The sequence below is a fragment of the Phallusia mammillata genome, chromosome 8, assembly GCF_965637545.1.
Source record: "Phallusia mammillata chromosome 8, kaPhaMamm4.hap1.1, whole genome shotgun sequence".
NCBI classification, from domain to species: Eukaryota; Metazoa; Chordata; class Ascidiacea; order Phlebobranchia; family Ascidiidae; genus Phallusia; species Phallusia mammillata.
Window position 1 is genome coordinate 5,725,162 of NC_137259.1, and position 60,948 is coordinate 5,786,109.

At 36.3% G+C, this 60,948-nt stretch overlaps 2 protein-coding genes across 4 annotated transcripts in view; both read right to left on the bottom strand.

The window, feature by feature from the left end:
• The window catches only part of LOC145204318 (chitin synthase chs-2-like), a 26,229-nt gene extending 3,599 nt beyond the window's left edge, over positions 1-22,630 (bottom strand). Inside the window, exons 1-27 of one of the 3 annotated variants that reach the window (XM_080076812.1) lie at positions 21,910-22,630; positions 20,925-21,024; positions 19,309-19,465; positions 17,692-17,892; positions 16,778-17,011; positions 16,163-16,310; positions 15,743-16,052; positions 15,048-15,265; positions 14,574-14,766; positions 14,097-14,246; positions 13,628-13,771; positions 12,259-12,429; positions 11,803-11,937; positions 11,342-11,550; positions 10,434-10,640; positions 9,420-9,543; positions 9,008-9,110; positions 8,385-8,552; positions 6,025-6,112; positions 4,941-5,094; positions 4,080-4,173; positions 3,174-3,462; positions 2,546-2,666; positions 1,920-2,031; positions 1,028-1,158; positions 499-596; positions 7-146 (exon numbers count right to left, since the gene is read on the bottom strand). In XM_080076812.1, the coding sequence (XP_079932938.1) occupies positions 7-146; positions 499-596; positions 1,028-1,158; positions 1,920-2,031; positions 2,546-2,666; positions 3,174-3,462; positions 4,080-4,173; positions 4,941-5,094; positions 6,025-6,112; positions 8,385-8,552; positions 9,008-9,110; positions 9,420-9,543; positions 10,434-10,640; positions 11,342-11,550; positions 11,803-11,937; positions 12,259-12,429; positions 13,628-13,771; positions 14,097-14,246; positions 14,574-14,766; positions 15,048-15,265; positions 15,743-16,052; positions 16,163-16,310; positions 16,778-17,011; positions 17,692-17,892; positions 19,309-19,465; positions 20,925-21,024; positions 21,910-22,519 (4,809 nt within the window). In that variant the 5' untranslated portion in view covers positions 22,520-22,630. Of the gene's footprint in view, positions 1-6; positions 147-498; positions 597-1,027; positions 1,159-1,919; positions 2,032-2,545; positions 2,667-3,173; positions 3,463-4,079; positions 4,174-4,940; positions 5,095-6,024; positions 6,113-8,384; positions 8,553-9,007; positions 9,111-9,419; positions 9,544-10,433; positions 10,641-11,341; positions 11,551-11,802; positions 11,938-12,258; positions 12,430-13,627; positions 13,772-14,096; positions 14,247-14,573; positions 14,767-15,047; positions 15,266-15,742; positions 16,053-16,162; positions 16,311-16,777; positions 17,012-17,691; positions 17,893-19,103; positions 19,187-19,308; positions 19,466-20,924; positions 21,025-21,909 lie in introns of those variants that run through there. The other 2 variants (XM_080076813.1, XM_080076814.1) reach the window with 2 other exon arrangements.
• Positions 22,631-28,326: 5,696 nt separating this feature from the next.
• Positions 28,327-59,559, bottom strand: LOC145205184 (chitin synthase chs-2-like). The gene is made up of 32 exons (XM_080077843.1): positions 59,456-59,559; positions 58,819-58,888; positions 52,886-53,048; positions 51,940-52,140; positions 49,035-49,256; positions 48,497-48,632; positions 47,615-47,915; positions 46,973-47,193; positions 46,385-46,556; positions 45,360-45,506; positions 44,783-44,923; positions 44,426-44,596; positions 43,850-43,978; positions 43,556-43,764; positions 42,827-43,033; positions 42,506-42,629; positions 42,174-42,276; positions 40,888-41,055; positions 40,475-40,562; positions 39,709-39,862; positions 39,115-39,199; positions 38,706-38,946; positions 38,326-38,443; positions 34,862-34,958; positions 34,247-34,377; positions 33,562-33,662; positions 33,348-33,484; positions 32,729-32,808; positions 32,151-32,238; positions 31,542-31,627; positions 30,586-30,717; positions 28,327-29,888 (listed from the first exon to the last, which is right to left on the bottom strand). Exons 1-32 carry the CDS (start codon positions 59,535-59,537, stop codon positions 29,705-29,707), a joined length of 4,689 nt encoding a protein of 1,562 aa, XP_079933969.1. The 5' UTR covers positions 59,538-59,559; the 3' UTR covers positions 28,327-29,704.
• Between the last annotated feature and the right edge of the window lie 1,389 nt (positions 59,560-60,948).

Below are 60,948 nucleotides of genomic sequence, written 5' to 3' on the forward strand. Positions count from 1 at the left end.
ACATACCGTAACGACTGTCCCTTCGATGACAAAAGAAATAGCAATATCAGTAATTGTGAGTTGCAGGGCAAAGTTCAGGACGAGCCAAAGGGCGTTTGCAAGAAAGTAAGCTCCTGTCATCTTGTTGCGAAGATCCTTTAGTTCGCCTGGAAACAAAATTGCTAGTTAAATACTTGTTTACAGTGTGAAGTTTAAATATTGCGAATAAGAGAACACAGATTTTAAACAAAAAGCTAACATTTTTAACATAGCAAAAGCAAATGTCATCGTACAAAACATCCAAAAACATTTTGGACAAAAATACTGTATTTCCTGAACAATATGTTGGTTAATTTTTGTCTGCAGCAACGAAAAAATAGTTTATTTCTTAAAAATATATTATTTAATTTTTGTCTACAACAACGAAAGATTAATTTATTTTTTAAAACATACATTATTTAAATTTTTCTACAACATATAAACGATCCGACTTCGACATTGTAACAACGTTAAACATACCTTTAATTCTAGCTTTTTCTGCTTTGTCTTCATCGAGAGGGTGAAGGTATTTTTTGATGAGATATTTCCAGAATTCACGTTCATCATCGTCAAGGTATCTGAACAAACAAAAATTTTTAAATTTTGCCTCAAGTTTAAAAACGGGCCGTGTTTAGACTGTTTAGTTTCAGTCACTAGCAAGCACACAAATTTAATAAACCCAATACCTATTTGGAAATAAATTTAATATTGTTATGGAACAAATTATAGTTGTTTTGGTAAATAAAAAGACATTGGAAATATTTTTTCACATTATACGAGCAATTCCTGACATGATCGGACCACATCATGTCAGGAACCTATTGCAGTTGTGTCGCCCCGATGTGAATTGCACAAGCTAGACACACACGCTAAATACCTAATAATTTGCTTGTGCTTGATATATTGATTACATTCCACGTAGTGGGATGTCAACTAAACTAACCCAGTTTTCGATAATGCATCTTTAAACCTAAACATTTTAGGTAATACAAAAGCGGTCTAAACATACTCAATCACTCCATCTTCGAGAGGTCCATCCATCACCCAATACAACATTTCATCTCCTTCTTCCATCAGTCGTTCGTCGTCAACTTCGTCTTCTTCGTCATAGAAATCCAAGTCAACATCATGGAGCGAGCTCTATATCGGATGAGGTAAATGTTATCCAATGTAACTTGTAAATGGTTGAAAACGGGAGATAAATCTTAATGGGGGCATGGGAATAGGTATAAACAGGGTTGCCATATCGTCCTTATTTCTAAGATTTCTCCTTATTTTAAAGGGCAGTGTCTTAGAAAAATGTATTGTCCTTATTTCTACGAAATGTCCTTCTTTTTGACTTACGTCCTTACTTTGTCTTATTTTTCACAATTACAATTCAAATCCCTGCTACAAGTAAAAGTAAAACTAGAAGAAAAGAAGAAAAAGAAAAGAAGTATTTTCTACGAACAAGGAATTGCTGGAACAGATTGTTTCTGGCAAAAAAATGGCATGTGATATACCATGGCTCGTTTAAATGTGAAGATTTATTCGAAAACGTTTGTTTTGTTTAGAGTGGAAACTTAAATTTTTGGTTGTCCTTATGTTCGGCTCCGTGTCAATGGCAACCCTGCGTATAAATGACAAGAAGTGATGTAACCAGCAAAGATAACCAAACATCATAGAAAAAATCTTGGCAGTTGTCAAGACTGGCTTATTGTTTGAAGTTGGCAATGTTGATGTGAAAGAATCCCAAACGAATCCAAAAAGGAAAAAAGGCAGATTTTTTAAAGTTTTGGCCAATTAGTTTATATTTATGCGTTAAGGATGGCAACAGGTTTAACCTTAAAAAATAGAATCAAAGTCTAAACGAATCACAATAGTATTTAATTCAAGTTAAGACATATAAATGCTCTAATTACATGTGGCATGTCGCTTTCCAATTCCCGTGCTAATTGTTCGGCTCGTTCAGATGGTTGGTCATTGCCTGGCTTGGGGAAGGTTTTCGTGTCCCGCCGTGACATACGTCTCTGCCTGTAAAACATGCAATTAATTTAAATCCGACTCTAACACAAACATAGCACAATATTCAACCACTGGAACATGTCTAAACGGGTGATGTTTGTCACAAAACTAGTCCGATGAATTCGTATTGCTTGTGTCTTGGCTTGTTTAGTTTGTTACATTCAAGATTACTAAGGACTGATTGTAATTTTCAACAAAATGAAAAATATATTGCTGTTAACAGTCCTACTAAATTTTCTTAAATGTTGTGTTGCGCAGCGGGTCATTACCCTGATGAAGACATCACAAATGAGACAATGAAACAACAGATAAGTTGCATACAATTACGGTTATAAAAACAGTTTATGAAATACTCCTACACAACTGTACCCATTCTGCGAAATTTTTGTTCGGAAATGTGATGTTCTTAAAATTTAATCAAAACAACACAATTTGCGGCGCAAGACTACTTTACGTTTGCTACCTGTATTGTTTTGGTACAAACAAGCGCCTAGTGAATTGTTTAACAAGTAGGTCTAATTACGTTGAGTATTTTCGCAAGTTTGCAGTTGTAATTCCAGATCCCATCTTAGTGCTCATCTTTCTTAGCTGGTGTACAGACATTCGAGTGCTCAGACGGCGTTCTATTTGTTCTGGATCCAGTCCTGTAGTCAATAAACGGAAATTTAATAATCACAAACCAACCAAACCCACTAACAAGGCGTGGCGGTGTTGACGAAATGGGTGTAGCTTTCGGACGCAAGATACGTTTATAATGATAAGTATGTTATGGGTCAATGATAATTTGGCAACTATTGGTGCAAATTTTCCAAAGGGTGGATTGGAAAATGTTAAAGTGCAAAAATGCGGCATTTTCTTGTTGAAGTGCAAAAATGCGGCATTGATTTGTTAAAGTGCAAAAATACGGCATTTTTTGCAAAAAAAAATTGTTTTTTGTATAAGAGTATGGCGTTATATTGATCCGTTTTAAACAGAGCCTCACAATTAAAAACAAATGCAAAACAGTTGCTGCAAGCATTTGCATCAATAACAGTCTCACACTGGGTTGAAAAACATAGTGGTGGTCAATTTGACCAACGTTTTGCAGCAGTTTAGCACAATTGGACTTAACCTAACATGTCAAACTTAACTAAACTCATGCTTTGAAATACCTGTGATCTGTTGCTGTTTAGCCATGCTGTACTTTCGATAAACTGACTGCTTGGCATGAGCAGTGTTTCTTCTCGCCATAGTGGGTTTCCTTGCCATAGGCTGGTTAGTTTTCGGTTCGTTTGTCGGTACAGGAATGTACACAGGTTTGGGCGTAATGCACAGAGCACACTGGCAAAGGTTACCAAGACCGCAACTGTAGTAGCCATCAGAAGATGGAGGCGCATCGTATATAGAAGCCCCCTGTGGTCCAATCTGCATGCTTTTCCCACCTGGCTTGTTTGCGACTTGCTGTAAAAATATTTTGAATTGTGAATAAGTGATGTACATATAGTACAGCGCCTGCACACTTCTTTCGGACAAAAATTTGAAAAAGACCGTACAAAAACGCATCCAAAAATTAAACCAAAATTTTTCACTTTTTTGGTTTATTAGTACATATTTTAAAACCTTTCAACTAAGGTTGTTGCATGCAGTCTACGAAATACCATTGCATTAGGATCCAACGCTTCTACGAAACTAAGCCTTGGTACCCAAAGCAAGGTTTGAATTAACCACCAGTCAAAGTACGCACATGCTTAGGACAGAGGAAGGTACCCTTTATCACTGATAAGCTAGTTACAATGAGCAATACCGCGAGCCGCACCTTTGTACAACACAAATTGTCTTTATTTGGTTGCGTACCAAACACGCATATATTTTCAGTTAGCAAGTTGCAGTAAATTTGTAAGTAATTTTAGGCCGCATTGTTTTTTGAAAAAAAGCACCGAACGCATTAGTCTGGTCAGAAACCAGTATTGAAGTATTGAATTTCGACGGTCACCCTTCCTCTTTTTAGTTACCACTGAGGGCAGCAAAGTGTCATTGATTTAAAAGTGCCCTTATCCCGGCAAGAGAATTATTTTTACCTCCAGTGCATTCTGTGCTGAAGCGTCTTCATTAATTTCTGCCGGTTTCTTAACTTCTCTTGTTCCCCAGGATACGTTGTTCATGTTTGTCAAGCTACAGAAAAAAAGAAGTTATTCTCATCAGAGTTGTTAGTCGGGCCGGGTTGAAGCGTATGTTTCTTCAAAAAACGGGCTTAATTCGAGCCTGACTTTATACTCTGTGTCATTATTCTTTCGAAATAAATTTAACTAGCTAAGTAGCCAGTTGCTGGACCTGAACTCATGGCAAACAACCCTAAAACGACTTATTCAAGACCAATTGTATATTATTGTCTAATGTATTTGTTGTCTTTATTTTTCTGAGGCTTCAATTTATAGACCTGTCAATCAAACTTTTGGACTCAAACTGGTTTCTCAAAAACGATTCGGGTTTGGGCCGGGTTTCGGGCTTGCACTTTCGGGTTTAGACTCCAGTTTCTGGCCCGTTTACAACTCTGGTTCTTAAGACATTAGTAGTTCCTAAAACTTTTTTAACCTTTAATAGCATGACATTTCACACACTTTGAGTTAATTAAATCCATCAAAATCTTTTGTACGTTTTATTTACTTGTTTAAAAGACCTGATCCCATTATGATCAAAGTGGATTCAACAGCAAAGTGTTTATTGCAGTTTTATCGACACTAAAATTTTATTTTATTTCCAACAGTGTCTCAAGATAATGTGTGCACTTAAGACACTTCAAGCTTTAAATCAGGTTTAAGTAATGTCGTTCATGTTTTTAAGGCGGAATCACGCCCTACTGCTTATGGGTAACATACGGTTTTGGCTAACCAGGCCCATTATAAGAGCAGAAACAAATATGTTCAATTAAAAGGTTTTACCTGTAAACCATTAGGAAAATGAAAGCAGATGGTACACACAGGTAGTAGAGCACACCGTGGATAAGGCACATCATCTCTTGTGGGTGAACGATACCAGTAAAGGCATACAACCCAACAAGCATTATCATGAACAAGGAGTTGGGGTCCAGGATAACTGGAAATACAAGCATCGCGAAATAAGATCACGCACATTAACCATATTGGTAAAAATACATGACCATCAACATGTAAAATGTTGTGAAGACCTAATATTTGATGTAAATTATGCTGGATATTGTTAATAACAAACAATTGCAAAGCTTGATAAAATACCAAAATCTATGTTTTGCCACAAATGAGTGCTAAAGAGTTAAAAATACGAAAAATGGAAATTTGGACAATGTCAATCACCTGCCCCAAACAGTTATGTTAGGCTTTTCGAATTACCTGGCTCAACCACACAAGAATAAATTGAAACCCAGCTGAATAAGCAAACAATTGTTCAAATGACCGTTCTTGCTTTATAGGGTTAGGGTTATAAATATGTTGTAAATTTATCACCTGATACGGTGATAACAACACAGTAAGCCGCAGGTATAACAATAACGCAATGTGAAAGTTAATCAATTTTGTTCTATTTTCACCACAATGTTGTATTGTCAAATATTGCACAGCTAAGAGAATTAATTTCATCGTAACGTAGGAATCAGAACTACGCATCACAAAGTAAACATTTCATATACAATCGTCCCGCCCTGTGCGGTAATCAAACAAGTCAGTGAAAATTTTGGAATTTTCGTCCCCACGAAAAACACATGAAAACTATTGCACTAGGTCGAGTGATACTAGAGTACCATATATTTGCACTAAAAGGTAGAAAATGTTAAACTTTCATAACAAGAACATAAACTAACGCCTTTAATTGGCCTGGCGTACTATGATTTATTTAAAATTGGTTCAAACTAGAATTCGCAATCAAATTAAACTAATAGTATGGACCTTAGGTTTGTAAATTTCTTGATACTTTACAAAAAATGTTTTAAGTTTAACCTCATATTTTTGTTCACAAAAACCTAGTATGTAAATAAGGACAAAAAAGTCTTACCAGTGGTGACCATAGCCCCAATTACACCAACTATTACGGCCATCATCACCAACGCGTACAAGATCGTCAGAATGCCAGCCACAGCCACCTGAAAAAATGGACCAAGTTAATATTTACCCTGTAGGTTTTAAGCTATAAGGGAAATCAGATTAAGCGGGTGTTTGGTGGTTACTGGTGACCGATAACACAAGAAAACAACTGGAAAAAGTTTTGGAAAGGGTTTGATTATTATGGATTTTTATTTTGGTAAATATAGTCCCTAGTCTTTTCAGTCTGTCACAAACGTTTTCATCCAACCAGAGTTCAAAGTTCAGGTCCAAATGTAAAGCCTTTTTATGCATCTTCTTTGTAGGGCGTCCTTCAAACTTAAAAGACAGTCAAGGACGACTAGTGCCCTTCAAAAGAAGCAAAAAAGACAACCACCTTATTATATAGGCAGTTTTTAGGTCGCGAGTGAAGTCACACTTTTTCACTTGATCAATCTTTTTTGGGTTCAAGGTCCAACAAGATCACTTGTACTTTGGTGAATTTTAATTAATACCCAATGATAGCCGACCAATTTATTCCATTAGGGATGTTTTCCTTTGGGCGAGTGCAATTGTCAAAAAGTTTGCCATATGACGGCAATGACCACTTGAGATTGAGATTGGGGGGTCACATACAGGGCGCAACGTCATGTTTGTGCTGCGTCATTAAATGTCCGCATCGTCAGCAAATAACCAAGCTAGGGTTTGACGGAAGGTCAATATTTCAGTCCATGTTGCCAGGCACAGTTGCGGCGTTTGAACTTGGTAGTTTCCAAGTTCAAACTTGAATTCAGAGAATTGAGTTCATTTTTAGCCCACATGTATCTGGCTACGTGCACGACTTTGTCGGTTATCCCCAATTAATGCATAAACATAATGATGAAAATAACGGCCCAAATAGACGAAAAAAGCGACATGCTTTATTTTTTGAACGTTTCGGCAAATGCTTATGCCATCATCAAAAGAAGTGTTTAAACAAGTCGTTAAACAGCAATTTTGCAACACATTCCCACTAGGCCGCACGATTCGTTACAAAACTCGCTTCAATTTCTTATGCTGATGCACGTGATATTTGTCAGCGATTAATCAAGGGTGGAAAAAATTCCCAAAGCCCAGACGTAAATAGCAGCAGGAGTTAAAAAAGCTAGGGAAATTTTGAACTAGCTAACAACTTTTACGACCGACCCGACCATACGTGGTTGCATTTTATTGCGCTGAAACGGCGCAACCAAGTTTGTGTTTGCTGAACTTAAATAGCTCGCGTCTAGTTTAACGATTAAGCCAACGAAAGCATTGCACTGCAGCGGGAAGAATGTGGGCAGATATAGTCAGTCCATTGGGGAGTTTTATCAGCAGTTTGTGCAACAAAGGCAAAAGTGCAACATATTACTTACATCACGTGAACTTTCAAATCTGATTCAGGAAAGTACCAAGCCAAACATAACCCATACGTTACGACCCAATTCCCCGGAAAATAAGGAATACAAATACTACTTGTCGCTTTATTTCCCACGAACAGTCGCAAGTTGTGCTTGTCGCGTTAAATTATTTTAAGCCACTTGAAACTTTACGTGCCCTGTCGTACTTGGCTATGTTAGTTTGATTTATGGTGAGTGGTATTTTGTCGGAAAGAACAATGGAATACATAAAGCTTTAACTAGTTTAACACATATGCAGTTTGAGCCTAGATTTAACTTAGGAAGTAACAAACTTTCTAATTGTCCGTTACGCCATGTGCCATATAAAGTTAACAACTGTTTGTGGAAGTTCTAACTATCGTTATGTCAACATTATTCGTTGCGCTTTCAACTAAAAGATCTAACTAACATTCCACAAGCTTTTGGTCTTACAAAAAACTTTTAAACGAAGCAATTACTAAAGAATTTTATGATATTCAAACAGGAACGCCCTGAGCGCCATGAGGTCACAAAATCAGCTTCTGTTGGTCAGTAAAGGTCAGTCTAACATTTAGGTTCGTCAATTCAATATGTGATTAATGTGTGTGTGGCTAAGTGCGTCGTAAGACTCCGTTAGTTCTTTGGCAAACACAACAATTACAAATAGCAGTTTGCTGTAAGGAGAATGTTTGTCAAATACTCAAGCATGATTTTTTACTTCCTCTTGGCTTATCCTGTCGCAACAGCCATTTGCCCTACATGCCTACAACAATGAATTTCGCAACAAAAACGTCCTGAACCACCAAACGCAATTTGATAACAGAACACACCAGCATAACTGCTCTACCAAGAACCAAAATTAGTAACCCTAAAATAGAATCATACAAATTAAAAACAAAAACAAATAACCTGTTATATTGTTACACTGCATTTTTACCTGGGTGTCAGCACTTGTAGTGTAGCACAGTATAATAAAAATGATGACCGGAATGAGAGACACGACAAGTGATAGAGCAGCGCTCCAACTAAACACGTACTGGTAAGCTCCTTGTACAATCATTATCACTGTTGCTGGGCCGAGGATAGATGAAATCATCAAACCAATCTGCACAAACACGAAATTTTTGTTTTTTGTTTGTCAACACGGCGCATGTTGTATTTCTTTACTTTTCAAAATCATGCTCTTTTAATATATGTTTGGTAGCAAACTCCATACATTAAATTTGTTTAATGGTAAAAAAAAGGCCCAAACAGACGTAAAAAGCGACATCCGTGTATTTGTTTCAAAACAAATGTGCACCTGTGTGCCCTTTTAATAAACCAAACCTTAAATTCAACAAATTTAGCTACACACACTTCTAAATATTTCGACCTAAATTGACCATATGGGCTAGCCATCTTACGGCACTCTAGTTTGTTGGGAGTACCAGACTAAAAAATATGCGTCACCAAATTTGTTCCATGCCACAACTGGAGATAACAAACTTACTATAAGGACAAGTTCAAACTTGATAACTACTTAACCACAAAAGTTATGAAACAGTTTGAGGGTCTTGATACCTGATATGAGATGTAGCCCCATGATATGTAAATGTTGTTCTTCACTGTCAGTTTGGCGTCCATCAAGATATCGAAAATGTTTGCCATTGTTGACGGTCCCCATCTGTTAAACACATTTGTTTGTTTGTGATAGGTTTGTATCGTTATTAACAGTTAGGATGGCTGTGGCGCCATGTTGCCCGAATGTTATACAATCAAAAGTCTTTAAAATGTAGTTTGGCATCAAACTGAGGCATGATTATTTTTGCGAAACATCAGTTATTCAACCCTGTTAATGTTACATAAAGTGTGTGTTTTACAAGGAGGTGAGTCAATTTGCAAGGGATCGTTTAGTAGCAGAACAAGGACGATTATTTTGTGCTTTGTTAGCTAATTTGGTGTGTTGACTCTACATGATACAAAAGCTCATTACCGTCTTCTTTGGTTGTAAAACTCTTTGAATTCTTCCGGGGCGAATGTAAAGGAGTCTGACGCAGCACTGTATTCGATTCTCCAGCCTTGTTTCAGTAAGAGAGTACAAAGCCAACGATCTTCCCCTAAACAGACAACAACAACAATCTTTAATCACAAAGGTTATTTTGTGATTGAAGTGACTTTGTGAGGCTAAAAATGATGTTGTAAAACGAATTCCAAGGGGGCACACTGCTTTTGTACATTTTGTGTCGTAATGAAATGAGTTCTAAAACTGTGCCTGCGGTTCCATGTTGTTGGAAAAGTAGCGCAATGTAAAGAATGTGATTTAACGAGCAAACAAAACTCCACATTGAGCGTTAGTTGTGTCAATAAATCAAAACGAAACTAGTTACAAACTGGGCACCAATATAGAGTTTTGTTGAACTTTAGGCGATTTTCCATAACCGCCAAATACCCAATTAAGGCCTAGGACGCAGGTAAAATTAAAATATAACTTGCATCATTTTTAATAGTGATTGAGACGTGACTATTTTTGCATTGAATGTATTTCTCTGTTTTTGTTGCTCGTTGATGTTAAAAGGGTTTGCTGTATTTGTTAGTGGTTCTGTGGGTTAATTGTCCTGCACTTTTGCTTCAGTTTTTAGTTAAAAGTTAATGACGGCAACTAGAGACAATATATTGCCAAATAGTTCCTTTATGAGTAGGGACAACTGTAAGCATGGGCGCCAGCACGTAGGGCCAAGACATTTTCGTAAAAAAATGATGAAAAAAGAAGGATCATGCTATAAAAAGTAAAGAAGAAACGATATCTACTTTATTTACGTATCTGGTGTTAATATCTGTCGGTTTACTGCATTTCTAAAATCTATCCATGTAAGTATGTGTTTGACGCAATTTTCCACATATTGCAAAATTTTCAGTCGGCGCCCATGATTGCAAAATTTCCTAAGCTAAGGAAAATACACACACACAAAGACATACATCAAACTGCATGTTATTTCACATGTATTACCTTGATCCCACTGTACATAATGTAGAGCTTCAGTTGCTTTAGTCGTGTACCGGTTCATGACGTTTACATCGACTAGCGCAGCAGCTCGAAACATACTGAAGCATCCGGGACTGCAAAGCACACACCCGAGTACATGTTCAGCTGTCTTCTGGAGCCAATGACCGACGGCGTACTCAAACTTTTGAAACCATACAACAGGACCACTTCCTGAAAGCAAAATTACATTTGGTAGGACCTGTATTTGTGCAGAAAACGCCTTTTTATTTCACTCTATTTCTTTGCGAGCAGCATTTAGGCCGTAAAAACACAACTGCTTGCGAAGAAGGTGTTTAAGAAAGTGTTTGTAAGGTGTGATACAGCATTTAGGCTTTTGTTTTTTAATGATGTTTTACAACGTTAGGTGACAACTGTAAACGTGATTAACTTAAGCATCCTGTAGTCTTGCTTAGGCTAATATTGGTTTTTAATCTTGTTGGTAAATAGCTACAATTGAGTCACCTCAACCCAGTATAATCTGCTGGTGCAAATCAATACCAAGAAAACAAACTGATACTCATGAATTTACTAAAACTTACTTTTTTGGTTACTTTTTTAGCAAAATAATTAAGTACCCACTTAGGCAAAATAGCAGTTTGGGGTTTAGGCCGGGTTGTCTACGGGCCTAAAATTTGGGCCCAAACCCCCCAAAAACAAGCTCGAAACACGGCGCGACCCGATTTAAAACAAAAAACGAGCCTGAATTAGGCCTGAAAGTTTATAAAACACATCACAAATTATTCCAAATGCAAAGTCAGACGAATCAAGTTCGTTTTATAAAAACTAAAGCCCTAACCCACTCAAAACGATCGACCTGACTTATAACTCTGCTTTGAACATTAATCTTATGTGTAAAAAGTTGTCTTAATTACCAGTTGGATGAATTCTTCCACAAGCTGCACCAACATCTGGATTTCTCTTCATTCGATCTAGAAGGAGAAGAACAGCATTCGGTTGGAAATCCACATCGCCATCAAGAGCCAAAAGGAAGACATCCTCAAGTTTGTAGGCCTTCTTTGTAGCTTGCAGGTAACCAAGAATGTAGTACATGTACATACACTGTGACCAGCGTTTTCGATGTCTGTGAAATAGGCATGATTTGATTGACAACGAAAGGCTGTTAAACTGCACACTTGGTCAGTTAGACTAGTTAACGTGTTTGGGGCTGCGAAACACTTTTTTGCTTTAAATTTTATTTTTAGATTGTGACTGATTGCGGATCCTAAAACTGTATGTAATGTCATTAATTAAACTTACTCTTATATTTATGACAGAAAAACATAGAAAAAGAAATCATACAAATAGTTTCAAAGTGTGTACAATTAAAACTGACCTTATCTTTTCTTTGTCTTTTAGATGAACCACCATCAAGTTGCCATGAGGAAGAATGAACTCTAGTCTTCCACCGTAAGGTGTGGGATAAATCACGGGTGGGGGGAGATCATAACCTTTGCCCAACTCCACTTTGCTAACAAAAGAAAAACCTTTTGACATGTGATGATAAGAGACATCCAAGTTGTGTTCTTGTTTCTACGTTTTTTGTCAAGGTGGTTACTGTTGTACATTGTAAAAAGTAGTTCTACATTACAAAATTTGTCTTTTTTCGTTGAAAAATATGATTTTGTAATTACTGCCTTTGTCAAAATAAAAAATAAAAACTTTTCGGAAATTGCTAGGCCTACATCAATTATAAAGGTCTGACAATTAGCCAAAACTTTAAGCAAATATTTTAAAATACAACAATAATCCTGAATAATTTTAGCAGCAAAAACTCTAAATAGGCATTTACTTTGCTGCAAGTGGTATCAGCTCGCAAAGTTGATGAACAAAACGGTTTGTCTTAGTGTCACCATCTTTGGTGCGTTCCATGGCGTCGTCAAACAGAACGTGGACTTGGAAGTTGTAATAATCCTTATCCTTTGTAGCATTGCTACGACGACTTCCCTGGTCCTTGTCAAGTCTATAAAGGCACAGGCAATGTTAATATTCAAAGATACAAATTTAAATAAAAATGACCTTATGATTGACTTAGGCTCATTAGTGAGCAAGTCGTACGTAAAAATTATTGTGTTTTCTTAGGACGGCTATAGCTCTGAAGTCTTTTTTGCATGATGTAAATTTTTGGGAGCTTTGAAAATGACATTTTGTTATTGGAATGCAACTTGGCTTTGCCGTATCACTAATGATTGCGCAATAGTTTGATGTTGTTCAGCCTGATAGAGCCATTCGCCATTTTGTTTTAATTTTGTGCCATATTAAGTTTACACAATGGATTCTAACGTTATTTTGTGACCCATTTCATACGAAAACAACTAAGTATAAGTTAGTTGCATAGTACACACTGTTTCGACCTATACGGTGCCATCAATGCAAGATTATGGCCATACGGCAATCCAGTTTGTTGTCAACACCCTAAAAATCCATAGTTGACAACGTTATTCTAAAGGTAATTTGTAACACAAGCTTATTTGATGCAAAATCAATGAAGTAAATTTGAGTTTGTGATTTAAAATTCAGGATTACTTTAATAGACGTTATAAACTGAAATGTCCTCTGTACAAAATTGATGATATTTGTCATTTAATAAGTTATAGGATCAACATAGGAAAATGCGTCATATCTCTTGGCCATCGCGTTTATTGGTTTTCGAAGTGAACTCGAAGAACCTGCCCTTTATTTGCAATGCCATAAATTTTGGGCAGTCTGTGCTTGTATGTTGTCAATTGGCGAGGAACGAAGAAACCGCAACGATTTTGGTTTGAGAAAAAGGTTGTGTGCGTTTGAACTGAAAAGTAACCTCGGATTTCATGACGCTAACATGACTTTTACAACTAAGTGTTCGGACAAAACAAAGTTTGATGTATAAGTGTGATGATTAGACTTTGAAAAATCTGTGAAAAAATGAACTCACTGTTTCGTTTAAATTTGTTTTTAGGCTAAAATCTTGTTTTGGTTTAGTTTCTGCCTTTTTTTCCATCTGTTTTTGTTTTTACTACAAAAAAACGTTCGTTAATTACATAAGCGATTAGCTCGCAAAGTTTAAACACACAGTAGTTTTTTTATTCTAAAAGTGTTTTCCCCGTCTAAGCGGCCTTTCTCCTTGAGCTACATAATAAAATTTCGCACACAGAAGTACTGACGTTAGTTAGATGTCAAACCTCATTAGTGACGTCAGAATCTGCGTCATTTCCTGTTCGGTTTCGTGCCACATGGTAGCGCATAAGAAAAGTTGAGGTGTGAATTTGTGGCTCTTGGACATTGTAAGTCTTCGTGAAGGTCGACGCGAGGTTCTTGATGCGCTGCTAAACGAAAACACTTGTCAGAGGTGTTAAAGGCTAATAGGATAAATGCTGGGTTATCCAATGTAGCAGGTTTAACTTAGAAATAATAAATTTAGAAATAAAGTTGAAGTGTTAAACTGCGCATAAATGTATAAAGGTTTTCCTTATACAGACTGTCGTTGTACACCAACACCGTTTTGTGAAGTTAAATATACACATACACTTTATTCATACTAATATTTCAACACTTTGCTTAGCCTTTGATTTTTAACTAATTAAAGAACGGTAATTATCGGCTCTGACACAAGCTTTGCAAAATTGACTGCCTATCCGTGAACAATCCTACCTTCTGGAAACACTTCTCCTTTGCTCGTCTTCTAGGTCTTGCTTGGCCTTGCTCTTTGTGTAAGCGGTTTCGAATTGCCTCCTGTTTAGCATTAGTGCTTGATCGATCGCTGGGCCGCCATATATTGCTTTCACAAACAAAACTTCGGTCCTGTAAATAAAGGTGTCAGTTTAATCATTGTTGAATGCTATAGGTTAACCACAAAAAGCGTCTATAAGCTACACATCGTTTATGACCTTTTGTATTAAGATTTCTAAACTTTTTTTAACATTTTAGGTCAGATAATTGTTTTTTACAAACAAAGTCATAACTTTTTATGTGTTTACCAAAATTCGACTATAAGTTATGTTAGGTGTGTAGCTCTAATCGTTTAAGTTATAAAAAAATACATTGTATTTGGAAGCAAACTAAAGTATGAGGCCAAAGATGTCTTAAACCTGGTAGAAAGGTCCTAAAAAAGAAATCTGAGATACTCACCTCTCCAAACGATTTTGCTTTGGTTTCCATATAAACAAGGTAATAAGGATTGTTGCAAACCAGCCGAGCACTAACCCAACAAGCACAAACCCGATCATTTGTCCATTTGCAATGGCATCGTTTTCAGTAGTTGGAATAATATATATATTCCAATCAACGTAATCTTCCAAGTATTGATATTGCTTTGCTAGTCCTGCAAATTGTACCTTTAGTTTTATGTAACTTGTAGATTTGGGGAACTGGTTGCGTCATGAATTTTCTGTATACCATATAATATACAGTAATTGTGCTACAATTTTCTTCAGAATTTAATCAACCCAATGGATTTTGTTTTCAATGTCTTTTTCAAAGCCTTGCAGCTTAACTTCCACAATGAACAAATAAGGGTTATTCCAAAGGTATTTCGGAGAGGATATCGCATTCTATTTAAACCTTTAAACATTTAGTTGACAATACAGTAAAATACAAACTTACCAACAAAGTTAAGCAAGCCATTGTTCGGATACCACCATTTAAACATAGCAAGTGCCGCTGAGCAGGCAGTTATAATCGGGGTCACCAGTACGGTTGGAAATGTGTAAGCTTCGCGTTGGATGAGCGTAAGACAAGCTACACGACCAAAGAAGAATGAAGCCAATGCACAACACGCTTGTGTAGCAAAAACGTAGAATAGAGTGTTAAGAATCCGGGGCCTGCAAATACATTTCTTTGTTGAAATGGGTTCCAGCTTTTTTGCTAGTTTTTTTACTACTTGACGAATATGAGGGGTTGCTATACCGTCCTCATTCCTATTTGATTTGTCCTTATTTTGAAGGGCAATGTCTTAAATAAAATTGTTGTCCTTATTTGTAAAAAAACGTATTGTTTTTGACTTGACTTCTTTTTTGTTTTATTTTCAACATTTACATGTCAAATCCTTGCTATAAGTAAACGTAAACCCAGACCCTAGCTGTCGCGAGGTGCACGAAGTATTTTCTATGAACAAGGAGTTGCTGGAACAGATTGTTTATGGCAATGTGTGTGGCATATGATATGGAGTGGCTCTATAAATACAAAAGGTTTGTTCAAAATTTGACATGAAAATGTAATTTTTCGATTGTCTTTATTTTGGGGCCCATGTCAATGGCAACCCTGCCAATATGGTATTAGTGTTTCTTGTAACAACCTACCTGTTTCTGAAGTTATATTGAGAAGGATCTAGCAAATAAAGAATCCGACTGGATCTATCATCGCGACCGTCGTTTCCACCATTGTTAATGTAATCGCTGGCGTAAGTTTCCCTTTCAAGCACCACAAACACTAGGAAAGTAAAACCGACCAACACCAACGACTTCATCAATGAAAACAAGAATGATGCTCTGAAGCGACTGTGGTCAAGTTTTTGTTGAAGATCCTGGGCTTTGATTTTAATTCCAAATGGTAAATTGAAGTCTCCAGTGACAAAGTTTTCCCAGTACCGCACTGAACTCAAAATGAAACCTAAACAAAATATCATTTTGGAAATTAAACCAATAAGAATTTTTTTTTGCAAAAGTAGTTTTTAAGTGGAGGCTCCGATTTTTGGATGTAAAACAAATGGTTTTATTTACCAGCAAATGCCCAAATGTAGGTGTAATTCAAGGTGAGAAACTTAAGGGGGCTAGTAACTGTGACATTATTTCCATCCGAGTCAATGACAGTGTGATCAGGTGTAAAGAATCCAGCAAAACATGTAACCAGACCAACCAATTGCAACACCTGTTGAAACAAATTCATAGTCGCTAATGTGCGCACCACAATCGCAAGTGTTGTATGTTAGTCCAGTATTGAAATACTAATACTTTGAGCTACTTTCACGTACATATACAAAGTCTTCTGCAGTGATTTTCTACCCTGGCCTAGTGGAGACACCAGTGAAACATAAAACGTTTTAAAAACCAAAAACAATTTTGACTTTTTTTGGAAAACAATACGCATGCAAACTCAAGAAAAATTTGGGGTTTTATTTTTTTCATCTTTAGAATATTTTAAAATATATTAAAAAATGTGCATTATATTAAAAAATGTGCAATTTAGTTTGTAAAAAAATTGTGCTACTGCTAAAGTACCAAAAAAATTTACTACTGAAATTCGTTACTACTGAAAGGTAGGCTAGTACTTGCCTGCAGGGTTAGTAGTAGCTATTACAATGCTAGCAAAAAGGAGACAAAAAGAAACACACTAACCAATGCAATAATAGCGAACGCAAGGTTTCTGTATCTCTGGTATTTAATGTGTGGTTGCGTTACTCTTTTGTTGTTGTGAGATATCGAAGTCCATTTTGCATGGATGTTTACACCAATCGCAGTGAAACTAATGAGAGGAAATGCGAGACAGGCATAAGTTGCATCCAAGTAGGGCAGGACCTTGATGAAAATGATTCCTTCACCAACTGCACTGAGTAACTCCCATAAACCTCCCTGTAATATGAAAGCATTTTCGTTGTTTTCTTTAGTGGAACTCCTACTAGACTGTTTGAGTTGAGTTTATTTTATGTGGTAAAAGAAAACATAGCGAGACAAAACAACCACCAATTTGGAAATACCTGCGCAATGTTAAATAATAAATAAATATTTAAAAAATAAGGATTTTGAGTGTATTAACCAGTGATTCTCGAACTGTGTGCCGCGGCAGAATAGTGTGACGTGCGAGATTTCCAAGTGTACCTCAACATATTCCCTGTTTTAAACTGCAAAGAGTCTCTGGTGTTTTAGGACTTCATTACAAAATATTACTGTGCTTGACAAAGTTTCAAAGCTTTTTTGTAATTAGTAATGAAAAGCAACTTTACCCACCACATTGAAGTTAAAAATTAACATCCTTTAAACAACTTTTGTTGTGTTTACCTGTCAAGTGTGCCGCGAAAGGAAATTTTAGTTCTTGAAAGCGCCGCATGCTTAAAAAGTGTTAGAACCACTGGTTTAAATAGCACAGGACGCAGTAGGTTTTTTTTTTTGTTGTTACTAACACAGACGCATTATCACGTTTTAATCAATGTCAGATCAACACTTTCGTTAAATATTGATTAACTAGTAGAGACTAATTGATATACGATCTTCAGTAGTATGTTTAAGATAAAAAGTAGGTATTAAAGACGTACCCATAAAAATGTTTTCATATCCAAAGGACTTTCTTTCTTCATTATCAACCTATACAAGCTGTATCCCATGGTAAGAACTTCCGGGGCCAGAAGCATGCACAGCAAGATGATGTAAGACCACACTCGTATGACGTCATGGTCAAGAGCATCTTTGGTTCCTTCGTACACTTTAGCACCGTTTCCAAGTACAAGCACGCAAGCCTAGAAAATTATGTATTTTTTTGGATCCAAAAGTCAATATTATTATGTTTTACACATTCTGCTACTGTTTTTGTTTTTTACAGAGCTTGGGTAATTTGTGATGGGATTAAATTAACAACCTGGTGACAAAAGACTTTTTGGAATAGTAAAAAAGCAAACACCGAAGGTACGCATGGCTGTGTTCTTAAATAACATTTGTGGAAGTAGGTTACTTTTTTGGCAGATTTGGAAAGACTTTTAGCAGATCAAAATATCAACTGATAGCGGCATCAAATGTGCTGATTCAATTTTTTTACCAACAACTACCCATACGATCATGCCAAAAAAATCAAAAAAATGAATATCTAAAAGTGAAAAATTCAAGCAAAAACAATAGAAAAATCTAAATTCGTTAAAAACCAAAAAGACAAAATGGTTTTGTAGTTAAGTGGTGATGCCAGAGTCGAAAGGGTTCAATTGTCTTTTTTAATTACATGTTGTAACAAACAGCAATATAAGGTTAGTAAAGTAAAACGCCTTTTATGACCAGCATAATTTCTTGGGTCTAGACAGCAGCAAAAATTATAACATATAACAGTTTTGTAATCAAATATTGCCAATCAGTTAAGCATTCGACAAACATGATTTGATGTTTTTTCGGCACTTAATTAAACTAATGAAATACGCATTTGTCTTTTCATTGTTTGCAAAATGTTGACAGGCGGCTGGACTTTATAAGCGCAAATGTCACCCAACACCGCAATATCAGAACGTGGTGATTAATTTGTGGATTGCGGCCATGGCATGTTTGCACGTGCCAAATTGAGTTACTGTGAAAGGGCAAAGAGTATAAAAGCAAGCAGCTTGCAACGCAACGCTGTTATGGAACTGCTTTTCTGCAAATCTTTGTGTTCTTTTTGCTCAACTTTACGACTATAGCCAAATTTTGAAAACATCGAAGTGTAGAAATACTGTAAACCGGATTCGGTTAATCCCGGTCTTTCCCTAATTCAGTAAAAACCTGTAGGTACAAACGATTAGTTATGTGGAAAGGTTTACACTAATCGACATCGGATAATCCGGATCTTCGCCTAATCCGGACAAACTTCTTGGCCCAAACGGATCCGGTTTAACCTAGGTTTACTGTATTCAGTTTAAGACACAAACTTGACAAAATGGCCCAGCACAAGTTTAAACTAAGCCTTTGTTTAATAGTTGCAAACAGTGTTTACTTTAAGCTGCAGATAGAGCTCACTGTTTCGACCTATAAGGTCTTACCAGTGCTGCTTCCAACAAACTTGAGTACCGTAGGTGGCTACATTAGCTTGTACAACCGATCTCTCGTCAACAGCGAAACTAATGAGATAATATAGGTCGAAAGAGTGTGCACTGCCTGCAGCTTATTATGTATTGGCTCGATGCTTTGTTAGTGTTTACCTTGTTTATTAGTCCTCCGGCTAACACACACCCTCCAAATATCACGAACGACAGAAGCTTGAAAAGTTTTTGAAAGAACTTCGATACGCTTGACGTGGTCCTTGAATCGTCTTCGGGGGGTTCGCAGTAAAATACGTCGTATGGCGGGGTTTCATCTCTGTAACATAAATAAATTTAGTGTTACTACCCCTACACAATAATTGGACTGTATTTTTAAATTCCATGTTAACCACTGGTTTAATTTTATTTAGTTAACTTAAAATCTAGATGCAGTCTGGGAACTGTAATCTTCGAAACCCAGTTTCAATTTAAGTCCGCAGAACTTCTAAAAGTTTCAATCTAATGTAGTGAGCAGTTTGGCAAAGGAAATATTTTGAAAATATCTAATTTAAGAATGGATTCGTTAACAAAACTTAGAAAGTATAGAAACGTCAAGAATAAAGATCATACTAAACTATTTTGTACTTGCAGTCCGAGAGATACACAGCACGTTTCACGTAAAAAATATGAACTAAAAGGTGTTTTGGTTTGAACCATGATAAATGTGAATGCGTGATGGACGTCAAAATCACCAAATATTATTGAACAAATGTTTTGTTTACCAGTTTGCATTTTCAGTTTCTCGACCAAACGGCTTAAAGTTATACATACTTGTTGTTGGTAAAAACACAAGTTGGGCCAAAATTTTTTTACTGAAAATACAATCCTCGTTTTTATTTAAACACAAGTTTGACAAAAAACTTTGGTGCAATTTGCAAGTCGAGTTTTTTGTTTCGAAACGTTCGTGACCTAGCTGCAGAGTTGAATCAAATACGTACGCGGCAAATAAGCTACTGATCGTGAGTCTTATCACAAACAAACATGGGCGTCACCATCACAAAAACTGTGGCATTTAGTTGCGCGACGATAAACCTGTGTTTAAACAACATGTGACGTGACCAGCGATGGAATTCGTTTATTTTGAGTCACCTCTGCGTTACAATAATTCTACGATTTATAATGCTTGGATAGTGAATCGGCCATCCTGCCAAATCAACACAGTAAAACTGTTGATTACGAGCTTAGGCCTTTTTACCGTTTCCAAAACTAAAACGTTAACAACGGCCACGATATATACATGTTATCAACACGGCATTTTCAGACGCAATTTGTTTGGAATATACGTGTTACCAATAAGGCATTATTACATGAAAAGTTTTTGTTTGATAGGTGTGGTCATATTCAAAAACATCTTTAAAAAACAATTTTAAAAGTTTTCAATATTCGGCATAAATTTTGTTCGGTTTTAAAATTATTCTTACAAAAAACTATGGTTTCTTAGAAGGCGGTTTGTAAATTTAAGACTCTAAACTTTCATAGGTTTACCTTTTAACGTTTGTCCATTTGGGTGACCAAATACTTTTGGCGCAAAAAATTGATAACATTTGATAAAAGTATTTGATTGTTTTTCGTATTCACATAAACAGTTGAATGCAATCGTACATGTACCTCGTTTATCCGAAAATTTACTTTAAATGCGTCTGGAGAATAGACAGCCATATGGGACCACTTAATTCATAACAATACCATTTATCTATCGATTCAAAATTCCTTAAATGGTAAATAAGAGTACTTACTCAATGAGGGGTTCATTATCGTCATTAAAATCCGGAAAGTCATCGTTACTTGGATCCATTCCTGGTCCGCGCAACATGCTCTCTTCGTAAATATTCCTGCCTAAATAGACAAGCTGATTATAGTCAGACTTTCACCTGATACGAGACAGAACGACTGAACACAAAGGAACGTTACATCTTCAAACAGCCGAAATTTTAGTAAAACATTAACTGGGCTAAACGACCGAAAACTTTTTCCCAAGCTTTTGAAATTGGTTTCTCCCTTTGTCGCTGTGACGTTGCCACTTGTGATACGTCATAGCTTTCTTTGCTCTGGTTAAGTGTATTTTTTATGAGGGCGAAAACAAATATGCGTCCGATTGCGCCAAAAAAGTTTTGTGTAAGGTTTGTTGCTATTAGTAACAGTTATGTAACCAGGATAAGACAACCTGACCACAAGAAGAAATGACTGATTACAAAAAGGTACTTTCTAAGCCAGTTAGGTTTTCATTGGTATTGATTAGAAAACCTTGCTGAAACTTTGTTAACATACAGCAGTGGGCCAATATATTGTTTAAACACAAATAATGGTAACGAACATTATAAATTAAAAAATTTCTGCACTCACGCCACAAAAACTGTATGGGCGGTTAATAATATCCCAGTTATGAATTTATGTTCATCTTAACTTTTAATCTGGCGATCCCCTAATACGAAGCTGATATGTACAGCATACAAGGCAGGCAACGGTCCTTGCGATTCGACTTTCAAGAGGGATTCACCATTGCTGAGCCTGCCGTAGCTCAGTTGGTAGAACGCGAGTCCCGGAAAGACTCTTGTCGTGGGTTCGAATCCAACCGCAACCTAAATTTCCTGGCTACTTTGTATATGAGTGTGTGGTGATCGCTTCAGGGCTGATCCCAGTTATGAATTTATGTCAATCTTCAACATTCATACAATAATTGACAGTTTGACACGAAACAAAAGTTTGACATTTACAACTTACCGAAGCCTGCAATAGGTGGAGTAGAAGGAGAGGTAGTTTGCTTCAAAATGCCGGCAGTTTGTTTGATGCCATCAGCCAAATTGAACACCTCCACTTCATCTGTATTCTTTACCTCTTTGCCTCGGTTCTTATGCAAACTCACGTAACTCTCTTCGTTGACTTGACCCAGCCACAGTTCACCTTTTACCTTCTTGCCGTCTGGCTTGATCTGAATCGTTTTGTCTTTCGTCACAATGTTGATGACGTAGCTGGTGGATGACGCAGTCGCTTGCGTCATCACTGGATCATTGAACTCACCGTCCAAACTGTGTTTTTGAAGGTACTGACTTTCCCCTAAACCGCTCTGTATTGCATTAACCCAAGTTATTCCCCCGATAGTCTTGGTCTTGCGAAGGAGGTTAATGCTATTCATTCTGACATCGACGTGGGAAGTGCTTTGACCCTGAAGGCTAAGTTGGTCAGAAACAGCATAATAGAAGCTGTTGCCGTCTGCGGGTACGGAATTACGCTTGAGATTCATTGTACTCAGACGGCTGTCAAGTTCAACCACATCTTGGTAGTCGATTCTCGAAGCTGCGCTCTGCCTCTGCGGGCGCATCTGAAAATCCATGATGTCAATTGCCACTGCCTCTAGCGTTTTAGTTTACCCGGTTGTCATTGAAACAGAGAGAAATGCAACTAAACAAAACTGCCACTGTTAAAAAAGAAAAACAGTTATTTTGATGTGCATTTGTAAGCTGTGGTGCTCACCAACATTCTTTTGGAAAATTTTGGTTTAAACTATTTAAATAAAGATGACATAGCATTCAAAACAAAATTTTAACATTATTTGTTCCCTTCAGATTATTTTCCTATTGACGTAGCACTCTGGCGCCTGCATGCGGTAACACAAAACGCCCTTAGCAAACAAAACAATTTTCCGTTATACTAACTACATTATACTAGTCTCACTTCCACCCAAATCAAAACGATTTTGTTAAAGGCACTAAACGCAATATCTGTGTGCTAATTTTCTGTGTTTAAATTTTTTAACAGTCAGTGTATCACCTTCGCGTTGTTAGAACAATTACACCATAAATTTTCGTTTAAAGCGATGAAAAAATTGTTAACTTAGGTCGGTAAGTTTTTTTTGTATTTAATCACTTTACATACGTTGCTAACAATTCAGAAGAACCAAACATGATTTTTCGCAGGAGTTGTGACGACAACACAACCAATATTAAGGACAGTGTTTGTAAATTTACCCGCGATAAATTAATTCCATTTGATGCAAAAATTAGCATTAACACTTGCACTCTAAACCAGGGCTTCCCAAACTTTTTTGATCGCGACCCCTTTTAATCTCTTTAAATTTTTCGCGACCCTTCACGGATAATATGATAAACAATGCGAAAAAAACGTTTGTTGTATTTATTGAAACGCCGAGTTCGAGCGAAAACTAAAAACAACCGGTACTCGGAGTCTACTACTTTACACGTTCAAACACCGATAACTTTTACGTGCTTTAGCCTTAGTTTCTGACAGATTGTTTTGCAAATGGGCACTTGTCACAATTTCTTCGTGTGGTTTGAACGTTTGCTGTGCGTCGAGAACATACGCACGTTCGTAAAGGACGATTTACCGAGTCGGCAAGTTTTACAATGACTTAGTTTTTAAGTAATTTGTTAGGGCGGAAAATAAAGTAAAAGCAATACAAGTTTCAAATCGTGTATTGTTGTCGCCTAAACTGAGCTCACCTTGAACCAAGTTTAGGCCGTTGCAGTGCTTTGAAAACAGATATTTAACACTGCTCGAAAATCGGAAATTTATTGCATATTTTTTATCAGAGAAAGTTATTGCGCCAAACAATGCTTAAACGTTTGTAACTCTATATATCATGTTTATGCTGCATTAAAATGCCTGGGTATTTTAAAACAATTGCAATTGTTGCGTTTCAACCGACGTCTGTTCGATCAATTGCGTCAGTACAAGCGCGTTTGCGCTTGGCTGAAAACGTTTTAAAACCGACGTAACTTGAACAAAGATGCGATTTTGACGTTATACAAAGATAAAGGCCGGGGGTGTGCGGCACCCTCACACCCCCGTACTCCGCGCCAGTGTATTGATTACTTTTTGCAGAAATTGGCACAGCTCTCTGCGACCCCTCAAGATTGTTAAGCGACCCCTTCCGGGGTCGCGACCCCCAGTTTGGGAAGCCCTGCTCTAAACCATTACTCCTTCGTGAGAAAAGAATCTTACTTTAGCACACATGAAGCTTGAAAAGTAGTTTAATTAAGAACAAAATTGCCACTAAACTACAAATTCCCACTGTTTATGCTTGACAATCATTATTTTACTTCGGAAGACAATTAGGTTTTATCAAAATGTTTGAAAAATAAATTACTTTTTTATACAACTTTTAAGCACACAGTTCAAACATGTTTACTAATTTCCTTCTTCCGAAAACGAAATCACCGCAAAAATTCCATACCTTAAATCATGTTTTGAAGCTGTGTAATTGAGCATACTGCCAGCTATAACTGGTTACAACAGTGACAGTGCGCTTTGCTACATACAAGCAATGTAACAAAAGCAGCCCTCCTATCGGACGCGTCACTGCCCCTTATCATAAATACATATTTGCGAAACCATAATGGCGAACACGGTGGACTTAACAAAAGAGTCATGAGCTGCTAGCTTCTCACGTGACTAGCTCACCCAGTATGGAAAGCACCACAATAACTTGTTTCACACCGAAATGCTAAAATGTTCACGCTATAATGTTAAATACCTAACGTAAGTTTAACAAAAGCCTTTTGTTTACTTTAGGCTATTATAGGCAACGACGTCTATAAAACATCGAAATGGCTACAAAGGCAAGTTTCGTTAGAAAGGCACTTTCAGTTTCAAACCATATCCATCAGGCGTGATAAAATGCCGTATTAATCATAATATAAATATCGGATGCAAAGTTTTGTTGCGGACAAAATATTGTCTATCTGTTCCTTTGTCGGTATCATTAAATAGACCCTTAATACTTGCTCAATTGTCAAAAATTATACAAACGAAATCAAAAGACTACCTCTAATTAAAAAATCAACCTATTTCTGCCACCTGTTCAACCTAGCAGAGGTACCTTTGTTTAAGCATCGCATTAACTCCATCAAACCTTTAATTAGGTGGATGCTTTCAGAATTTTAATCATTAACTTGTAATTCCAACTAGATACGAAAGGTGCATGCAATATTTACAATGTCTCGGTTGGCTAACAACACAAAAATGCCCGTTAAAAGCTTTGGGCGCTAGAACTTGGTAATTGAGGTCACAAAATGCCACTAAACTATCAGTTTTATTGGCGAACTTCTAATGTTGAAAACTACTATAAATTACATTATAAAAACGTATCCCTAAACTTGCAAAAGCAAGCATTGCCAGCCAAAACGTATATTTGCCAATCAATAGCATAGTTTTTAGAAACCACGTATAACAGACACCTAACAAGTTTGGAGTCCTATTATTCAGTAAATAAAACGTCGTGTTGACCAAATTAAAACAAAATTTGGGCAAACATTGTCCTTTTGTTAACTGAATATTCAAGTCTTACTGACATGTTTACGCTTACAACAATGTGCACATTTTTCTTCATGTCCTTGCTTCATTATTGCTGTAAGTGTAACCTGTACAATATAGTACAGGTCAACAGACATACCATAACCCAGCAAGCACAAAAGCAGACGTAAGCACGCTTTCGGCGCAGGCAATTTACTGATTGCAAGCGTTTGTGGCCTTCACCATTTATAAAATGCGCCCAGACGCAAATTAGCTTTAGGCATTAAATTAGGATTGTCTAAATCGCCAGTAGACAGCGCCCAGTTTATGCCCACGCGGCCGCAGTTATTTTTAGGTTGATAATCGTCATTGCTGGTCACCGACGCCGTTACGCCTTAAACGTGCGACAATATGGTATACAACACGGTATACAAAATAGCCAGGCTTATCAACCCACGCGAAAGCTTAAACTTTACCAAAAAATACTTACTGCTGTTAATCAAGAGCGAGTGTTGTAAAATTAGCCAGGTTGTATATAGATTGCGATATTACCATCAGAAACTAATCCAAAAACAAAGTTTCAGCCTTACCAAACTGACTTTTTGCTGTTAATTAAGAGCAAGTGCTGTAAATATAGCCAGGTTGTGTATAGATTATGATATTACCAACAAATAGCAATCCAAAAACAAAGCGTTTACCTACGCACAGGCATTGTACTTGTAACCTCCTAATATTATCACAAACTAAAGCCCAATGCAAGCTATAAGTAACACATCAAGCCAATACTGATTCATAACCGCTATTTTGTCCACAAGCTGTAAACAGATGGTGTAATTCTGTATAGATTAGTTTAGCTCCAACTTGACCTGAGCTCCTTCTGTTATGTAACAAAAGAAACAATCTACTATAAGACCGGACACTAAAGCTTTTAGCAGGTGACTGTTAATGACAACTAGTTGAGGCCGAATTCGAAGTGACATGACAAGTGGTCAGTCGTTGCCCGGCAACTAGGAAGTTGATGTTAAGGAAGGACACTCAAAAAACAAATAAACACTCGACAAACAAAACATTTGGTCAGATTGCGGTGTTGTTAAGTCTAGTGTGACCCTAAAAATGCATGTAATAAACTTATTTAATTTGCAAGGAGATTATTCCACGAAAACCTAACCTAAAAACTTTACTGCGAAATAAGATTGGATTTCCCTGTTTAGTATAAAGCTCACGGCTCATATAGGACCCTAATACAAGATAGAACGCAACACAAACATTTTTACTGCATGCAACCAAGCGTCCTGATATCACTGGCTAAGCAAACACATCAATTATATCAATCAAACCATCACGTTTATAGCGGAATAATCGATTGAACTTGCCCTTGAAATATCTGACAAATGATAAATTAATAACTTCTTCAACACAACGTCAAATTTCGTGGAAATGTTTAAAATTAATGATCGACCGGGGCAGGCATTTTCTACCGAGTGCCTCCCTATCTGTCAAACATTGATACAAAAACCAGACCAGGAAGCTGACATCACGTACCACCAACATCGCCTATTGTTTGGCACATTTCCTATTAAAATAAAAAATAAGTTGTGTTTTTCAGTTAAGGTGTCCTATGTTGTATGATTTTTAAACCAATGTGTCACTAACGTTGCACTCCTTGCGTTTTAAATGCTTTTTCAAAACCTAATTGCTAATTAAACTTATGACAGGAATTTAATTGCTAATTACACATAGGTATGAAACTTTCGTTTGCTCAATGTAAATACTGTGACATGATGACGCAAGGCTGTGACGTCATACCGAAGTCACGGGACCAGCGAATCAAGTGGAGTGGAGTAAAATTAAATAAATTAGTTAAATTAGGTGTAAAAATTTGAAGCAACAAAATACATTGTTTTGTGTAACAACGTAAATTACACCAACATCACTTGTTTGGGTCACTTTTCTTGCAGCCTACCAGAACATTTTTGAAACCAAACACAAATCTATAAGGTCAGCTTGTTAAATAAAAAATGGATAATTGAGTACAGCGTTTCTGAATCGAGGTCCTTTCACCATCTAGTAGTACCACGAATGTATTCCCTCACTTGTGACGACAATCATTAAACTTTTTTATTCTTTGTTAATTGTAGGGCACAGAATTGTACATTTTAATACTAAACATGGAGGCACAGATATTGTGGGTTCTTTTAGGGGAGCACCAACTAGTAACGGTTGAGAACCACTGCGCCAGTGAATTACAAATTTTTACTAAATAATACCGAGTGTGGTAAAAAGCGAGTTACAATGATTTGTAAAACTGTCAAATTACCTCCACACAACAAAGGCTAATGCATGCATTGTCAGTATTTTATTGGGTTTTAGCTTTGAAGGCTAGTCAATAAGCCTCCGACAATAGCTTGAATACAATATTGGTCCTTGAAACAGACGGTCAAGGCCTTTGGCATCACTAAGTATATTTAAACAGAACATCCCTATTTTACGTTTCTATTATGGTTTGTCGCTATATTTGTCACAAGCATATGAACACACTTTTCGTGTGACAAAGCCACACCTTGTATTGTAAAGTTACGGACAATTTTAGAGATTTACGTAAATACGTCAATCATGCTCAAATATCATTTATCAGTCCAAAGTCTTACGGGGCTTTACTCCTGCCAGCTTCTCCCTTCCCATGGGTTGTCACACTGCGCAGACATTTAGTCAATATTAGTGTTGTTAGGTCGACCGGCTCGTTATTATTTAACGACAAGCAAATACTGGCTGCATAACGCAACTAGTGTTCTTTATCGGCCTTTGATATATTTTGCGCATTAAATACTGCGGTTTAACAGAGCGAAAACTAAATCTAGTTTGCTTTGTACACATACAGGTTCATTGCGACAATGTTTACCATTTAACTTTTTCGGATATTCAATACGCAAGTGTCATTGAAAAGCACATATTTTACTTGCAGATAATCTTTAAGTCAAGAAAATTCAGATAAAAGTCGATTGAAAGAAATGTACGTTTTTTGAGTACCGGAAATTTAAGAGAGCAACAAGAATGCCAAAAAAGAGAAGTGTAGTTTCAATTGTCAGTTAAACATTTTAAATGCATTTTAGAAGCATGTAAATAATTCACTAGAACATACATTTGAAACACAACATAATATTGTTGGGGGCAGCGTGTATATGTTTTATTGGCGGACCACATTCAAGCACAATGCTTTTGATTGTCTACTTTTCGAACATTAAATTACTAATATGAATTTGATAAACTCAAAAATATTGCACTAACACAAAATTACGTATTTCAATTTTCAAAAATTACAAATAAAAAATTAACACAAAAAATCCGGATTTTTCTATGTTGTATTAAAGTAAAACACTTTTCATTGCAGTGCAATATTTAGTTTCTAAACCTACTGCGTTTAAATACAGTAAAGGATAAACGAAAAAAAATTAGCAAAATTTAAGACCATACTACAATATTGGCCTTGAATTGCTTCGATTTCTAAAAGTTGAACAGATTCCTAAATCTCGTACGATTTCGTTGTTAACTTGCAAATTGCAACGTAGAGGTAAATAGCATAATTTTACTGCAAGTAGCCTAAGCAAAATTGCATGTCACATTTTTCGCGTCAGTACGTTAACTTGGAAAAAAGCACAATAAAATCATCAAGCACAAGCAACCACAAACACACAGTTGTTGAACTTTAGGGCAATAAACAACTTATAGCATATAGATCGGTGTAATATCAACATTCTTACCTTATCTAATTTGTGTGATAATTATCAATGTGACGATGGTGTTTTCGTGTATTTAAAATAAATGTTGCCAATTTTCCTTACATGATTGCCATAGCGAGAAACCTGTAAGGCACGCTTTTACTGCAATTTTATTACAATTCTACATATATATCGGGTCGTTCAATCAATTCACTGAATCGAATTGATTATTTTAACTTTTGTTCATTTTTGTTTTTATTTGGCCACTGGACTCGGTAAAAGGGTTTCTTAAATAAATCAAGTTTATCACCACATCTTGCAAATGTTTATCTGCAATTGCAACATGCAACTATCCAGGAAAACGCTAGTTTTGGGACGGGATATATTCCAGAGTAAAAAGCAATAAACTGCACTGCTGTGAAAGTTCTATAGCAAGCTATAAGCATTTTATGCCAAACGTAATGAACTAGCTGCGAAATAAAATAGAAAAACAACAAAAATGAAATGTCCTTTTCGGAAAGCAAACCCAAAAAACTCGTTACATGTCAATTTTACATCCTGGCCGTTCCGTTGGCGGGTTTTGCTTTGGTATAAGAAGGGAAGCGGACTTTCATTTCATGGGGTTTCTCTGGAATCGGTGGTGGTGTAGGCGGCATATTCCTCTTTCCAACACCATTGGTAACTGTGGCCGCCTGGGTTGTAGACTCCAATAGGCGTTTGGGTTCAGTTTCAACACTACAATGCCCAAAATGGTAAGTTTGCGTACAAGTGTCCAATACTCAAAAAAGGATGTAAATTTCATAGTGCGCCAGTGCCGTTGAAGACGTTATACCGAATCAGCCGGTCACCAAGAATTTCCATATAGCAAGGCGTAGACTAGATGCGCTGGGATTCGAACCCACGACAAGAGTCTTTCCGGGAGCCAAACTGTACCTAGTGAGCTACGCAAGCTTAGCGATGAACCCTTATTAAAACTCGAATCACAAGCACCGTTTCCTGTCTCGTATGCTGCACGTGTCAGCTTTGTAATAGGAGATCGCCAGATTGACCAAGATCAGTTAAGGTGAACATAAATGCTTAACATTGACCAGCCCGGAAGCGTCTATGCTGACCAACGATCACTCCACACTCAATACATATCACAGTAAACCAGGCCCATTGAAAGCGTTAAACCAAACCTTTCTGACCTACGCTCAGTGGTGGAATTTTTTTTTTGTCAGCCGGTTCTATCACAAAAGTCATTTTTTAGCCTGTTCAAAAAGTCTATTGACAGTAACCAGTAATGCTAACCGGTTCGCTGATCTCATAAAATTTCGTGAGACGTTTGTATAGAACCGGTGCGAACCGCTGAAACCCACCACTGCCTACGCCTAGTCATATGTCTGGTATAATTTTTTCCGGATTTAAATCTTATGTTGCATCAGTAACTTACCTTTCTTGGACAGATGAGTAGATTTCTTCACCGACCTGGGAATAATTTGCTTCGAGATCACGTGGTTTATTTTCAATGACGTCATCATATTCCCCGTCAGGTTCGTAAGCTTGGTTGTAATGCGCCGCGCCCCTGTTAACATACAGTATCAGAAAAATGGATAACTTTACAAAGCGTTTCCGACGGAAGAAAAATTGATCTTTACCAAAACACAGTGGTTGCCAACGTATAGCAACAAGGCTTTGGTTAGGACTTATTTTTTAGATATGTTTTTCTTTTTGTTTTGACGCTATATTCTTTCAAACCTGTATTGCATTTTAATTTTAAGGCTCATTAACTAGCACAACGACCTTTTATATTATGAAATTGCCTACTACTTTACAGTATGACGAACATTTTAAAGGTAGTTTTCATACCCATGAATGGACAAACACAGTAAGATCCAAAGTTAGGAATTAAGGCTGAATTTTAAACGTATACCGCGTGGAAAAAGATAAAAACACGCTAAATTTACACTGAAAACCGAACCTCTGCCACAAGGGTTTGTTCTTGATTAGATAGCCAAGGCAATAAGCATCGTCAAAACAAAAAATTCAAATAATACTGTATTTTACCAGTTAATGCCACTCGCCAGCAAACGTTATCAGAAAAAAATTTCAAAGTTGTGCGTGCATTAAAACTGACAAAATGCACAAAATACGAATGTAGCCTATTAATGGCATTAGCTTAAGTTGTGATTTTTTATAAATACTGATTTTTTTCTATGAATTTTTCTTAAATTGTTTAGCTTTTATCGCCTTTAAATTTGGATTCATTTCGAGTACTATCATCACGTTGTAAAAAAAACACTTTGATGTCGTCAAATCAACGTGTTACTACACAAGATGCTGTCAAAACAAATTGAAGAGATGCTATCGTATGTGTTATTATTTAATCGCCTGAACACTGTATTTTACCTGCTAATTTCTGATTGAGCGGGAGAGTTGCATGTCGAGGTTGGAGTTCGTTCAAAAGATTGATTTTGTCGCCTTCTTTCTTCCTTCTGAAAGTTTAAAGTTAAACAGTAATTGTGGAAACCTCACTTCACAGGCAAATAAACTTAAAGAAACTAAATTTTAATTTTTTTTTCGACGGAAGCGTTACATATAAAACTAAAAAACCGAAATATGCAATTATGAATTTTGACTTAAGGTTGGATATACTGTTACAAGGGAAGTATCATTTTGAATTCGGCCTAATTCCAGGCCGATCTTCCAACGGGTTAACTTGGGTGAAAATGTCACATTGGTAATCTAGCTTTCGAAACTATGTATTTAGACTTTCGGGCCGGGTTCGGGTTGGGTTCATGCCTTCTTTCTAATCTCGATGGTATGTACAGTACGGTTCTAAACATGGAGTACGGCTTTAAGACACATCATGCGTACTGGCTTCTTGGTTTACTGTCCCACTCGTAAGAACTGCAAACCTTGTTTTAAGACTTAAATGTATTTTTGACAATAAAGAAAGCTAAAGAGAAAATATCGGCAATAAATTGAGTAAATAGACATTGAACTGTGAACAGTTACCTGTCCGACAGTATGGCTCTTTATATCTTCTCGTCCATCTGCCCACTTTAACGGCGTCGATGCAAGAACGTGTAAAGCGGTTGACCATCTATGCACAGTTGTGAATTTAAATGCAATATCAGTTATACTGGAGAATTAAAGTGCAATAAAGAGTGTTTTACTATTTAGAAATATTATCCGAACAAATTTGCAAAATAATTATCTTTCTGCAATTTACCGAAACGTAAATATATACATTGTTTTGAGCCCTTCGTGAACTTGCTTAGCAAAATAATAGATGTTTACCCAAAATTTAACAACCAAATGCCTGCATGAGCTAGTCTGTAAGTATCAGGTGTTGTCATAAGAATATTGGCACTTGGATCTGATAACCAAAAACATTAAGGAAAAATAAGCAACCAAAAAGAAACACTTTTGAAATAAATAAAAACACAGCAATAACAAGTATACTAGTATACTACATTGGTCACCGCATGAGCACGTAGTAATAATCAACTAAACCACATAGAATTTACAACTCTTGAATTTAACGCAACAAAGATGGTTAAACGACACATTACTGGCAATTGCATACTGACCTGTGAACCAACATACAAATAAACTGAATGATAAGAATGATCAGAAAAAACACCAGAAACAGAACGGCGACTACGTTGGCCTAAAATAAAAAAGGCAAGTAACAGAATAGTCAAGGCAAAAAAACACAATTACATTTGAATAAAGAGTACAACAATTCTTTTTCAAACTGCAAACAATAAAAAAAATGGCTGAGCGAAATTTGCTATTACCAACCAATTATATCAATAGTTACTAAACGGCAGTCTAAAAACTTTTTTGGGCATGAACCTAATTAGCTAAATTATTAAAGGGATAATAACACAGATTTGAAATACGTCCCTAAAATACTCATACGAGTCCTAAAAAGGATTTTCGTGAGTCCGCGATAATTTAATAACAAGCAAAAATATTTTACACCGTCCTTTTTATTATTCTACACGTTTGTTAAGTCCGTGAATGTTTAACATACTTATAGGGCAAAACTGGTCCGAGTCTCTGGATCCAGACAAAGCCAACGTACGTCCGTTTTTAGTTTAAATTAAATTAAATTCTTTTCAATGCAATAATAGCAACAACAGGCAAGCCAAACGAAATTTTCGACAACCCACATTGAGTTCAAGGAACATATAGTCTACGTACCTCGACAGTTTTACCCTGAAACTCGAAACTCAAATGTAACTCAACAGATTTTTGAAGGGCAAAGTTGAGAACAATCCACAAGGCGTTGGCGAAAAAATACGCTCCGCTCATTTTGTTTCGCAACTCTTTTAGATCAGCTGAATAAAGCAACGGAACATGGAACGAAATTACATGCACTATTGTCAAATATTTATGCAGTCAAGATTCAGTTTACCTGATACTTTTTCCTTTTCCTCTTTACTCATATCAAGAGGCTCGAGATATTGCTCGATGAGGTATTTCCAAAACTTTCGTTCATCAGGGGGGAGATTAAAACTGCACAAACATCATTTCAATTTTCGTTAGAATATCGGTTTGACAAATATGTGATGAAAAGATACAGTTTAAGTAGAGCATACGAATAATGTATAAGTTACATGTTAAAATATACGTTTGGTAATCAATACTAAACAGAGAGTTGCTTTAAAGTTGAACTCTAATAACCTATTTTCGCCTTTAATGACAAATTTCGCACCTTTTGATCAATATTTTATGTGCCTGTTACTAATGTGGCCTCTCGTATCATTAATGATGTCATGAGCATTTGCGCAAACGTTTGAATCACAAAGCATGTCGCTTTTACAAGTTTATTTGGGCCGTTACATTCGTCATTACAATTAAATCCATAAAACTACTATTTCATACTGCTTACTATAAATCTGGGTAACCTCATATTTAACAAGCTTTTTTACGCAGTTGATTAGAATATGCGATTACGAGGTTTTAGACAAAAATAATGTGTTACGAATTCGTGATCCTAGTGAGATTAAATATTTGCCGGGAGGTATTGAATCTCATTAATCTGTAAGTGAAATTTCAAGTTCAACGTAATAGGTTTTACTGGGAAAATGTCCACGTACTCGAAATGTGCGTCCTCAAAAGTTCCATCCATAACCCAACGAAGTCCTTCAGTGCTTTCTTCCTTCAAACGAATACTGTCAACTTCGCTTTCGGTGTCTGTCATCTCCAAATGAACTTCTTGACTTGAACACTGTTTCAACAATTTGTTTTAATTAGTTTCCCAATGTTACTCGAAGACAGTGGTTCTTAACTGAAGGTCTATGATGACTTGCTGGGTGGCCATAAGGCGTTAATTATATTTGTTGATAAAATGTAATTATTTGCATATAATTTATTGAATGCTTAGTACGAAAAAAGTCTATCTGGGTTGTTAGCCATTTATTGTTAGCTGTCAGTTGTTTGATACCACTCTTCGAAGTTATGTATTGAAGGAATATATTTCAAGCCAATGCTTATTGTGGATTTTTTCTTTACCCTCAGTTAACAATGGACTGGTCCACGATATTTATTTAGTTAAGCTGGTGGTCCATGGCCTGAAATAATTTGAGAACCACTGCTCTAAGATAGCTAGCCAAGTTAGAAAATAAACAAAATTATTTGATAATTAAAAATAGGGTTTGGTTCTAAAAATGTGAAAAAACGGAACAAAACAGTTAAGCTAAAAAAAAGCTTACATGCGCTTGATCTTCAGTTAACTCGTCTCCAAGTTGCAACGCTTTTTCTTGAGCCGACGTAGCCACTGCTGGTGAAAGCTTCTTATTTTTTTGACGTCTGTTGCAAACAGAAACTATTCGTTTAAGCACAAAAAAAGAAGTTTATGTGCCTTTAACCCAAATTACGGTAATTTGTTGAAAGAAACTAAAAAAAAAATTCTGATGTGTTTAACCGAATTCTGGAAGATTCCTTACGCATGAACTAATTAACATTTACATTTTACAGAATACAGTATAATGGAGTAGTATGGGCCCGTCCCGCGGCCTTGGGCGATCTGACCACCTTTACCAGGGTTGTGGGCAGACTGCACGACAAGAGCAATGAGTAGCGGACAAATAGTTTGGAAGTTCACTATTTAATTGTGTTAAACCCTGGGGACGCAACACAAATTACACATTTTGTCAAGCAAATTTTCCCCGGTCGAACAAAGGTTATTCAAGAGTTTAACAGAGACGTAACAGCGAGCCCGCATAGTTATTTGATACTGGACTGCAAGCAGGGCACACCGGATCAGTATCGTTTTCGTAAAAAAAATTCAGGGGCGAAGTTTAGTTTGTTTAGGTACCCGAGTCGTTCTAAAGCTTAAGAACGTCTAATGGTTTGCGCAGCAAGCAGACCCTGATGTTCACAATTTTGGCGCAGAGCAAACCAAAGCTTGCCCGAACGAGTATGAAAGGCGCCGATGGCGAAACAATCTGCTGCATTTACGAGTGCTGCTACAACATCCTAAAAGTGAACTTTCCACTAAGTCGCACTGCAAGAAAAGTTGCAACGGCACAAGAAAGGCTTGCGTGAGGTTACCAAAAGCCAACAAGCGCGAGGCGAAAAAATACCATCGTACAACGCGATGGTTTTCTCGCTGCTATGCTATTCCGGCCATCGCGGGTAATCTGTTTGGTCGGAAGTAATCGGAAGGTGTAATCATCAACAACCAATCACATTAGAACTCTCCTATATCCAAACAATTGAAATATATGAATAAGTGAATTATGCGATTAGTTGAAATATACTATTCAGTGAACCATTCTATTAAGTGAATTATGCGATTAAGAGAAATTTGCTATTAAGAGAAATATGCTATTAAGTGAAATGTGCGATTAAGTAAAATATGCGATTAAGTGAAATATGCGATTAAATATGCGATTAAGTGAAATATGGTATTAAGTGAAATACGCTATTAAGTGAATTATGCTATTGAGTGAAATATGCTATTAAGTGATTTATGCTATTAAGTGAATGATGCTATTAAGTGAATTATGCTATTAAGTGAATTATGCGAATCAGTGAATTATGCTATTAAGTGAATTATGCTTTTAAGTGAATTATGCCATTCAGAGAAATATGCTGTTAAGTGAATTATGCTATTAAGTGAATTATGCCATTCAGTGAAATATGCTATTAAGTGAAATATGCTATTAAGTGAAATATGCTATTAAGTGAAATATGCTATTAAGTGAAATATGCTATTAAGTAAATTATGCGATTAAGTGAACTATGCTATTAAGTGAACTATGCGAATAAGTGAATTATGCTATTAAGTGAACTATGCTATTAAGTGAACTATGCGAATCAGTGAATTATGCTATTAAGTGAATTATGCGATGAAGTGAATAATGCTATTCAGTGAAATATGCTATTAAGTGAAATATGCTATTAAGTGAAATATGCTATTAAGTGAAATATGCGATTCAGTGAAATATGCGATTAAGAGAAATTTGCTATTAAGTGAAATATGCAATTAAGTATGCGATTTGGTGAATTATGCTGTTAAGTGAAATTCTATTAAGTGAATTATGCTATAAAGTGAATTATGCGAATAAGTGAATTATGCTATTAAGTGAAATATGCTATTAAGTGAAATATGCCATTCAGTGAAATATTCTATTAAGTGAAATATGCGATTAAGTGAAATTTGCTATTAAGTGAAATATGCAATTAAGTATGCGATTTGGTGAATTATGCTGTTAAGTGAAATTCTATTAAGTGAATTATGCTATTAAGTGAATTATGCGAATAAGTGAATTATGCGAACAAGTGAATTATGCTATTAAGTGAATTATGCTATTAAGTGAATTATGCCATTCAGTGAAATATGCTGTAAAGTGAATTATGCTATTAAGTGAATTATGCCATTCAGTGAAATATGCTGTTAAGTGAATTATGCTATTAAGTGAATTATGCCATTCAGTGAAATATGCTATTAAGTGAAATATGCTATGAAGTGAAATATGCTATTAAGTGAATTATGCTATTAAGTGATTTATGCTATTAAGTGAACTATGCTATTAAGTGATTTATGCTATTAAGTGAATGATGCTATTAAGTGAATTATGCTCTTAAGTGAATTATGCTATTAAGTGAAATATGCTATTAAGTGAAATATGCTATGAAGTGAATTATGCTATTAAGTGAAATATGCTATTAAGTGATTTATGCTATTAAGTGAATGATGCTATTAAGTGAATGATGCCATTCAGTGAAATATGCCTTTCAGTGAAATATGCTATTAAGTGAATTATGCTGTTAAGTGAAATATGCGATTAAGAGAAATTTGCTATTAAGTGAAATATGCAATTAAGTATGCGATTTAGTGAATTATGCTGTGAAGTGAAATTCTATTAAGTGCATTATGCGAATAAGTGAATTATACGAATAAGTGAAATATGCTATTAAGTGAACTATGCTATTAAGTGAACTATGCGATTAAGTGAACTATGCGATTAAGTGAAATATGCTATTAAGGGAAATATGCGATTAAGTGAATTATGCGAATAAGTGAAATAAGCTATTAAGTGAAATATGCTATTAAGTGAACTATTCTATTAAGTGAAATATGCTATTAAGTGCATTATGCTATTAAGTAACCTATGCTATTAAGTGAAATATGCTATTAAGTGAACTATTCTATTAAGTGAAATATGCTATTAGGTCAATTATGCGATTAAGTGAAATATGCTATTCAGTGAACTATGCAATTAAGTGAAATATGCTATTAAGTGAACTATGCTATTAAGTGAAATGTGCGATTAAGTAAATTATATAAACGCACACGCTTTATACGCAACGAAATACCGCGTCCAATGCAAACGTTAAACAACACCAGACAAAACCCGCCGCCGACTCTATCCCTTTTTCCTTTCGCGATCCAAACTTATGCACAGCCGGCACCAATGGCATAGGTGGTTGGGCCGCCAAAACATAAGGTGACACAACCACCAAACCGGTGAAAAGACCGCTAAATCGGTAAAGACCGCGGGACGAAATCATACAACTTAGGGCCTTTTAGGCAAAAAAGACTGAGATCAAAAGTGTTATTATTAAATTGTTACGGATTTAGTAGTGTATGTGAAGTTATAGCATTTTAAACTGAATGTTTTTGATCTACCTCGGAACAAGTAAAACACTTAAACTCGTGTGTACCCACCTCGATAGTGCTCGTACTTTAGCGGTTGTAAGATTTCCAGCTGTTCCTACTTGACTGATCCACTTTTTCATCTGTTTCACAGACACTCGCTTCTCGTTGCCTTGATTCGGTTTTGATGCTAAAGAAAAACATTCCTGGGTTTACCAACTTTAAAGTTCACGACCAGAATCCGATTAAAAAAAACCTGTTACACTAAAATTTCTACAATGCGTTTTATACAGCTGTTATTTTGATAAAACTTTTTCCAACACATATATGTTTTTGGCAAAAGAATTATATACTGACTACAATATTTTACATTAGCTACCACAATTCTCAAATATTTAGTTGTCACAGTTCGTTTTGAATCAAAGACGTTTTTTGACAATTTTTGTACCAACCCTGTGGCTTTGTGTTCCTTCTAATAGTTGGCCTTCGCTTTATGCCCTTTTCTTTTTTCGGTTCACTTTTCGGAAGAGGCTTGTAAGCATGCGCAGTAGGTCGGACACCGATTGAGCAACTACATATATTGCACAAACCACAGCTGTATGACCCTTCGTTGTCTGGGTGGCTGTGTTGGATAGATAAGTTTTGGCTCTTCACTTCGATGGGTTTTGCTGAACCGGTTTCGCCCTCCAGTGACTACAATGTGAAACAATAATGTAATTTTAGCATTTTTTGCACTTTGGCAAAAATCAACTGCTAAAAGTCAACATTATGGGAAACTAAAAATGTCCAATGTAATTTTGTGCGACGAAATATACAAAAGAAACATCCGTATGAACGTGACGGTTTGTTTTATTAACTAACCTCATTTTGAGCTTGCGTTTCTTGAGTTTCTTCTGGCTTTTTCGACTCCCTCGTCCCCCAAGATACATTGTTCATATTGGTTAGACTAAAGAAACATATTTACCATAAAATTTATTTTCTAAACGATCAGATACATGGCTAAAACCGACACCAATTACGTGAAGTACATCACTTTCTATATTTAGGTTATATTTTAGACAATTGGGTGTGTTGTTTACAATGTGCGAAAGCTCTTCTGTTTGGGGTCTTTACGGTTGGTCTAAATTAGGTAGACAGTTTTATAGTTAATTTAATACAGCATCGCGCAGTATTACATTTCGACCGTTTATGCCACAAAATTGGAATCATGACAAGCGACGGTTTGGGCTTAAATTTTAATAAAAAGTCGTGTCGTTAGTCAATCTAGATAAATCTATCGGGCCTATTTGAACTTTTTCGTGCAAATTCGATTTCGATACCTATATTCAGGGAGATCAAGTTAAATTTTAAAAACGATGAACTGTGTGTCAACAACTGAGACATATATTGTGCTGTCTTGATCCTTTTCAATTTGACTCAAACAGCAAGCAAACATTCGTTGTTGTTGTTTTTTACCTGTAAACCATTAGGAAGATGAAAGCCGAAGGCACACATAAGTAATACAGAAGTCCGTGTGCCAGACACAGCAGCTCGTGTGGGTGGACGATGCCAGTGAAAAAGTATAAACCAACAAGTGTGATAACAAATATGTTATTTGGTTCAAGAAGTCCTGGAAAACAACATATTTTGCTTCTAACGTATTTTCGTGTTACAAAAACGCAAAACATGTCAAATTAACAGATATCTTATATCCGGCTTTTGTTTTTTAGCTCAGATTTTATTAGGTTCTGAATTTAGATGTTTTAGGTTCCGACTTTTTATGTTTTTTTCTGATTTAAAGTAAGTTTCAATTTTAGATGTTCTACAGCTATTGATCGGTTGTAAACTCAGTTAAATGTTTAAAACAAGAAAAATTTGGACCCTATAGGCAAATTTAACATGCCTTGTGGGAAAATACGGCAGGACAAAAGTTTATATTTTCGATCGATAAATATGTATTGCGATAATTTGGGCCAAGTCCTTTTAAAGCACTTAACCCGACCTCGTGTTTGCAACAGTGTTAAAAATAGATTTGTGAAAAAAATATAAGGCAAATTTTGTAGTTTAATAGAAAACAATAAAGGCGGTATACAACACAAAAAGGTTAAGAATCATTATTTATGACATTTACAGTAGTAGCTAAACCAGTTGCAACAAATGTATCGCTATTTAACTAAATCAGAAAATCGGACAAATGTTAACAAATATAAACCTGTGATCAGAAGTAGTTTTTTTGTCTTACCTCCTGAAGCAATTCCAGCTATCAATATTACCATCACGGCCAGCATCACTAAGGCGTATATAATGGTCAAAATCGCAGCCACCAGAATCTAAACATTAGAAATTAAACAAACACTGAAAGAGTAATCTCTATTGCAGTAAATACAGTTTTTGATAATATGTCATGTAAAAAAACTAAAAGCCTAATTCTTTCAGATAGCTTCAACCAAACATAACTTTATAATGTTTTGCCAAAGTTGTTGTAGCCAAGAACTGGTTGACAATAAGATGGGCCAATAATATTAATTTTAATATCTTATAATTTTACTAATATTCTTTCAATATTTATATTTTAGCTTTCAAATTCATCGATGGCAAAAATATGTTTGAAAAGCAAATATGGTGTAACTTTATAGCTTTAAAAGGTCATCTTACCTGGAAATCAGGTTTTGTAGTGTAGCAGAGTATAACAAATATAACGACTGGAATCAGTGCAACCAAAAGCGAAGCAGTTGCATCCCAATCAAACACAGATTTGTAACTTTCTGCTACAACCAGAATAACAGTAGCTGGGGCAATTATTGACGATGCCATCAGTCCTACCTGTAAACAGAAAATGATTTATGTACAAAATCTTTAAATCAGGGGTTCCCAGCCTGTGGTTCGGGTACCACTAGTGGTACGCGAGTAGCTTCCGTTTTTTCACAAAAACCTGGATTCGCAACTTTATATTTTGTTTATCTGGTTTTGTTTACAATTTTTTTTTCATGATGCCTATTGTTATTGTTACGTAACTATTCCTGTTGTTTCGTATCATTATGATCTTCAAAATACAGGTCATGTCAATTTTAACAAGCACAGTTGCTTTGAAAAGCCGTGTAACGCTGTGGGACAGTGGGCGTTAATTTTGTCAAATGATTGCTCTTGATAGATATCATCTACTGTTTTATAGCTTAAGCTACAATTAGCGTTTGATTCGATCAAATTAGTTGTTCTGCAAGAAGTGGTACGCGTGGCAGTACAGAGCGTCCAAGTGGTACGAGATCGTAAAAAGGTTGGGAACCCCTGCTTTAAATAAATCGAAGTGAGATATATATCGAAAAAACTCTATATATTTAACAACAGTTATCGTTTGTTACAGGATCTCTCCTGTAGATAGTGTGTACCCAGTGCTGGATTAACCATAAGGCAAAGTAGGCAAAAGTTAAAATCAGAAAATCCAGGCCACTTAAAAACTACTCCGTAAGATTGACCTCCAAAAACTAGTTCGCAAAAACGCGCGAAGTTGTTATTTAGTTAGGCATATGACCAAGTTTTTGCACGGTACTCTGTGTTATAGTTGCAACAACGATCTTTGCGACAATGATTTGGCAACACTGGTAATTCTAATTTTTTTAGTTGGCAACCCTGATTTTCGGGCCACTTATAAAACGTGCCTATAGGCCAGCAGACCCTTAATCCGACACTGTATGCACCATATACCGACAATCACTGATTGTACATGTAATTTTCTGTAAGAATAATTGACAGCAGTGCTTCCTAATACACATGGGTAAAATATATATCATTTAACAATATTTGTTGACTGATTTTGATTAGGAAGCACTGTTGATTCGTCAAATATTCTTATTTCTAACGAGGTTAAAAATTTGTATTGGTTTGGTTTGCAGAAGATTCATTGCATAATCATTTAGCTTTCTAAGTGTGTATATTATCCTTACCTGGTAAACAATGTATCCCCATGAAATGTACGTGTTGTTCCGTACGGTAAGCTTCGAGTCGTTTAGAATGTCTAAAATGTTGGCCATGGTCGAAGGACCCCACCTTCAAAACCAAAAACGTTATCGTAGATAAAAAATTAACACCAAAATCTCTTACCTAAATTCAAGGTTAATATATATTTTGTCGTTTCAATATCTACAAAACAGTTTTTTTTTTGTTTTTTTTTAGTTTGTAATCACATTTGTTTTATAGTACGAAATTTGTATGTTTGTAGGCCAGAATAACAATTCAACTAATATATCTAGTATTTCATATTTTATATTTTTCGCACCTTCTCCTCTGGTTGTAAAACTCTTTGAATTCTTCAGGAGCAAACGTGTAGGAGTCTGAAGCAGCGCTGTATTCGATTCTCCAGCCTTGTTTCAGTAAAAGAGTGCAAAGCCAGCGATCTTCACCTTTAACAAGTTGGGCATAATTTTTGTTAAAACAAGATAAATACTAGTTAGTTTGCAAGAATAGCTATATGATTTACTTTGTATTAAACCATTGTAATATATTTGGTGAGACAAAAATGCAAGATTGCAACATAATTAAGAACCGACTACAAACGCATTCAAACTATGCTAAACTTTAAGATTGGATAGAAATAAACCTTGATCCCATTGCAAGTGGTGATGCGCTTCCGTTGCCATAGAAGTGTATGTGTGCATGACGTTGTCTTCTACTAGCGCTGAGCCACGAAACATACTGAAACATCCGGGACTGCAGAGCACGCACCCGAGTACATGTTCAGCTGTTTTCTGGAGCCAATGACCAACTGCGTACTCAAACTTTTGAAACCATACAACAGGGCCACTTCCTGAAAGCAAATGTATTATGTCAATCAAGTAATAACATAAGGCGTGAAGCACGATGATTACATTTCTGTTCGGTTTTACGGTTGGCATTTAAACGCATTCGTTTTTAATAAAGTTACTTATTGATCTAAATTGTGATTTAAATGTGGTTTGTGATTGTTTGTAAACCGAATCAAGGATCTGTTCACAGACCCAAAATAAATAGTCTTAGAAAACAGATTTGCTTTTAACTGTCATCAATGATGGTAACAGCATGTGTCTTTTTAAAAAACAATTTAGGTCGAGTAAATTGTCACCCGAATTGTAGAAGTTGTTGTTGTTTGTTTGTTTTTTTGTTACAAGCCATGGTATCAAAACAGGCCTAATGGGTATTTAAAAGACAGTGAAGCAATAGAACTATCAAACGTTTGACAACCTTGCCAACCAAAACATACCAAGATACTATACCAATGTTTAATCGTTGGCTAATTTTTATTAGAGCCAATTTTTTATGGTCTCCGCGCCTAAACTGGGAAACGGTTTACCAGTTGGATGAATTCTTCCACAAGCTGCCCCAACATCCGGGTTCTTTTTCATCCGATCTAAAAGCAAATGAACAGCCTTAGGTTGGAAGTCAACGTCTCCATCGAGTGCCAGTATAAAAATGTTATCCAAGTCGTATTTCTTCTTTTCTGATTGTAGGTAGCCAAGAATGTAATACATGTACATGCATTGCGACCAACGCTTACGATGCCTGTTAAGGTAAAAAAGCTTTTTTATTGAAACTGAAAACTAGAAGATGAAATTATTTGTGTTATGTTTATTTTCTATGGCCTTACCTGATCTTTTCTTTGTCCTTCAGGTGGACAATCATTTTGTTTCCGTGCGGAAGAGTAAAAACCAGCTTTCCGCCGTACGGAGTTGAATAAATGATAGGAGTTCCAACTTCCTCTTCCAGTTCTACTTTTCTGCAATAAAAGCATCAAAAATTCTTACACTTTTATCATATAGCACCAAAGTTGTTTCCTTGAAAAAGTTTTTCAATAAAAAATTAGTTTGGAATAATTTAAGTCTACAACATTTAAAGTGCTTTCACAAGTATTTGGAACAAGTATCTTTTAGTGACATTCATCAAGTGAGGTAAAATTGTAGAAAAAAAATGTGATTTACGACCAGATTTTTTATTTGGCAGTAAAGCAGTTTCAAAAACAAAGAAATAAATTCAAGATTGAAAATATATGTCCAAGGGTTTCAAACTGTTTAAAACCAACTGGCGAAAATGCAAGACGCCTTCTCGCATGGGACGTCGAAACGTCAATTATTTGTAATAAAACTGTTAAAAGAGCAATACTCGTATATACATTATGCCTGGCAGCAATACATTGGCAAATAAGTCCAACCATAGGCCAACTTACTCAGCAGCAACTGGTATTAGTTCACACAGCTGTTTGACGTAACTATTTGCCTTAGGTTGTTCATCCTTGCCCTTTCCCCTTTCCATAGCGTCATCAAACATGACGTGTACTTCAAAGTTAAAAGAGTCACTATCCTTGGCGTCCTTTCGCCTATGGTGATCTTTGTCAAGTCTACAAATGTAAAGTAATGAAAATTTTCGAAAAAAATTTATATGAAAAAAAGGCGAAAATGAACATAAAGTCATAACAGGAATAAGCCCTGAAGCGTCTATGCAGACCAGCGATCACGGCACACTCATATAGAAATCACAGTATGTCAGGCCCATTAAAGGAATTTTGCTTGCCTGACTGACTGACCTCATAATTGACGTCAATATTTGCGTCATTTCCTGTTTGGTTTCATGCCACATGGTGGCGCACAAAAACAACATCGGAGTAAATTTGTAGTTTTTCGGCAAAGTGTAGCGTCTTGACAAACGATGGTTTCTGGATAATGGCCTGAAAATAAAATCATAAGTAAATATTTGATTTTATACGTTTTTTTTTCGTGTCTAACCCTTGTCTTGCAAATTCACCTTCAAACTAAAATGTGTTTATAAAACAATTCTGCGCATGTAGGCCTAGCTGTAGAATTTATGTTCAAGAAAACCAAAATACTCTCTAAAGTCTGCCCAGCGTAAAACTTAGTTAAGAGCAAGCGTGTTGTAACACACAAAGGTCATCTTAAGAAGTAGAAGTGAAATATAGCGCATTTTAACTAAAAAACACAGTATTTAATTTGCCAACATCAACTTCCACGATATTGATATTAAGCACTGAAAACAGTAAACCTCGGTTAATTACTGGATTCGGGTAAGCCGGATTTTTTAGCAATGACAATGAATTTAGATCACAAAACCATGTTCGATTTTATATTAATTGCTGAAACCCCTACTCTGCTCCAATCTGCTTCATTTCGGATATAGCAGCACGAGCTCTTAATGACTCCGAATACTCTTTCTCAAACTGTCTTCTGTTAAGCATAAGAGCTTGGTCAATCAGGGGTCCGCCGTACTGAGCTTTTACGAATAAGACTTCAGTCCTGTGCAAAAGTAAGTTGGTTAGACTTATCGGTTTTCTTAACAATCAATACCAGGACGGTTTGGAAAACAGTACGTGTGTCATAAATTTAAAACGTTTTGTTATTTACGGTCGTTTTTGGAATATAATCGATAACAAAACTCGAAGTGTTTTCGAAACAAAGCCCAAATTACTTCCGAAAGATGATAACATAGCGGCATAAAAAGAGCATATAGTGTAAAGCCAAGCCTGAATCAAGTCCGTTTTACCAAAAATCACTGGAAAGTCCGATGTGATTTACAACTCTGGTGCGGCAAGTACCAGACGTAGTAGTCTGTTTTTACATATTTGTCAAGGTAGAGCTACTAACATGATACGTTTCTCCTGATCCAAAAGTGCTTAATTTTCGATAGGTGGCGTAAAGAGCTGAATTATTTATTTAGCGGCTATAAATGGGTTGGGTTGGGAAATATTTACATAAAATTTTTTTGGGTTAGTTTTATTGAATTTTAAGTGCTAATACCTTACCCCAACCCTAATAGCCCTAACCGTTAGCATAAGCACTTTTGGATCAGGAGAAACGTATCGTGTTAGCTCTACCATTTGTCAAAGCTTGTCCTAGCTTCTCCATCTTACTGAATAAAATTACGGACAAAGCTAAACAATTGTAGGCTTGGAAAACAATAACAGTTTTTTGACTGTTTTGATGTAGCCTATTTTGTTCCTGTTTAGGTACAAAACAGGGATTTTCAAATATTTTACGCCACCTCTCGCTTTTAAATTACTTTTGCTTCAGTTCGCTTTTTGGCAACTAACGATTAAGGCCTATTGTATGATTAGAGTTCATAGTTTGTAGCCTCACAAAACACCCCAAAAACTTGAATGGTAACTTCAACCTACCGCTCCAATTTAATTTGTTGTGGACTCCAAATAAAGGTCGTGACAAGAATTTTACCCAACCAGCCAAGTATCAAACCAACGATCACAAAAGCTACCATATTTCCATGATCCAATGAGATGACAGTGTTCCAATCAACATAGCGCTCCAAATAACCATATTCTCTTCCCAGCCCTGCAAAATTATTCAAAAAGCAATAAAAGAGAATCATATCAAATGTTGTAAGTTGTAAATAGGGACGTAACATGCGTTATTGTTACAACTAAAACAGAATTCTAATTTTTTTAAAAAGTTGGGAATCAATAAGTGGCCAAGTGATAAGCAGAGTTTTACAAAGGCATGGAGTTTTATGTAACTTGGTACCTTGAAAAAGGTATTTCTACAAGTGTCTGGTAAGGAGTGACAATTATTTTGCCAGACACCAGTTGCTGTACATCAAATAGAAAAAACGACTTGACAGAAGAAAAAAAATTTCTTAAACGAATGGTTCTTATTTAAATTTGCGTCTAGCTTTGTCTCGTAACGAGCAATACGCATAACGCCGAAAGCTGAGTACTTTCACTTAACCACACTTGTGACATTAAACATACCAACAAAATTAATTAGTCCGTTATCTGGGTGTTGTTCTTTGAACGTTGTCAGTGCAGCGGTTAGAGCGGAGATCACTGGGGTTACTGTAATGACTGGAGAGGCGTAGGCCAAACGCTGAATTAGCGTCAAACAAGCCACACGCCCGAAAAAGAAAACGGCCAAAGCACACCCAGCTTGTGTGGCGAAAACATACACCAGTGCTGTGATTATCCTGCTGTACCTACGTACAATTTTTACTTTAATACAGGTATGATTTGCAACTTATAGTCTATTAATTTTAACAGCGATTTATGTTAACAGAATAAAAAGACAATTTCCTTACACACGGGGTAGTCAAAATGCTATGCAGAAAAATACACATTACACCGTCACATGAGTTTACTGGCAAATATGCAAGCAAGAACAGAGCTTTAGGTTCAGTATTAAAATTAGGATTGTGTTATTACCAATATTTGTAACAGTTTTAATGTACATTTTAGTTTTTTATGACTTGTTATGTAACTTATCCCGTAAAATTCCATTGTGGTGTCAGGTGTTACAGATTATTTTTATGTTAAAGCTTAAAGCCGATTTTCAACTTAACAAAGTTGTTTGAGCAAGCAAGAACTGGTAATTTTGTAAGCTTATTTGTTTCGGTTTACCTTGATCTTTCCGAACCCAGTTCTAAAAGGTAAAGAATTCTATGGTAAATGTTTCGTCCGTCTCCGTTGCCAACGTTAACGTACGAACTAGCGTAAGTTTCCTTTTCAAGCACCACAATCACAAGAAAGGTGAAACCGACCAGGAACGACGATTTGACAAACGCGAAAATAAAGGATGTCTTAAATCGACTTCCGTCAAGTTTTTCCTGTAGCCCGCGTGCTCTAATGGTGAGTCCAAATGGAAAGTGAAAATCCCTTTTCACAAAGTTTTCCCAGTACCGGAGAGAAGCGAGAATAAGACCTTCAAAACAATTGATTTCAAACAATCCTTTACGTGTCAAGTCGACTTGATAGATAAGCGGGGTTAGGCCACGTTGCTTGCCAGACCTACGCGCATAGTCAGCACTTCTCCACCCATGATGTGGTTGAGGTTTTGTGGTATTGGTTTTAAGCTCCAGCATAATGTTGTTTTATCTTTTGTTGTTTTTACTCCATGCTTTTACAGAAACTGACGATGCCATTTAATATTATTAAGATTTAATTCACTGATCCCTTTTCCTTGGGAACCTGTTTCGATATTCAAACTCATGTAATACCACCAAAAAGTTTTAAGAAAAACGGATTCGCAATTGTTTGCATGACATTTTTTAAAAGACGGGTTTGATTTGCTAATAAATGCCATAAACCCCTTAATCGTTACGAAAAGTTGGGTTGACTATAAAGTTACTAAATTTAGTAAAGCAGTAAATAGAAAGCAAAATCTGATATCGTGGGTTCAAATCCCACCACAACCCTTGTGGCAAGCGAACGTGGAAATGCAAGAAAGGATTGGTAGGTTTGGTGCACATAAAAACACATAAGAAATACAACAAGACATCTTACCAACAAATGTCCAAACATAGGTGTAGTTGATGTTAAGAAATTGCATAAAGTTGGTATTTGTTTCATTTTTTCCATTCGCATTAACTGGTGTAAAGAGTCCACTGAAACATGAAACCAATCCACCCGCTTGCAAAATCTGCCCAAGATAATAATGAAGCTGTCATAATACAGAGCTTTCGCTATCGATCTCAAAAACAACATTCAAAGGGGTATTAGCCTGAAAACTTGTAAATTTAGCAATATCAAGACTATAACAAATTAAATGTGCTGATATAATAAGAGATTAGGCTCAATACTAACACCAGATTGTTTGACCAAAAATATACTTCCCAATGTTGTATTAAGACAAGGTATCATGTATTAATTAAATACTCAGTTAATGCAAAGGAACTAGATTGTTCGACATGAGCTACACATAGATGAAAATGCCCCCTTATAAAAGTAGTACGATATTGAATCAAATTCATGTTTTCTCAAGTCAAATGATATAAATGTCTACGAAGTTTCAACATAATAACATCCCTACATCTTCACTTACAAAAGCTATAATGGCGAAACACAAATTCCGTATTTTTCGGCATTTGCTGGTCACTTCTTTGTTGTGTGAATATGAGGTCCACTTCTCCTGTATGTTGACACAAATCGGCGCGAAACTGATAAGTGGAAAAGCGAGACAAGCAAAGGTGGCATCCAGATAGGGAAGAACTTTGATAAAAAGAATCCCTTCGCCAAAGGCACTAAGCAATTCCAATAAGCCCCCCTGCAACAAAACGTTGGTGTTAAAACTGTGCTTCTGCAGAAGTAGACTCGTGTATTCATGACAAACGGTTTTAAATACCGGATAATCATGCAAAACTGAAGCTTTCAGTAAACTTGTTTCGGTCTGAGAAATGTTGATGTATTGAACAGCGGTCGCTTAACAACGTTACCGTTTTCGTTAACGTGGTGTTATCCAAACGTTTTTGTTTTTGGTGGTGGTGGTATCCCAGTAAAGACACGAAGTTTTTCTGCACCCAGCAGCTAACTCACAAAAAATCCCAGCGAACGCTGTATTCAGACTTGTTTATTTCGACGCTTTTGAGTTGCCAAGAGTGCTTAGTGGTAGCCCAAAAATACCTTTGAACCCCGAATAGGAACCACTGTAGTAGCGCAATATCAAAATAAACTTGACAAACAAGTTTCAAAATGTAGAACAATCATTTACGCCAGGGGTTCCCAACCTGTGGTACGCGTACCACTAGTGGTACGCGAAGGTTTTTCAGGTGGTACGCGAGTAACTTCCGTTTTGTTCACATAAACCTGGATTTACAACCTCATATTCTGTTTATCTGGTTTGTTTACAAAAAAACATTCCCCAGGCCTATTGTCATTGTTACGTAACTATTTCTGTTGTTTCGTATCATTACGGTCTTCAAAATACAGGTCATGTCAATTGCCAAGAAAAAGCATAGTTGCTATGAAAAGCCGTACAACCCGGTGGGCATTAATTATGTCAAATGATTTCTCTTGATAGATATCATCTACTGTTTTGTAGCGTTAAAAGAAACATGATTCGAACAAATTAGTTGTTCTGCAAGAAGTGGTTCCACAGAGATGTGCTCTATGGCAGTGTTTCCCAACCTATGGGTCGCGACCCAAAGTTGGGTCGCCTGTAAATTCTGTTGGGTCGCCAGTTTTTGTGACAATTAGCACCTACGTTTCGTAGCGTTATTTTGTTATTTGCCAAGGCTATGAATTGATTCCCAATAACAATTTCATGGCTATTTGGCGTGATAGTGAATTATTCTGTTTGTGACGTCATAATCTTTGTGTGAGATCACTGTTATAAGCGTTGTCTGGCTCATAATGCTTTGAACCAGCTCTAAAGTTGGCGGAATAACGAATAATTTATGTTTGGTGTTTTCTATTTTTCAAACTAGCGTAGTAATTTTCGAAAAACTTTCCTGATTTACAAACAAAAATACAACCCAAACAGCAAGAATGCATATCCATGGGTCGCGAGAATCCGCAAAACAAAATTTTGGTAAGTATTTGGGTCGCGACAAAAAAAGGTTGGGAACCACTGCTCTATGGTGGTACGCGTGACAGTGCAAAGCGTCCAAGTGGTACGAGATTGTAAAAAGGTTGGGAACCCCTGATTTACGCGAAAGCGGATGTGTTATCAGTTCTTAATAACATTCTGTACGTTTCATTACAACAAGATGTCAATGTGACAATGTGCTTGAAACAATTGCAGTTGAAAAATTAAGGAAAACTCGTACTGCTTAGTCAGTGTAATCATGAACCAGAAAAAAACATTAAAGTGGTGCAAACTCTTAAAACATATATTATATCTATAACTTTCTACAAACCTAGTAAAAACATGGAATTATAATTACAAGAATCTCTTTGTGGTATCAATATAAAATGAAGGTGACTTTATTAAACACTGAACAGATGTCATCGCTATATCATATATGAATCGTGTGTAAAGGTTTTCAAAGCCAAATTAAATAACACATTGCAAACATGGAATTACCCTGCTCGTGTATTCCACACACATTTCAAATATTTGACTTTGACTTTTCCAAACACGTTTATGAGGAATGAAACCTTGTGCGGTTTATGCGGTTGGAAATTCGACATGTTTGCATTTCGATCGTTGGAACTCATATATTTTATATTGCAAATATATTTTACAGTCAGTGCCGTGCAATTCGAGTGCACAAATATGTAAAAGGTCTTTGACTTCACATAGTTGACTGCTATTGGTTTAATAAGCAACAAAATTGGTTTACCTAAGGTCAATCCCAATATACGACACGAAATTTTTCGGATGAATATTCATGGGTGTACTAACATTCAGTCTTCGGTCTCCCGAATTTTAACAGCGTTTTATGCATTAACCAAGGCAGCACACTATACACCAAATAGAATGTACACGTGGCCCTTTTTAAGCTTAATAATAATAAGCCGTTGCTTTAGGCTTCAGTGGTTTACTATGTCCACTGAACTATAGGTTTTAGTGATTGCAAGCTTTTGCGCTTAATTGCTATCTATGGGCGTTTTCTTTGTTTTTAAACGAATGATTTATACATCGGATTAAATTAAACCGTTTTTATGTTTAGCTTTGCAAAGAAAAAAAAAGTCAAATCGACTACTAAACAAAATGTAGGCTAACTCAATGTTGTCTTTTCCATTAACAATTGTAAAATAGTTATTTCTCTTTCAGCATTTTTTACTGTAGAAACTGACGTTTCGATGTCCCATACGAGACGCCTTCATCAGGATAATGACATATTTTGAAAGAAAAATTTCTTAATGGAATATTTACATAGAACAAAAGCATTATGGCACTTTGAATAGTCGGTAAAAATCTGCTTGAAAAGCGATGATTGTTAATATATTAAGCCTGATGGCAAAAGTTTATTCATTTCACAATCCTTAATGTTTTATAGAAGTACCAATAGTACAGTCTTCAACTCCAGTGGATTTTCTTTCTTCATAATTATCCTGTATAAGCTGTATCCCATGGTGAAAACTTCTGGGGTCAGAAGCATGCATAGCAATATGATGTAAGACCAAACTCGTATGACGTCATGATCAAGGGCATTCTCAGTGCCTTCGTACACTTTAGCACCGTTTCCAAGTATTAGTACACAAGCCTGCAAATAGACAAATTTTACATTCTTGATCTGTGGGTATTAACTATAGTGATGCACCGAAGTTTCGGTTTGTTGTTTTACCGAAGTTTTAGTTGGTTTTGCCCATGTTTCGGTTTGTTGTTTTGCCGAAGTTTTAGTTGGTTTTGCCGATGTTTCGAAATCCGAATGGTTTTTGTATAACATTGATGCTTAAACTTTCAACATGGCAAATTCAAAATATTCTAAATTATCCAATTAATGCAACTATGAAGCACTAGCCATGTAGTTTGACAAAATATTATATGTTTAAGTATTGTTGAAGTAGCTTTGGAGTTATTAATCTCGCTGTTAAATCTTTTGAGGTAAATCCGGCCCCTGAAATACTAAATTTGTTAGACAAACTGCTTTACGCTACATTGATATTCCATAAAAGACCTATAAGCTTATAATAATGTGCCCATTCTATGAACTGTATCCAATCCAACACCTACGCAATATTATAAACGTCCGGTACCAGGATAATCATTTATTGTTACGTGACGAAATATGCCAAACAAGTGACGTCATTGCCGAGGCGACGTCACACACTTTTTTGTTGCGTCAACAGACTACGTATTTATGGCTTACTGTACATAAAAATCTTATGACTTATTCCACTTTGTTGATCGAATTTTGTTTTGATCATGTTATCCAATAACGTTACATGATTCAGCAATTTCGACACCCACTTGACTATATATTATTAAACAATGACAAAGCAATTTACCTTGCTTATTACACCGCCGACTAGCACGATAGCACAGCAGAGAATTACGGAGATGTACTTGAAAAGCTTTACAAAGAACTTAGAAGTGGTGGATGTAATTCTGGTTTCATCTTCACGAGGGATGGTTCTGAACTGGTCGTACAGTGGAAGTGGTTCGTTTACACTGAAAAAAAATGGTTAATTAATGGTTTGGTAACTTTGGTATAGGGTCAGTAAAAACATTAGGTCGAAAAAACAAAACGTAAAGAATAAAAGTGATAATTTAAATACCGTTGGGTTTACATAAAATATCTGAATTATACGATTTTGATCACCATTGCGTAAAAATACATTGTATCAAAAGCAATAAAGTATTCAAAACAGGTTTTCAAAATTTCGGATTAGAATCCATCCGCTTCAAACTAACGTTTACCCTTCAGCGCGATAAATTGGGTGATTAATAAAAGCCTAAAATTATTGCACGGTGCGCGACTGGAGATAAATATGTAAGACCGGCCCCAGCATATCAATAGCAAACAAAATTCCGCATTTTGGACGCCAATTAGATCGCATTCTATTTAACCTACGAACTATGCTGGTCAAGTGTGTTTTCGGGTTACCCTCAATTTGTCCAGAAGCCCATTGGTTGTTCAGGCGAGAGGAAAACTCCGTCGCAAATGGAGTATTGCAATATTATTGCGCATTCAGACACTTGTCGAGTGTTTTTCCGAACTGGACGCTTCTGTTGTTTGTTCAGGCGTTAGGACAAGTACGTCGCAAATAATATATCGCTTGCCTTTACACAAGGTCAGAATGTGGCGGCATTCAACTATAATCAACTGGCTTAACTTATTTGTATATTGCATGGAGCACCAACTACGGTTTTCAAGCCAACATGTGTAAAATTATAGTAAACCTCGGTTAATCCGGACCCAAATTCCGGTTTAACCGAGGTTTACGTAGTTATAACTTAAAAATCTATCACCCTAGGGCAGCGGTTCTCAAACTTTTTTTGTTGCGACGCCTCTGGAAAAGTTTTCTGGACTTGCGACGCACCAGCAAATAAAAGTTAATGAGGAAACTTTTCATTAAAGTTGTGTTTATTGATACAACGACAAAAAGACACGAGACGAATATTCTGCGACGCCCTTGGAAAATTCGAACGACGCACCAGAGCGTCGCGACGCACAGTTTGAGAACTACTGCCCTAGGGTTAAATGGTACAAATTTTGAAAGCAGCCAATCTGCTATAAAATAAGTCAACAAAAACTGCATTACCTGCGACTTTGTTTCATGACACTTTTTGTACAACATAGAAAAATCAGCGGTTGTTTAGCGAAATCCTACGTTAGTTGCAATCTTAAAGGCACAGAAGTTTCTGGCAAACATTAATCAAAGATTTGCCCACACGTAGTAAACTCCAACTTACTTTGTACGCTTAATACACAGCAACTTGTATTACAAGAAATGAACTGTGTCTATGCTTACAAAATTACACAACTCAACTCTTTGCATAACATTCAGTAAATAAGGTACTATCTGCCATGAGTAAAACCACTGGAAACAATATACAGTCAGTCATAGCATTTCGGCGGCAAAACATACCCCATACACTTCAGTCGGCTAACGCCCTTAAGTTGCTGCAAAGAAAACTTAACCGGGAAAAGCTCTGAAACCGAAACTATATGTAAAGCATTCCACTTGATCGCCGTTTGGACCGATATGGAATATTCTGATTATGACAAGTGTTCTGAATTCTTAAATTTGAAGAGAGCGACCAAGTGCTTGATAGATGATTGTGGTGTGATTGCGTAACTTAATGTAATTCGGGGTTTCCATACTCGTCTGCACGTGTGTAAACAATTCCATTCACGCACGTTATTTGCTTGTGCAGCTTTAGAAATTTTAAAACAACTTTCCAGCGAGCTTCGTTCAGTCATCCATCACTATACACCACGTTTCTTTATGGGGGGTTTCATACGTATTGGTAGACAAACATGGGATGTTTTTGTCTTTTATTATAGAGTTATAGAGTTATAAGTAGAGCCCAAAATCGCAAACGATAGCCTACAGCAGAGGTGCACAACCTTTTCGCAATGACGGCCGCATCGCAGATTTTTATTTCACCAACGGCTGCCAAGTGTGTGCTGGCTTTTGTTTCCATACTACTGATGTAAAGAATCTGGTTTATCTCGTATAATACTATCTAATGGCGCCTGAAAAGCCTATTTTAAATGCAATAAAGTATTTTATTTACGTCACAGCCGCCAGTACATACATATTAATATACATGTTCAAGGCCGCAGGTTGTGCACCCCTGGCATGCAGTAAACGTCGGTTAATCCGGACCGTTTAGACCAAACAAAATCGGGAATTGCCGTAGATCCGGTTTAACCGATGTTGATTAGTTAAAGCCTTTACACGTTTCCAATCATTTGTGTCTTATACTTTTTTGAGTTTTTTTTTAATTAGGCGAATATCTGGATTAACCGAATCCATTTTAACCAAGGTTTAATGTATTTACAAATGTGCCAGTTTTGCACGAATTTTTCTAAACCCATATACTATTTTCATTATTTTTATTTTTAACAATTAAAAAACCGCTAATGATTACGCTTAGGTAAAACGTATCCGAGATCTGAAAGGTTAGGAAACACAGCAGTGTTTATTTTAGGTATGCTGGTATAAAACAAATTGTGTTAATTTTCGAAAAATCTCTAGATATGTGTTATATCTTGGTCAATTTGCTCAAAGCTTGCAAAGTCACATCATACGAATTCCATTTACTAAGTTTATTTTCAGACAGCATGCAGTTTCAGTGCTGTGAAATATAGACGCTTCACAAACCTAAGGCTGACCTACAACTATGCAACAAAAAACACTTCTTGCTCAAATTGCGTCTGAGCTGTTATAAGATTTTAATCTCTGAAATGTTTCTATCAACCGTCCGAAATTACGTAGATAAAATCAGAAGGGTCAGTGGAAATATTGTCCGATTAAAATCAGCCGGTTTGCAACAAGTTTTCGGCCGTTTTCCGACTTGGGTTGAAAGTCAACGACTATATATCAGCTACAAATGTTACAAGGGAAATTCATCTGTGTGCAAACGTGTTCCAATAAAAAATTCTTTTCAAGGGAATGGAATGGATTGTTTAATCATTTACTAGGATTTTAAATTTAGGATTTTACGGCAAGAAGCTTTTTCAACAAAAACTCTGCAACAAAGCCAAATAAAAGATGTAGTTTTAAACTTTTGGTATAAAGTGTATGCGGTGGTACGGAAAGGACCGTTTATTACTTACATCGTTGTTTCGCTTTGCATAAGTTTCTATATTCATTTGTTGTTGTGGCATATTTTGTGTAAACTCTTATACATAAAGACAGGATTTTGTACTTTAATTCGTTACCGTCAAAAACCATTTAGGTTTGAAAAACAACGCATAACCAACGCCAGTTTGAAATTGTTTGAAAGAAGCCAGAGAAGACAGATAGAAGAAACGAATTTGTTTTCTATAGAAATTAGTGCAACAACATACACGACTAGAACAAACATTTCAAGGTCGAACTGGATTTTTGCAAGACCGCAAACCTTTAAATGTCAAATTAGAGTGGCATAAAACAATGTTGATTTTTTGCACTAAAACCGCTAATATCGTCACAATGACGCATAAACTGGTTTGCTTAGTTGTTGAATCGACTTCCTTACTGAGTAATTTACCAATAATTAACCAAGGTTAAACATTATGTCCAAAGGTCCTGTCTGGACACCACCCCCATGACTTTAGACCAATATTAATTACATCTGTTTTTAACGCCTAATACGCACTTTTAATTAAAAGATTTTTCGATGCGTTTATTTTCATTTGTCTATATTACCATTTGATGCAATTTCAGGGAAGTACAAATTGTTGAAACTTCGAACAACGTAGGAAAATCCATCGTATACCACCCAATATGGACTTCGACCTTCAAACACTGTAGTTTAAGTGTACAAACCTAAAAGTGAAACTAATGTGTTTGGCCACTCGTCAAAGGGTCGTGGAAGGGCAACCGATATTGCAAACATTATGGTAGACCATGTATAGGACGTCGAAACGTCGGAATAAAATCACATTTGCCAGAAAAGCTCTTTAAACTTGACATTATGGTAGCGTTGGCCTTAACCAAGTTTCAACAAAGCAGATATTTAACAACACAAAGTCACTAAAATATATTTACTCCAATCGGGAGTCTGATCGGCAAGAAGCAAAATAATAAACCTTTGCAAATAATTTCAAAAACAAGTTTCGATAAAGTTTTCAAGCAAAAGTACGGGACATTAGGAATATTCTCTATCTTAATTGGAAACGTTGTTTTGTCTGTGTGCTGCAATGAACAAAATTATCGCTTACTGGTTGCAACGTTATCTACAGTTTGCACAACTCGTAAAGTCAACATAATTCCTTTTGAAAACAAAAAGAAGTGTTTTCCCAATTAAATTTATGTTTACCACTTTAAACTTGGTATATGGCACAATAACCTTACTTTGTAAAGAGTTTTATCGCAAAATCGAAAGTCTATAAAATGCTACACAACGTATAGTTGTAACTTGTGTCTACGTGTGAAAGTCACATTCAACAAAACGATCCGTTGGTCGCCAAAATTCCCACGGCATAATAAAAAACTTTGGGTAAGTACAAAGGAACTTGATCAAGGGGGCACAAACTTTTTGTAACATTGCCAACCGAATTGCAGCAGATATACAAAGAAGCCATGGGAGCCCACTAATCCTAAATAAAAAGTCTAGTACCTGGACAAACACGTATATCATGTTTTTTACATTAGGAAAGTCCACTTAGGCTTGTTTTAAAAATATGTCCAGAAAATGAGTTTCAAATATTCAAAAAAACGTGCACGGTGGCACAAATTTACATTTGCACCTGCGTTTTTTCTGTACATCGGCAGATTGTCTACCCCTGAACTGAACTGTTACAGGTTATATTGAATACTTTTGTTGTCCTAGAAAGTGCAGCAATTCGCATTCCTCTGGAATAAAATAGGTACAAGAGTAGGGTTTCCATATTTTACGATACACATTCCCTGACAAAATTTATCTCGGTTGCGTTAACCCAGTTTTTCTCAAACTTTTTCGTTATTTTTTCTGAACGGTTTGCCATTATTTTGAGGGCTCGCGGTGCCTAAGCTTGAATGTGTATTTTAGAAAAACGAGAGTTCATTGCAGGATTTTAGCTAGTTGTGCAAAATTGCGCATAACAATGATCCAAATCTGACATCACAGACAAGACAAAAGCATTACAATTGTGCGCGAACAATTGCATTTTTGTTAGTTGTCATGCAATAAAGCCGATTGTTTAGCAATGGAGACGGTCGAACAAAAGAACGATGAGCCATCCGGGTCGAAGACAGTGCAGCACCTTCCCCCACTTTCACTTTGATTTAAACTTATTCATTTGCACAAACTGACGCTAAATAAGAATATAGAATTACTTCCACCTTTCGCGGTTCCCGCAAAATGCCCTAAAGGACCGCGGACTCCAGTTTGAGAACCGCTGCGTTAACCTTTTTTTTTTGATCTAAACACTTCTATTCCGGAATAAATTTAGAATATTCGAAAGTCAAACAGACACTAGAAAACGTTACATACGATACTCTGATCCTTGTCAACTAACTTTCTGCTTAAGCTTTTGTTTAGTCAAGATTATTAGACTAAGCTCACTACTCTCACTATCCTTGAAACAATAAGCACATATATATCTCCGTTGGTACATTAATTTTATAGAATATATATATTTTTTATGTATAATTTCTGACTTTTAAGTACATTTTAACATTTCTCCCTGACGCAGATTTAAACACTAAATTCCCTGACATGTCAGGGAAAATCCTGACGTATGGCAACCCTATACAAGAGCCAATCATTCAAACTTATAATAAAAAAATTCATATCTACTTACTCATCATCATTGCTGGTCGAGCACAATCTTTGGGTTTCGGTATCCCCAGCATTGTTCAAGTCATTTTCATCTGCACAAACGGGTTTTCTGTGATTAATTGTAAAAATCACCCTACATTGAGTAACTGCGTGAAAGTGTAGGATTGCAAAACCTTTTCCAACAAACTTAGGAACACTATGCACGGACTTGAAAAGTAGTTTAATCATAAACATTACTGCCAAGGTAGTGGTGTATATAGAATACATCGTGTAGACGTTTCGACAATCTCTGTTGTTTTCAAGTCCGTGCATAGTGTTCCTAAGTATATTGGATGCCACCACGGTATTGATGTCAAGCTTAAACTGCGGAAGATCGAAGCACTTCAAAGGTAAACATGTACTGATGATGACAACAGAGATTGTCGAAACGTCTACACGATGTATTCTATATACACCACTACCTTGGCAGTAATGTTTATGATTAAACTTTTCCAACAAAATTAACAATATGCGACTGGTATAAATATAAATTGGATAGATTTGTATAAATGTTTCGCCTAAAAAGGCATCTGTGTTTTCTCAAACTGTTCATAAATTTATACAATTTCTTCTAACTTAAATTTATTTGACCGTTAACCGCTATAAAAAATGAATCTTACCTTGATTCTCAATGTGACGCCGCTTTAAGATCCCGCTTGGCGGTCTGTTATCATATCGTCCATTTGGCATATTCTGTTCCATATTTTTAAATTAAGCACCAACCCCACCTCTGCGAATACAAAAAGTTGTGATACCTAGGACAGTGCTCTTCAACCGGTGTGCACGGCGCACCCTAGGGTGCACCAAAATATTTATGGGGTGCACCAGTACGAAAAGGTGTACAAGGGTGCATCACAAACTTTTATTGAACCATTCATATTTGACTTTCAAGATATTAGAAAAAAGATGTAGGTTTAAACTTGTAACGTACAGCCACTCCTAACATCACCCGAATGTAACACGTACAGCCACTTGTAATATGTATAACCCAGGTAAACTTTTTCAATGGTTTATCCCCGTGTCTAGTTTGATAGTGGCTGTACGTGTTATATTCGGGTGATGTTAGGATATCGAATATTGATACTTTCGCGAACATATGTTTGGAGTTAATTGACAAGATGATATGCATAACGATTTTTCATGTCGCTATTTATCTCAGTTTACCTTTTAAGTAAACAGGGTGCATGAGTTCGTCACAACAACTTTAAGGGTTCAGCACACCAAAAAAGGTTGAAAAGCACTGACCTAGGATATACTATAAGTAAAAGGTGGCAATTTTGTAAGTGAAGGAAAATAGATATTTAAGTTGGTAATTGATTATGGTTTTTAAAGCAGTTATGTCACAACGTTTTTCATTCTAAAACTCTTGAATTGAGTCAGAACGCGTCATGCATGCAAGAGGTGTTGTAGAAAATCTGACTTATGTCGAACTGACCACCGCCTACTCAAAGCTAAAATGGCATCGTTGTATAGGCTAATGCATGTTATTAAAATCTGGGTAAATATGCCACCGAGCCCGCATATGGCTTATTAGATAGCATGTCAGACCCAGATAAGCTCATGTCGTGATATTTGATCCAATTTTATGTTTGTCCTTTCCAACAAACGCCTTGACTGTCGGATGTTTTTTTGACGAAAATGAAACAAAGAATACAGCTACTCTGGCAGCCCTTGCGTACAGTATTTCGTATGCAGTTATTAGCTGCTTAAACGATTGCAGCCAAGCTCAAATACACATACACTCTCTTTTGAAAACACAAAGAACGGTATAAACCGCACTAAACCTTTACTGTACGTGCTTGGCCTTCAGACTAAACTCTGCAGTTTTTATCATGCGATAAAAGTCGGCAAACAAATAAATAAATGTTAATGGGACAAAAACCTTCGCTTCAATAAAATGAAGTGCTGAATGTCGCAACACATAGTGATTACAGTAACCCGGTTATTATATATGCCAATTTTGCGCAGGCGCTGTGAAAAGAAGGTATGAATGTGGTCTGGTAAACAAACGTTTTGAGAGTACCACTCACTTCATTTGAACTGTCTCACAATGGCCAAGCAACTGTTTGAGAAGAGTGATGTCGGCTCAGTGTCACAGTATCAATGTAAAATC

Coding starts and splice junctions, on each gene's coding strand:
- LOC145205184 (XM_080077843.1), bottom strand. CDS start 59,537: ATGGAACAGAATATGCCAAATGGACGATATGATAACAGACCGCCAAGC. Junction 44,924..45,359: donor ATGAAGCAGATTGGAGCAGA/GTAGGGGTTTCA, acceptor TTTTATTTTCAG/GCCATTATCCAGAAACCATC. Junction 43,034..43,555: donor TGGAAGAATTCATCCAACTG/GTAAACCGTTTC, acceptor ATTTGCTTTCAG/GAAGTGGCCCTGTTGTATGG.